This window comes from Ruditapes philippinarum, unplaced genomic scaffold (genome assembly GCF_026571515.1).
Source record: "Ruditapes philippinarum isolate M1 unplaced genomic scaffold, ASM2657151v2 ctg3911_1_1_1_1, whole genome shotgun sequence".
Classification (NCBI taxonomy): Eukaryota; Metazoa; Mollusca; class Bivalvia; order Venerida; family Veneridae; genus Ruditapes; species Ruditapes philippinarum.
This window is the reverse complement of record NW_026866807.1, coordinates 8570-74499: the sequence shown is the minus strand read 5'-3', so window position 1 is coordinate 74499 and position 65930 is coordinate 8570. Positions and strand designations below refer to the sequence as shown.

General features: G+C 32.8%; 4 protein-coding genes and 1 pseudogene across 4 annotated transcripts; 2 read left to right on the top strand and 3 right to left on the bottom strand.

Annotated features, from left to right (window-relative positions):
* Positions 1-1638: 1638 nt before the first annotated feature.
* LOC132733782 (neuronal acetylcholine receptor subunit alpha-6-like) lies at positions 1639-3537 on the bottom strand (the record flags this gene model as incomplete). The annotated part of the gene is given in 3 exon segments (XM_060720463.1): positions 1639-1830; positions 2143-2348; positions 2822-3537. Coding segments are annotated over 3 exon segments (1009 nt in total), but the record flags the coding sequence as incomplete, so codon positions are not given.
* A 7831-nt stretch (positions 3538-11368) lies between these two features.
* On the top strand, positions 11369-12795 carry LOC132733784 (uncharacterized; annotated as a pseudogene).
* Positions 12796-14482: 1687 nt separating this feature from the next.
* LOC132733780 (zinc finger protein 845-like) lies at positions 14483-32316 on the bottom strand. Its single transcript, XM_060720462.1, is given in 3 exon segments — positions 14483-16052; positions 30657-31747; positions 32157-32316. Coding segments are annotated over 2 exon segments (2313 nt in total). The 5' UTR covers positions 31706-31747; positions 32157-32316; the 3' UTR covers positions 14483-14788.
* A 7696-nt stretch (positions 32317-40012) lies between these two features.
* On the bottom strand, positions 40013-47547 carry LOC132733779 (fibropellin-1-like). Its single transcript, XM_060720461.1, has 6 exons — positions 47488-47547; positions 45008-45099; positions 44360-44482; positions 43519-43940; positions 40831-40933; positions 40013-40160 (listed from the first exon to the last, which is right to left on the bottom strand). Exons 1-6 carry the CDS (start codon positions 47545-47547, stop codon positions 40013-40015), a joined length of 948 nt encoding a protein of 315 aa, XP_060576444.1.
* Positions 47548-54709: 7162 nt separating this feature from the next.
* Positions 54710-62597, top strand: LOC132733783 (neurogenic locus notch homolog protein 2-like; the record flags this gene model as incomplete). Its single annotated transcript, XM_060720464.1, has 5 exons — positions 54710-54771; positions 57598-57720; positions 57957-58910; positions 59165-59505; positions 60420-62597. Coding segments are annotated over exons 1-5 (3658 nt in total), but the record flags the coding sequence as incomplete, so codon positions are not given.
* Positions 62598-65930: the final 3333 nt, after the last annotated feature.

The window sequence follows — 65930 nt, the reverse complement described above, 5'->3', positions numbered from 1 at the left end:
GCAAAGTCCAAACGATTTCCAATCAATGCATAAACCGATACGATTCTTTAAAATTTCAATTAAGCTCATTTCATTAAATTTCAATGTCATTAACATTCGCCCTGTTACTCTTTGCTACCTAGCGAAGGATAGGGGATGACAGGAGATAGATTAAATTTCAAACAGAAAATATCTACAATACATGAAGGAAAATTAGGTAAAAATCCCACAACGCGCCTGCAAGCTTATGCACGATCATAGTAAAAAACAGAATAAAACGTTCCGAACAAAATATCCATCATATATTTTAGTATGTTTAGCGATAATCAGGTGTGCACCAAACCCTTTTTATAGAAACCCCCTTTTATAACGAGCTCGAAGAGCTGGCCCTAAGGGCCTGCTCGCAAAGCGAGCTTTACGCTACTACATAGTGGTGGTTTTGAAAACTATCGTCCGAAGTACTGAATAACAAGGCAACGATAAAAACCGAGGTATTCTAATTGAAAAAGGAAACGTAGACTCTGCCATCACAAACATTGAAATATCAATATTTGGATATCTATATTTTTTAGCTTTTTAATTTATTTTTCATTATTTTGTATACTTTTGATAATTTTTTGATAAAATATAACGGACGTAGGTACAAAAAGTTAAAAATAAAATCGAAAGAGAAAAATGACGTTTTATTTTCTATGTAACGGTCGATATTTACATTTGAATTTCGACGTTACGTCATGTGACTTTCATCATCATGTGACGTCTGCCTTACGTCTGTGAAGGCAGTGATTACAATTCTGCCAAGGGAGGTAATCAGTGTGAGGAGTTTGAGACTGGTGTCCTGCGCACTTATATAATATAGGAACCATAATTGGACAGGGAACCAGCATAAACGGAAGCAGTCCATAAAATACCGAATGACAATTTTAAAACGGAAAATGTAAAATAAAAATGAACGATTATTTTATACTATTTCACGGCAAAAGCTCGCTTTGAAGCTTTGTTATTTTTTTTCATATTAGAAAATTCAGCAGAACCTAAGATTAAGACATGGCATTTGACAACGATGCCTACACTCAGTGCTTTTTTGTGACTTGCAGTGGGGCAAAACAGCAAATCTAGACGGCTCAGGTAGTATATTTTGCATGCCCAGGTAGTATATTTTTCATACCCAGGTAGTATATTTTTCATACTTTTTCATACCCAGGTAGTATATTTTTCATACCCAGGTAGTATATTTTTCATACCCAGGTAGTATATTTTTCATACCCAGGTAGTATATTTTTCATACCTAGGTAGTATATTTTTCATACCCAGGTAGTATATTTTTCATACCGTTTTCAATATTTAATTGTTTTTAAGTGTTAGAGTGCAGAGCCCGCTCTTATTTAATTTAGTGAAAAACAACCGGTTTTTTTCGTAACGTGAATCAGCATTTTTTTTAACTTTCATCAACTAATGCGATTTCAGATTTTGTCTTAAATGGTACTTTTAATGGATAAATAACAGAAATAAGCGGGATCTACCCTTTATCCCCCCAAAAAATAATGAAAAAGTAAAAACAAGTTACGGAAGAAAATATAACCTCGACGTCATTTGTATTGGTTTTTCTACCGTACGCAAATCTTAAAAAAAGTCACGTGATATAGACGTCATAATGACGTACCTTCTCCTTTTCTGGTTTATGGTAGATCCTCAACATTAGCACAGTGACAATATTGATGAATACGCTGAAGCACATCATCAAAAAAACGTAGACACACAGCAGTGACATCGGGCTCGCGATCTGCGGCAGAAATTGCATTGTCGTCTGCATCAGGACCACGAACGACAGGAAACACGTGATACAGAATCCTAAAAATAGACGTCATTTTGTAATATAACCATACCGATTAAACTTATAACTATCATACAAAATTATTAACAGAGTCAAAAGAAATACATGCAAACAACATTTGTGTTCCTGTCACAAGAAACGTTTTTTTTTTCCAATAAACGTTGTTAAGTTATATTTTGTACATTGCTGAATACGGAGAAATGTTAGTCAAAAAATATTGACGTGTCAAAGCTAGATTCTGGGATATTTTTGTTCTTGGTCAGAATCTCGCTTCTTTGACAAATACTGTAAAAAGGAAAAAAAGGCATTGCGCATGCGTATGAACATACCAATTCGTTCCCCGCTCTCGGCCGGTAGCAAGAATACAAAACCGTTTAAAAGTCCCAGTAATAAAATGGGAAGTCCGATATTGAAGGTGAAGTACAGAGGTTGTCTTTGAATTGTAATCTCAAATTTGACGTAATCAGACCCTCCATACTGGTAGATTTCCGAGTTTGTTGAGATGACCTTCCATACACCATTCTTCTCGTAGTCGCTGTAGAAACAAATCGGAATGTTTAGAGTTTTGGGACATAGATAAATCTTATGAACGCTAAACTGTCATAATTAGTGATAATTTTAGTGTTAAAATTATCGATGACTATGATTAAAGTGATAAAATAAATAAATAAATAAATAAGTAAGTAAATTGATGATTGATTGATTGATCAATCAATCAATCAATCAATCAATCAATCAATCAATCAATCAATCAAAGTAAATAGTTTGATAAAATAAAGTCCCAAGTATATCTCAAATATAATGTTAATTGATTGGTTTTTAGAAAGCTGTATTTTTATTTTGATAGAATGGGGGAAATCGTATTTTGATAATCATCGAATTTAAAGTTTACTCATACATTGATGAGTAATCCGTTGAAAAGTTTTCATAAATCGTGTATTCCCTTGACAGTTGATTCGGGTATGACTTATACAATATTTAGATGAGTTAGTATGTAAAAATACTTACGACATATCCCATTCTGTCGTCATAATTTGCAGGCGGATTTCTTCGGACATGTAGCCCCATGCCGTGTATGTGAAGTCACACACTTGCCTATCAAACGGGTAATACGTAACATCCGGAGTACACGAACCGCGGAGCAAAATTCTTGGTTCCCATTTTACCGTTTGGTCATCAGGGTTGTACATCAGCTTGTACGTTGTATCTCCTATATTTTTAACCGTATCAACCGCGTTGACTAGCACTAATGACGGGGACCAGGCTTTGTCGTAATCTATGAGAATGGCATCCAACGAATTTCCGGCAAGAGAGGTGTAAGTGGTAAAAACGACTTCATCGGTCCATTGTAGCTTCATACTGCCGCTAATGTCAATTTGCCCAAGGACGGCATCGAACCCGTTCAGCGAGTTCAAAGCGAGCCCCATTTGCACCGTCATCGGATTGCTTTGGTTGACAATAGGTACAATGTCAATGAGACTGGTACCATTATTGTAATAGTGGTTGTATATTGTTTCATAAGCAGACCGATAAGCATTCCAAGTTTGACCATTAACATGCGCGAAAGTGATAAATACAACGTGTAGAAAAAACACAAAACCGTTCTTCAGTAATTTCATTTCTGTTACTTAATTGCGTCAAGTGATTTATTCCTTTTATTCCTCACAAACTCATCGCAAACTATGTTTTTAAAAATCTAACTTCTTCAATATAAAGAAACCATTGTTCATTTAATTGGTCAGGATGTATAAAATAAATATTCGGTGTACGTAATAGGGTCAAAATTAAATTGTTACTTTACATTGTTTAACATTTTTAAATATTTAAAGGGACTCCACTGAGGTTAAAAAAACAACAAAAACAACCTAACATTTGAATTTCTTACATAAATGGTCTGGGGCACTTTAAACAGTAATATATGCCAAGATAGTTAAGACATATACCTTGAAATAAATTGAAAATCGTATTTTTATGCTTTTCTTAGCCTCATTTGAGCGAAAAGCGTTTAAACGCTTTTCAGTTTGGGTCAGTTTTTTACAATTTGAATAATTATTCTTGAAAAACGGCGTGCGTGAATGATCTGAAATTTTGCAAAAAGATTAGTGATCTAATCCTACATCAAATCGTACAATTATCTGTAAAAAATATTTTCAGTCCTATCATGTCAAAAATACCTCAGTGGATTCCCTTTAATATTTGACCACAAAATACGAAATATATGAAGTATGTATTCTGAGAAGTGTTCTGTTTGTGGAATTATAAAATATGCACTGCTATTCATTTTTAAAGTGGTAAACTTTGGTCTGAGAAAAAAAAATACCGTAAAATCCGATAAAATACGCTTCCACTGGCCTTAAAGTAATTGTAATTTAATCAGACGACATGAAGAACTCTCTGACCTTAATCACTTTACGTGTTGAGGACATAAAAAACAAAGCCCACCTGGTATGCTCGATTTATAGAATCGATCGCGTGACTAACAATTAAATCAACCGCTATTGAACTAATACAATATTCAACCAAAACTAATCAAAAGAATCACATTTGTACAGGTATCAGATTTTATATCTATGTGTTTATGCATTGTTTTCATCTATATTTGGTAAATAAAAACGTCCATCTGAAATTCTTTCTAAAGTAAAAGGTATCAAAAATTAACGTCTGAAAACAAAAAGTTTTAACAAGAGAATGTGGAAACATAAAGGAGCAGAACAGATACCCTAAGTTTATATTTACTTAAAATATTCAAGTCTCTTTTCAATGCTATTATCATCAGAATTTGATGTCATTTCCTCTTAATGTTTATACATGTACATTTAGTATGTATATACATGTACATTTAGTATGTATATACATGTACATTTAGTATGTATATACATGTACATTTAGTATGTATATACATGTACATTTAGTATGTATATACATGTACATTTAGTATATATATACATGTACATTTAGTATGTATATACATGTACATTTAGTATATATATACATGTACATTTAGTATGTATATACATGTACATTTAGTATATATATACATGTACATTTAGTATATATATACATGTACATTTAGTATGTATATACATGTACATTTAGTATGTATATACATGTACATTTAGTATGTATATACATGTACATTTAGTATGTAACTCATCCGATATACATACTTACTTTATATAACAAAAACAGCAAATTTCAACATGCACTTTATTCATATCATGCATGAATATGAATAAGGCAATAAAGGGACAATGTAAGCTCGATGACATAAAATTAAACTACATTAAATACATGTAAGTACATCAAATCATTTTTCTTTGGAAAAAGTAAATGTACATAAATAAAAGAATAAATTAAAAGATAAATTAATAAAAAAAATAAGTTATTAAATATTAATCAAAATAAATACAAATCAAATAAGAAATCAATTAACAATATAAAAAGCTCATCTTTGTCTTTGTATCATTAAATAATGTTTAACTAATTTTAAATCAAATGGTATAGAAATACCAAAAAACCTACAATACAAATGTTCCGTATCGAGCATTGTTTGATCAAAGGACTATAAAATCTTGTAGACGTATTAATGTCAAATGTCATCGGTGCAATCGGCTGGATAACATATTGCCGATGATTTGCCGATGTTTATCATCGTTATTGGCAAACCAAAAAAGAATAGTACCTGTTACACACAAGGTTTAGAGTTTACTACGGAAGAGCATTAGTGCCAGATGTATGTTTTTTATTAACTCGAAATTTCGAGTTACTAACTCGAAATTTCGAGTTACTTATCTCGAAATTTCGAGTTACTAACTCGAAATTTCGAGTTACTTACGCGAAATTTCGAGTTACTTATCTCGAAATTTCGAGTTACTAACTCGAAATATCGACTTATTAACTCGAAATTTCGACTTACTAACTCGAAATTTCGACTTACATTGCACGACTTTCATTGGTTGCCGGTGAAAGCAAGGATTGAATTCAAGATACTTTCTTTCGTGTGTGGCTGTTGCACATTGACAGATCACCTTTAACATTTATTTAACAGAACAATTTTATAGGGTCAAATTGTCCACACACACTGAACATATCCTTCGCTTTTTTGAGGAGGGGGGGGGGGGGTTGTAAAATCACACTATCCACATTTCTGTGTTAATCGGGTAATTCTTTTTCTTAAGCACACATACAACCATCATGTGGAGAAACAACAAGCCGAAACCCCACCCTTTTGTAAACTGTGCAATATCATGTGTTAAATAAGTTTTAATTGGCGTGTATTCGCCAGTTAGTCTGTCACGTTTCTTTATACTTATAATGTTTTTTGTAACATTATTCATTATTTACTAATACTTTGATATTGTGTTGATAAAAGTTGATAAAAGTGATACTTGTTGTTATATATATGTTGGGAATAATATAAAAGCATCCGATTTTACAAGAAATATAGTCAGTCCAACAATTTTGACAAAGGCATCAGCACGCCCTATTTTGGCCTCGCCGCGATACTTTCCTCAGATGTCCCACACGTGAAGTATAGGATCGTTTTCTTTACAGGGATGAGAAGAATATGATATGAATTAAAAGATATGTTCGAACAGATGGGATACAATACAACGTCTGAAGAACGCCTGAACGTACAAATTAAAGGAAGCCTTGTTTTTTTTAGGTCGGATGTGTACATGCCATTACTAAGTTTAATTTAAATTTCAATAGTTTTTGTCCAGGCACCCGTTTCTCCATCTCCATCGTTCAAAGGCACTGCCTACTATATCTTATACCATCTAACTAATAACTTTGGCCATTCTTGTAATGTTAATAAGTCGAAATTTCGAGTTACTAAGTCGAAATTTCGAGATAAGTAACTCGAAATTTCGAGTTAGTAAGTCGAAATTTCGAGTTACTAAGTCGAAATTTCGAGTTAGTAACTCGAAATTTCGAGATAAGTAAGTCGAAATTTCGAGTTAATAACTCGAAATTTCGAGTTAGTAACACGAAATTTCGAGTTAATAAAAAACATACACCTGGCACTAATGCTCTTCCGTAGTTTACAGAGTTGAACAAAGTGTAAAACAAATCTTAATTAATATCTTTGAACAATACATATAGGGTGAAAATGTACAAAGTATGTCGGTTAAGTATAAAAAAATAACAATGCAATATTTGCACGAATATCTCCAATACATATGCCAATACAGGGAAACGGACAAAAGCCCTCCAGCAAAAGCCCTCCCGTCCAAAAATGACAAGGCGGACAAAACCCCTGTAACACCGCAAAACGTCCGTACCGCAAAACGTACGCGTGTGGACGTTTTGCGTCGCATATCGTACACATGTGGACGTTTTGCGGTGCATATTGTACTTGGTACGTTTTGCGGCGAGAGTGTGTCTTTGCGTCGCATATCGTCCATATTTTCTGTATTAAAATCAATTCATTATAAACGTTACTTTTATTGGTTCTGTCACTTTCATATTGTTTCAGGTAAAGATATGACGAAATAATCATTGAAGCGCAATATTTTGTGATACTCTATAATTCTGACATTTTTTATTTAAAAAGAAAGAAATATGCTTAAGCCCAAGATGTTTTTCGAATAGATTTTTATGGAATGGAACCAAGCAGCAGCAGCAGAGATATAAAAACGATGATATTGAAATAAATGTAATCTTATAGACATACAGAAAATGACAGCTATACGGACGAACCGGGGATTGGACTGAGTGAATGACAAAAATATTAAAATTAAGCTTTACTTTTGACAAAAGCTTTTCATATAATTGCATCAAGAAGTGGGAATGATTTTTTGTATTCTTGTTGACTATGGAGGTTCTACCGTTCATTTTTACGGATGGATGGGGGCTTTTGACAGCGTATTCATATTTGAGCTAGAGAGCTAATTTTATTATTGAACAATGTTATTTTATAACTGAACAAAGAAAAAAAGGTCATGGTGGCCTTATATTGCCCACCTGCCTATAAAGGCTCGATCACATGACAAGGGCAGAAAGCACTGAATATTACAAATTAAAAGCAAGTACATTTCATGTTCTTGGTCAGAATATAACTGATATCAGTACTCAATTCTACGTCTGAAATGGTCATCAATATCCAAATATCTGTAAATGACAAAGATCTGGTAATTTAGGCAAAATTCAATAGTGACCTTGAGGTTTAGGTCATTTCAAGGTCAATATTATAGTTGAACTATTCAAGATGTCGTCCTGTCATAAATGTATGACTTACATCTGATCATTGATAACAAAGAAATGGCAGTTTTATCCCAATTCAATTATTTGACTTTAAAATATGTCTTTATTTTTATCATTCAAAGGCAAATAACTCTTGACATATATTCAGTCGTTTAGATCATAAATGAACTTATCGAGACCTTATTGTTATACGTATTCTGTATAATTTTTTTAAGAATGGAGAAGAAACGAAAACACTAACAAGGTGAAATATAGTGCGTTTTTTTTTGTTAGATTTAACCTAACTTTGTTGAGATTTTATTTTCATAGATATTCTGTTAAAAATTGTCAAGATTGAAGAAGAAATGAAAGAGTTGGAGTGGTAACAATGTGAAATATAACAGATGTTGTAATTCAAGGGCAGATAACTCTGGACATATTGCTTAGGGTATGTGGATGCTATAGCTAAATTTGGACGGACAGACAATCAGACGCATACTCAGGTAAGCACACAATAACACTTGATAATAACTGGTCAAAATTAACTTAAATTATATAAACTTTAAAATATGGACGTTATGCGACAGGACCATGCATTTTTGCCGCAAAATGTACGTCAGAAAAATGTTGACAATATGCGCCGCAAAACGTCCATATACGTACGCTTTGCGGTACGGACGTTTTGCGGTTTTACAAAGCCCTCCCGTGAAAATGGGCTTTTGTCCACCCAGTCATTATTACGGGAGGGTTTTTGTCCGCCCTGGCATTTTCACGGGAGGGCTTTTGTCCGCCTTGTCATTTTTGGACAGGAAGAGCTTTTGTCCGGGAGGGCTTTTGTCCTACACTCGCCAATACATATGCATGGTTATATATATAATCTAGAAACTTCAGTTTCATCCAGTTGGCGGCTATCATATAAATGCACAGTGCAGATCAAGATCAGCGGTTTTCTGTGTCGTCTGGTTAAGGTCTGCATTGTTCGCTTTTAAGTCAATACATTTCTGTTGTTGTTAAAAATTTCGTAAACAAAGGATTAAAGATTCTGTATGTTGTGTTTGTTTGTTTCATTCTACGCCTTTTCCCAATAGTATTTCAGTCATACAGGCAAGTATTTTCCTTACCATCGTTCCTGGAGAGTTACACCAGTACTAGACTACCTTCCTCCGTGCTAAACTACCAAAGCATCTCCCGGGGATCTAACCAACGCCAGACAGGTAACTGAATTAAAAGTCATCTACTCTAACCCCTCGACCACGGAGGCGGTCTGTATGTTGTAATCAAAATGTTAAACAACATTAAGTGCAGTTATATGTATGTACATAATTATGCAAATAAAACAGTTTTCAAACATCGAAGAATATGTAAAATATGTACTGCAAATATTTGTGCATACTATATGTAATCATTTAAATATATACATTCATTTCTTATTGTAAAATTTGACTTGAACTTTAAAGAAAATAATTATTTTTACTACCTCCCTTTATTTGCAAAAAAAATGTTAAATTCGGTAATATCTTTATAAATAATGCATTTTGGAACCTACAATACTGAAAAATCTAAATTTGAGCATCATATTTATGATTTAAAACCATAATAAAATGTGTCATAAGATCTTTTAATACTTTTATTTTCGTAAATAAGGGTGCCGATATTTTTCTTTGAAAAGTTTAGTTATTATCTTAATTATTGCTTTTAAAATACATGTTAAGCATTAGATGAAATTCTTTGAGAAAGAATGTTTTTATGGTTTTGCTGCACGTTGCACATATTGATTATTTTTATTTTGTATTGAATTACCTACGAAATGAATAAATTATAATGGTTTAGAGGTCTTTTATTTGTTGCTTTATGTATTCTCGATAATTTAATTTTCTCGGGGTGCAATACTGTATTACAGTATAAACACGGCCTTTTTCAGGACACAGACTTACATAGACTTAAATAACATTGTAAAAGTAATAAAGGTTGGTGTGCCGCCTTGTCGATATATATGTAATTTAATGTATATTGTTTATATACAAACTACTGTATTTCCTCGCATACGGAACATATTAAGTACATGCGTGAAAAAATCTCGATCAGATAAAAAAAGTGTTTAAAACATGTGTTTCATAATTATGTGTCTAATATGTGGCGTGGTAGTTCCTAAAATATAAATGTATTATTTGTAGTTTTATGTAATTTAACGCGCAATAGATATATTTACCGAACATATTTTTGTACATGTACTTTTGTGCAAGCGTCATTTGTGCACGGCGTACTCGTGCAACTGTGTGATAACTTAAATGAATTGTCTTTTGTTCATCATTTGTAAACTTGAAGCAATGTGGACGCTTTCAAAAAAGTATTTTAAATTTATCATCATCACAGTCATTGGTGTGAATCTTGGACTGCTTATTTTAAACAGACAGCGAAATGGCTTGAATACCATGGAATCTAAGGTAAATATCAAAACTTAGATGCTTTAACAAATAAAATGTATGCACTAGTATGTATGGCAGACACGTAGTATACGTGTCACCTAAATAAGTGGTATATGGCACGAAAGTAAAATATATTGCACGAGAACACGACTGTATGACATGAATGTATGATATCTTGATTGCATGTAAGCGTGTTTTATATGACATTAACAAATGATATGTGGTAAAAATCATGGGTTCTATGCCATGAACGTAAGGTATGTGGCACAGAATGCTCTTGACCCTTGAATGTTTTCTATAAGACAAGAATATATGATTGCACGCGAGTGTTTGCTGTAGAACACCAATCTATGAAATAATGCGCGTGAGCGTTATATTTGGCACGTGAATGTATGCTATATGACACGAACCTATGATATATGGCACATACATATAAATATTGCTATATCATATGACATAAAGGTATTATATGCTGCACAAGGGCGTATGTTGTATGATAAGAAAGTATGATATATATTAATTGTATGTGCGCTATATGACACAAGTCTGCGTTAAATGATACGAACATGCGATATAATTATGACACATCATTGTGAGGTTTATCACATGAATCTGTAGTATATGGCAGGTTAAATACGAGTGTTTCTTCTTGTTTTTATTTCAATGGTAGTAATGTTTGATCAAAAGCTTTTACTCTTTAAATTAATATACATGAACATACGCGAAACAGTCTGTTAATCATACAAAATCAATCTATTGGTCGGATTTTAAGCACTTTAAATGAATATATTTGCTTTGAAAAGTATCGAATTATTGCGGTTTCTAAATTGCTTTTAAAAGATGTTGTCTGCATGATATTCAAGAAAGTGCTTGCTTTTCTCATAATATACTGCATGTTGCAAGCATGTTGACTCAATCGGTATTTGTCTTTCCTCGAATTTGCTTAAATAAAACATATTCTTGTAATCACTTTTAAACTATCGTTGAGGTTACTTGTAAATAAAACCCAACATTTTGTTGAATTGAATCCAACTTACTTTAATGACTCTATTTTCAGTCAACACTAGTTGACCCTGGGAAGACTGTTAATTATTACCAACCAAACTCAACAATGAATTCAAATGTTACTGTTGTAACGGCATACTTTGATCTTGGCACATTTCGGAAAGGACACTCAGGAACATACTTTACGAGGGATATGTATCATAATTGGGCGAGAATTTTTCGACACGTCAAAAATCCAATGGTGATCTTCACTGATTCTGAATTTTTCAAATTACACATAACGGCTATAAGGAATGAATCTTTGATGTCAACAAAAATAGTCCTCTTAGACAGGTCTTCATCCTGGGCTTTTCAGAATATCGATAAGATAAAGAAAATATTTGAATCTAGTACGTATCCGAAACACTATCCGAATACTGTTGTGCCTGCTTACGCATGCGCACAACATGCAAAGTATGACATGATATAACGCGCGGCGAAGATGAATGCTTTCAGTACAGCCTATTACATGTGGATTGATATAGGATACTTCAGAAACCGAAAATCAGAGAATAATTTTTACCTGACCAAGCCGCCCAGTTTTGATGACACAAAAATTGCATTCAATCTTATAAACTCAAAACTAAAATTCGACAGAAGTCCAGCAACAATCATGAAACAAAATCTTGTTTTATTAGGCGGAGGTTTATTTTTTGGTAAACGAGATTATGTAATTAAATTTGCCGCACAATTCGAGGATGCTGTTGATTTCTTTATATCACAAGGATTATCTAATACGGATCAACAAGTCATTTACGCCATGTTTTCAAAGACCGGAAGGAAATATTTAAAACCGGAAGTAGAACTTCAAGTTTACACGCCACCACGCGATAATGACTGGTTTTACCTAGGAACAATAATGATACAGGAATAATAGTCATCCCAATATACAAATGTATATGAATAAAGTGAATAGAACACTCACAAAAATGCTCTTACACATAATATTGTTATATAATTATGTATGGACAAAACGTATGTTATTCCTCCTTGATTTGATACTGACAAAATACATACCTGCCTGTGCTTCTGACCTTTAAATAATAAGTAATTAAAATCAAGATTTTTGCTATATCTTGCCTTCAAAAAGCAATAAATTTGATCAATAAATCATTCTTTTTTTAATTTCCTATGATATATTCATAGTATTCTTTGCTTTTTTGTTTTCTGCATTTTTTTTTCTCCAAACACAAACTTACTTAGACCAAGCATGCGATATAAACGGTTATTGCTTAAATAGCTAGAAATTTTGCTTTTGAAACATACCGAGTTCATTTTACACAAGATCTGAATATTAAATTTTGTCAAAAATAATGAGAATAATAACAGAACTTATCAGGTACCCTTATTTTAAGATGCTCAATAAGTGTCTTATATAATATATTTATATGTTTTTTGATGTGTTCATTTGATAAAATGATGATATATAATTTGTATACATTTTTGCATATTAATAAAGTATTTACAAAAATAATTGCCTTACTCAATGTTTTGATGTTTGTGTTAGAAAATGAGTTTACTTACCGAAACACGTAAGGTTTGTTTAGAAACACAAACATTTTAAATTAGGTGTTCCATTTTTCTAGATTTATAACCCTACAAGAAATTGTTATATTTCATTGTTACCCAAGGAATACTAACAATTCTATATGACTTTGCATGGATAACTAAGACCTAACATATGCAAGTTAACCAGTTTTACTTCGTCCGAGTATCTTTTTTAAAGATACTTCTTGGTAATTATATTCATGTATTCTGGTCAATTACATTACGGAGCAAATTGTTTCGGACATTTCTACATATATTTGGACAAATCTGTTGTGACTATCGCACAATACCCCGTGTTATTTTTAAAATTCTTGCGTTACTTGATAACAACTGTATCTTGAAATATAGAACAATTTCAAAAGGCCATTTAAATGGGCATGACAGAGGGCGAAAGAACAACAAAAAACGGCAACATTCCTTTATTAGTGTGATAAAATTTCAAGTGGGAAACTTTCAAAATCAGCATACAATAAACAAAAAATTAAGGGCTTTTTGAAGGAAAAAGAAGGGAAAGCGGAACAATACAATATTTCTGTATATATATTTGGACAGATCTAGTGCTACTTTCGCACAATAGCTGTATTATTTTTCTTAAGTTCTTACTTAATAGTCTTAATATACAATTTGACAACTGTATCTTGAAACATAGAACAATTTCAAAAGGCCATTCAAAAGGGCATGACAGAGAGCGAAAGAACAACAAATCAAAAACGGCAACATTCCTTTATAAGTGTAATAAAACTTTGAAGATATATACAATAAACAAATTAAGAAAGTGCTATATGAAGGAAAAAGGAGGAAAAACGGAACAATACAATACAATAAACAAATAAAGAAAGGGCTATATTGTAGTAACTACTTACAGAGGGTATTTCACCCAAACACTTTACTTAACACCTTTCAAGTTAGCTACACTATATATATGCTCATACATGTATATTACCTTTTCCTGTTTTACACAGCATGATTTTTACAATGTTTCTGATATAACTTTGTATGAATGTTTTTTTTTTTATCTCTAGATAATTGCTTTTCTGCAAATGACATACAAATATACAATGTATATGCAAGTAACAAAAACCCTTTGAGTGGAAAAAACTATTAATCAGTTCTTTAATATGAAATAACAGGAAAAATAAGTCAAATAAAAGATAACTGTACATTAATGTGATTATCCTTCAAGACATCATTTGGAAACTAATTGTCTATGGGCAGAGAGACGGACATTCAAAAGCAAAATCAAGTTAAGTCCTGCAGACTCATCAGGCGTGTAAAAAACAGCATGCATGTATTCTCAAATGTCAAGATTGAAACTTCAATCGCTTAAATTTAATACATTTTTTTTTCTCCGTCCAATATATATTCCCATGTGTGCCTTGATGTGTTGCTTAAGACTACTCTTTGAAATGAAAATATTGTTACATACATCACATTTAAACGGTTTTTCTCCTGTATGTATTCTTATGTGTTCTGTCAAATAACTTTTTTGACCGAATGTACTATTACACCAATTCAGTACATTTAAATGTTTTTTTTCCAGTATGTATTTGCATGTGTTGCTCAAGATTACTCTTTGAGATAAAAGTATTATTACAAATAACATAAAAATGGTTTTTCTCCAGTATGTTTTCTCATATGTTTTGTCAGATGAATTTTTTGACCAAATGTACTGTAACATTCATCACATTTAAATGTTTTTTTTCCAGTATGTATTTGCATGTGTCGCTTAAGATTACTCTTAGAAATGAAAGTAATATAACATACATCACATTTAAACGGTTTTTTCTCCTGTATGTATTCTCACGTGTTCTGTCAAAGAACATTTTTGACCAAATGCACTGTAACATTCATCGCATCTAAATGGTTTTTCTCCGGTATGTATTCGCTTGTGTTGCATAAGATTACTCTTAGAAATGAAAGTAATATAACAAACATCACATTTAAACGGTTTTTCTCCTGTATGTATTCTCAAGTGTTCTGTCAAGGAACATTTTTGACCAAATGCACTGTAACATTTATCACATTTAAATGGTTTTTCTCCAGTATGTATTCGCATGTGTCGCTCAATAATACTCTTTGAAAAGAAAGCACTATTACATACATAACATAAAAATGGTTTTTCTCCAGTATGTTTTCTCATATGTTCTGTCAAAGAACTTTTTTGACCAAATGTGCTATAACAATCATCATATTTAAATGGTTTTTCTCCGGTATGTAATTGCATGTGTCGCTTAAGATTACTCTTTGAAATGAAAGCTTTTTTACAAACATAACATAAAAATGGTTTTTCACCAATATGTTTTCTCATATGTTCAGTCAGACGAATTTTTAAACCAAATGTGCTATTACATTCATCACATTTAAACGGTTTTTCTCCGGTATGTATTTGCATGTGTCGCTTAAGATTACTCTTTGAAATGAAAGCACTATTACAAATATCACATGTATATGGTTTTTCTCCTGTATGTATTTTCATGTGTTCTGTCAGATACCGTTTTTGATTGAATGTACTATAACATTCATTACATTGAAATGGCTTTTCTCCAGTATGTATTCTCGCATGAGTATTAAGACTACCTTTTTGACTAAAAGTGCTATTACATTTATCACATTTATATGGTTTTTCTCCAGTATGTACTCTTGCATGAGTATTAAGATTACCTTTTTGACTAAAAGTGCTGTTACATTCATCACACTTATATGGTTTTTCTCCAGTATGTTTTCTCATGTGTTTCCTTTGATAACACTTTAGGCTGAATGAACTATCACACACATCACATTTGTAAGGTTTTTCTCCAGTATGTATTGTCAGGTGTTGCTTTAGATTACTCTTTGTGGTGAATGTACCATCACAAAAGTTACATTGAAATTGTTTTTCTCGGGTATGTTGTTGCCTCATGTGTCTTTTTAGGTTACTCATTCTGCTGAACTTGATATCACACAACTTGCACGTAAATAGTTTTTCTCCAGTGTGCATTCTTATGTTTTGCATTTTTTCACTTGTTTTGAGATAGATCAAAATATCATATAAAGACCTGAAAAAACCAAAACATTTAATATACTTAAGGCAAAACTGGATTTAGATCATAAAAAAAAATTAAAAAGTGACATAGCTGTGCGAGGACAACACATAACTTTTTCTGTAAAGAAATAAATAAATGATTTAAACCATATTGCATGCCATAAAGTCCCGAAGGTCCGTGAAAGTCCTGGAAATAAAGTGTCTGTCCTGGAGATGATTTATGGCCCAGTGACAAAACTCTAAATTAATCTACTTTCTAGCAAGAAATTTTACATTTTTATATAACCTTATTGTCCATTTTTATAAACTATTCTAGAACGCTATAGATAACGAACGCTCAAAATATCGCTAAATAATAGGTGATGAAATGTACAGGATTCAGCGAATGTTTCAGGTAAACGTCATGGCTAATTGTCCTTTCTTAACATTACTATATTCTATTCTACGACTGATTGAATTGATGATGCCTAAATATTTAAACAAGAGGGCCATGATGGTCCTGAAGTCGCTCACCTGTATATAGGCCCCCAGAGTGGGGCCAGTTTAAACCCTAGGGCTTTTGTTTGAATAAACTTGTTAGACACCCATTCGAAGATATTTCATGCTAAACATCTAAGGTTTGGCTCGTTGAGTTTTTTAAAAAAAAAAGATTTTATAAGATTGAACTATACACATATAGTTAAAAGCAATGACACCCCTAGGGCGGGGCCAGTTTTGACCCCATTTGACACTCACTAGAAGATGTTTCATGCTTAATATCTAAACTCTAGCTATTTTGTTTGTTTTTTTTAATCAGATTTTTAAGTTTTTGCTATACACATATAAGGAAAATCAATGTCCCTCGGGGCAGGACCAATTTTAACCCTAGGGCTTTTATTTGAACAAACTTTAAAGACACTAATTGGAAGATGTTTCATGCTATATATCTTAACTCTAGCTATTTGGGTTTTTTCAAAGAGGTTTTTTTTAAGTTTTTGCTATACACATAAATAAAATCAATGACCCCCGGGGTGAGGCCAATTTTGACCCAAGGGCTTTAATATGAACAAACTTTGTAGACACTCACTAGAAGATGTTTCATGCTTAGTAACAAAACTCTAGCTATTTGTTGTTTTTTTTTTTCAAAGAAGATTTTTTTTAATGTTTTTGCTTTACACATATAAGGAAAATCAATGACCCCCGGGGCAGGGCAAATTTTGACCCCAGGGCTCTTATTTGAACAAACTTGGTAGACACCTATTGCTAAATATCTTAGCTCTAGCTCTTTGGGTTCTTTAAAAGAAGATTTTATAAGTTTTTACTATATGCATATAGGGAAAATCAATGACCCCCTTGGGCGGGGCCAATTTTGAACCCAGGGCTTTTATTTGAATAAACTTGATAGATACCCATTAGAAGATGTTTCATGCTAAATATCTTAGCTCTAGCTCTTTGGGTTCTTTAAAAGAAGATTTTTTAAGTTTTTACTATATGCATATAGGGAAAATCAATGACCCCCGGGGGCGGGACCGACAACAAAATTTGATCAACTTTCGTTTTGAACCTATAGATGATACCATAGACCAAATATCAAAGCTCTAGGCCATTTACTTTCAGACCAGAAGATTTTTCAAGTTTTCGCTATATGTATATAATGAAAATCAATGGCCCCCCCTCCAGAGGGCTGGGCCAATTTTGACCCGAGGGCCATTATTTGAACAATCTTGGAAGAGGTCTACCAAACAATGTTTCATGCCAAATATCTTACCTGTAGCCTTTGCCAATTCAGAGAAGAAGGTTTTTTTATGTTTTACTATATACATATTAGAAAAATCTATGACCACCAGGGGTGGGGCCGATTTTGACACTAGGGACAAAATTTGTACAACTTTGGTATTGGAACTTCAGATGATACCATAGACCAAATATCAAAGCTCTAAGGCATTTACTTTCAGACCAGAAGATTTTTCAAGTTTTCACTATATGTATGAAATGAAAATCAATGATCCCTTGGGGCAGGGCCAATTTTGACCCAAGGGCCATTATTTGAACAATCTTGATAGAGGTCTACTACACAATGCTTCATGCCAAATATCTAATCTGTAGCCTTTGCCAAATCAGAGAAGAAGATTTTTTTAGATTTTACTATATACATGTAAGGAAAAACCTATGACCCCTTGGGGCGGGGCCAATTTTGACACTAGGGATAAAATTTGAACAACTTTGGTAGAGGACCCATAGATGATACCATATACCAAAAATCAAAGCTCTGGCCCATGTACTTTCAGACAAGAGGATTTTTTAATTTTGTGTTTTTTGAAATCCTTTTCTGGCCCTATGACCTACATATGCAACAGACCGGAACCATTTGAACAACTTTGAAAGGGGACCAACCAAGGATCATTTCTGTAAAGTTTGGTTGATGTGCAGTCATTGGTTTCAGAGGAGATGTTGTTAATGTTCAAAAGTTGACGACGCACGACGATGGACGACGGACACAGGGCCATCACAATAGCTCACAGTGAGCATTGCTCAGGTGAGCTTAAAAGAAAGAAAAACTGTTAATAATTATTGACATTTTGTTATGTTTATACGCGGAGAGTCCGAGCGGGGCCAAAAAACCCTCGAGGGCTGTAGGGCTCTTAGATAACATGTATGACGCGTATCAATTCAAGTAAAATCAAATTAAAAGTAAATGAAAATTTCAAAAAATATTATATCCTATACCAAATCAGCTGTGAAAAAATCCTTAGATACTGGGCGCCGCCATTTTGAAATCCTTTTGAGCTAAATATAGATATCAGAGCGCTTTAAATGAGCTTCTACATAATTCAGACTATTGATAGCAGACGCATGATAAATAACACTTCCAGTGAAAAAATGATGTACAAAATCAGAAAATAAACATGCATTTCATTAATAGAACTATAGTAACGATTATAAATATAAAAAGTTACTTTAACGTATACTTTTTGATAAATAAGCGCATTAAAAAATAACGTTAAAACAACAACTGTGATTAGAGATTAACAAAAATGGAGATTTTCGGGCGCCCCAATAATAAGTTTCACACCATCAATTTATTCGTTTTGTTTACGGTACAAAATACCTGCAAGAAAAATCTGGTTAACATGTACACTAAACATGTTATGCTAAAATCATAATTCATAAGAGCTTTCCGCGCCATAGGTAGCACCTAATTTCATATTAGTGTCATTAAATTTGCATGTTGTAAATACCGGTAATATAGGTTGTAAATCACTATGTAAATTAAAAAAATACGTTTGCTGTTCAATGCCCCACCTCCATATGAAAAGTGTCCCGGAAATTAGTCTAAAAATTATTGCATGTATTATTAATTTAATAAACAAATCTCTGAAAAGAATATTAAAGAAAAAGGTTGTTTTCCCCCTTTTATAATAGGTTTGTCCATTCACCCTTGTTATATTATCCAAGTATGAATTATTTCCCTAAATAATACAAAATGAAAAAGTTACCGCAAAATGATTGCATTTGAAAACAAGAGCTGTCAGAAGGACAGCGCGCTCGACTTTTTTAGTGCTTGCATATAAAACAAAACTTTGACAGTTAAGGGCACACAAGACTTTAACTAGGAATTTCTAAGTACAAATCAAGAAACATTTTCACAGAGTTATCTTCTCTTGCTTACAGATAGGTCTCATGATGGCACATAAGAACTCCAACTTCCAAAGTAATATCTCAAATGGTTAAGTCAACAAGTGGACAAGAATGAAAATCTTAACTGAGTTTCTAAGTCAAAAAGGGCCATAATTCAAATAAAATCCTTAACAGAATTACCTTCTCCTGCCATGTTTTGGGACCATGATGGTAAACAAGTATTCCAACTTTCAAATTAATATCTCAAACAGTTCAGTCAAAAAGTGGACTGGTACTAAAAACTTAACCAAGATTCTAAGTCGATAAAAGGCCTTAATTTTTAAAACAAATCCTTGACAGAGTTACCTTCTCTTGCGTACAGATGGGGGTAATGATGTGAAAATAGCATTAAAAGTTTCAAAGCAATATCTCAAAGGGTTAAGGCAATAAGTGGATTTTACCCATATTCAATGTATTTTCTAAGTCAAAAAGGGGCATAATTCTGTCAAAAACCTTGACAGAGTTATGTCCTCTTGTCTGTTGATGAAGGTCGTGATGGTAAACAAGTATGGTCAGTTTCAAAGCAATACCTCCAATGGTTTTGAAATAAAGTGAGGTGGTACAAAAAACTTAACCAAGCTCAATACACTTTCTAAGTCAAAAAAGGGCCATAATTCTGTCAAAAACCTTGACAGAGTTATGTACTCTTGTCTGTAGATGGAGGTTATGATGGTGAACAAGTATGGTAAGTTTCAAAGCCATACTTGTAATACTTCTGAAATAAAGTGGGGTGGTACGAAAAACTTAACCAAGGTGTGACGCCAACGCCGACGCTAACGCCGACGCCGACGCCGGGGCGAGTAGGATAGCTCCCCTTTTCATAGAAAAGTCGAGCTAAAAAACTATGCCACCGCATTAATACGGGGAAGTCATAGACCGGGCCCGCGAGGCGGATCCGGGCTTGGCTTGCCCGGCTATAGACTTCACATGTATATTAAAAAGAAAATCAAATAAAAAAAAACAATTAAAAAATATATAGTATTCTATACATAGCAATGAAATTTTCAGTGTCAGTTCTAGTCGGGCCCTGCCATTTACAATGTAACTCAATGATAAAAGGCGGTGTATTCTGATAACGGAACAAATCTCAACTTTTCTGATAAATTAATGAACGTCGAGTGTTCCGAATGAAAATGGAAGCGTTGCATGTAATTCCGAATGACACCTTTAGGGGGCAGGGGACCTAAAAATGAAAAATTTTGTATTTCAGTGTGACCAGAAACACAATTCCAAATATTTCAAAATCTGTTTCACAGGCAGATAAACAGTTGCACAGCATTATTCACAGCATTATGCAATGATATATGACATACATTGAAGAAAATAATAGTTTGCATGCATTGCTCCTTCAAAAAAATGACTGACAGCAATTTATATTTACCCCCACCCAGCCAAAATCATACCTAAAATATACAATATGGGCAATCTTCATGAAGGTGCAGCATACTCCCGAATCCACCCGATTCCTTTAAAAATATCAATAACACGCAGTGCAAGCTTTGGAGAGCTATTTTCAGAAATGAACAAAAAAATGTCTGTCATATGTTTAGATTTTTCACAAAATATCTGAAATTTCTTACTTGTTTGGCGCCAACTGTCAAAGCTTGATTTTTAACTTTTTCACCTCCATTCAGAGAGTCAGAAATACATAAAAAGCTACCAAAATGCTAAGTTTCAGGTAAAAGCCCAAAAATACTTCTCATTTCCTGCACACAAACAAGAAAGAATTACAATGACAGAGAAATATCAGAAGTTATCAGTACATTCAAAACACCATGTCTGAGTTATTAAAAAAATTGACCGCGGCCATCATTCGAATATGTCCCCTGTCCCCTTAAGATTTTTTATGTGATCCACATTAAAGCGTTTCCTTTTATTTTCTTAACTTATGGAGTATTTCGCATTAAACATTAAGTTAACTTCGAAAAGTGTGTACTGCGGTTACTTTGTATTTAATCAAAGATTTAAAAAAGACCCTATTTCAGGGGAAGTAACTAGTACAATGACCATGCCTGTTACATGATTTTCTTAATATCAAGTGCCAGGAACCTGTGAGATGGTCATTTTTCTGTATTCCACCATCACTTAAATACCATGAAGTATTTTAAAAACAATATTACAGCCACATTTAATGTCCCAAAATGAATTTTACAGCAAACCAAACCCCATTTAATCTGGCATACACCTAAATGTGCAATAAAGATACCACTGTTGACTTATATGACATTATATACATTTGTAACAATTGAAAGTGCTCAATTATGCATTATTATGTCAATTTGCACAATATAAAACTGTTTAATCTGGAAAAATTTGCATCATTCGAATATGTCCCCTGCTAGTTTAAGGTCTTCAGCGTACCCGTTTATATACTATGACATGACGTGAAAGCCGCATCAGATGAAAAACAAAAATGTTAAAGAGCGGCTTATAAAGTTTTGGAAGCCAGAACTAGTCCCCTGCCCCCTTTTAAAAAAATACAACGGAAAGAATAAAATGAATTTCTTAACCTGTTAACGACTTCCCCGTTCATAGGCTTTGCCTAATTTCATATTACAACTGTAGTGTAGCATATATTGAGAGGAAAATTATGTTCACTATCTACACAGATTATCGCGTAAAGGAATCAGTAAAAATATTCCTTACCACACTATTTTGTTTTTTCAGCTCAACTTAATGGCGGGTTACTTTCAAAGGGCAATTACTCATTTATAAATGACAATTCGTCCCCTTGCCAACTCGCTCTTTTTGTTAATTCGTCACTTCACTTTAATTTCACATCAAAGACTATTGAAACCACGTGATTAGACTTTGCAACCATTATACACCCAGGCCAGTTTGTACCTTCATGCAGTGGTATATAGAGGAAGGTCTGAAATACAACGAAAAATTACGTTGAAATTATTTTGTATTAGACTACAATTTAGCAAACCACGAAAGAATAATATATGGAAGTTTTTGGTAAACTCGTGTGATAACGTACATGTTCGGATATTACATATACTTATATAACATATAATACAATGTTCTAGAAATAAACAACAATAAATGTTCTTTCTTAATCATTTAGATCTCAATCAACACTTTTTTCAAGCAACTTTTTAAAGAAAATGAAACGGATATATATCTATGTTTTTTAACAATTCATTTGTATTTCAAATAAAATTGCCCTTTTAGTCCTTTCTGCTTTTAAATTGTTTTGTCTTTATTGTTCAAGACAATATTATGGAATCAACCTACTTTTACCGTTAATAATTTTTATATAAACTGGAAATATCCTTCATACATAAAATAATATAATCTGATGTCAACTCAAGATATTGATACAATTAAGAAATTAGCAACTTTTCTATATCTAGCGTTTAGAGAACGTGATCAATTTTTGTCTATGTTTAGATAATTAGTAATTTATACTTTTCTTTGATAAATGTAGCGCTTAAAGAACACGTTTATTTTTGTCTATGATTAGATAATTAGTACCAATTCTATTTCTATGATAATTGTTGACATTTTGTTTTATATATTTCTATTATGTCTTAACCATGTCTGATTTGTAGCATCCACAGATGTATATTTTGTATTATAAATCTTTATATGTGTATGGGCCGGTGGCATTATAACTCAATAAAGTTTGATATAAACATTGCATGAGGTGTAGCTTTTAAAATACACTCTAAAAATATCTACTTCCGATCTTTGAAAAAATGACGATTTAAAATTATGTTGATCCGATGAAAAAACTATCGAAGGCTTGTCCAAAGTATGCAGCGAATCCAATCACGGCCAGCGTCATCTTTACCTAGAAATTAAGTTCAGCAAAGAAAAAAAGTGTTGACGCATGATTCATGATGGTTTCTAGATTTCATATTCCACCATATAAATGCATTGACCAGAATGGGCACTATATAGCAGGATAATAATCAGTTTTATCTTGGAACAAAAAGGATAAATTTCAGCAATTATAACACTTCATATACGTCTGAATAAACCATCAGTGCTAATATATTTTATATTTATCTTAAATAAATTTGCCAGTGCATTTTGGCATTACTCCTAATTCTATTGACGGAATGCAATGACACTTTAAAATGTATTTGTTGTTGTTGTTTTCATTGCAAGACAGAATGACAGAGACAGAGGGATTAAGGTCGTTGACATCAAACCTCTGTGTAAGAGACCTTGGTAGACTAGCTATCCAGATAGCTTAACGGACTTCGATGACTCTACTCAGGTGCCCGTTCATGCTTTGAATAATGCTAAAGGGAGCACCTGAGGACTTCCTTCAAAGATGGAAATTGGTCATATGGCCTATACTGTCTTGGTACGACACCCTCATAGACAATCAGTTTATTATGAAAGGGAAGCAAATCTGTAGACACGGTATATTTTCATTACATTAAGTTGTTTCCCTTAGATTAAGGAAAACCGTATTTTTCATCACAATTCTAAAAATGTAAGAACAAAAGAAAGAAAGAAAGAAAGTTACAATAACTAAAAAACGGTAATAAGGGTGTAATGTTTTTTTTCTAAAAAACTATGTTGCAATGCAAGGTCTACTTGTTTGTTCCTTCGAATAGTTTATTATTTTTTCAATACATTGTATCTAAATAGATTGAGGCTTATCCAAACTTGCACACACAAAAAGCTTTTGTTAGACACGAGATCCAAATTAAGCAACAAAAAGTATGTGAATAAATCCCAAAGCTCTTTATGCTGTCTACAATCCATGAAAATAGACTCTAGAATCAAGGTCCAATATGAAAACTATAATGCTTCAGATGCCAGCTATTCCTATTTAAATTTTTGTGCTTTAAGTCATTAATTTTTGTTGTTATTATTATTATTTTTGACCGTAAGAATGTTGGCCAAACTAAGCTTTTTTGTATTTATTAATGTGAGGTTTCCTTATTTATTACCACGTGTATTAAATGTAAATACAAATGTATGAATATCATTTCCTTTTAGTATGTCTTTTTTACAGACAACTTAGATTTAATATTTTACCTAATTATTATGGCCATTGGCCAAGTTTGTTCTAATTAAAATCTCTTTTAATTTGTTAACAAAGTGATGTTATTAAAAAACTTTGCAAAATACGTTTACAAAGCTTACATTTGGCGCGAAAAATTTCAGGCATGATTTATGTACTAAAAAGTAAGTAAATATATGTTATTTATGGTTTCATAATGCATAGTTATTGGCGATAGAATTTGATAGTATTATTTTATATACGACTTGATACTTTTCTCTTTGTATTTGTCCCGCTTTTGTTAAGTTTTGTATATATGTTATATATTGGAGATGAACATTTATATGTTTTTGCTAAATAATATATAGAATTGAATTGAATTGAATATAACAACATCTGTTGAAAGAGTAATTATTCCGGGGCGATTGATCTGTTTTAGAAAAGTTGTATTCAAACGCGCCAAATTAAGACATTTGGTGCTGGAATTCTGAGTGACACTTCATTTATTCAAAATGTCATTATATTCAACCGATCTTTTCAATAACTGATTTGAGAGGAAGCTCTATTTTGTGTTAAATCGGTGTGAAAAAAAGTGTTTAAACTTAAAACATCATTATTTTAAACTTAAACAAAGTCGCATATTTTCATATTATTATCACCGACTTTCCGTTATTTTCACCGCATAAAGAGAAATTCAACGTCTGGAATGGTTGTACACCAGGTTTGATCAGGGTATTTCAATATAGATTTATTTATTTTACACAAGATCGGATTTTTTTTAAATAATGAGAATAATTTACCCCTTTTTATGATGTTCAATAAGTGTCTAATATATTATATGTTTATTGGCGTGTTCATTTGATAAAAATTATATATAATTTGTATACATTTTTGCAAATTAATCAAGTATTTACAAAAATAATTGCCTTACTGAATGCCTTGATGTTGGTGTTAGAAAATGAGTTCACTTACCGAAACACGAAATGCTTGTTTAGAAACACAAACATCTGAAATAAGGTGTTCCATTTTTCAAGATTAATAACCCTACAAGAAATTGTTATATCATTGTTACGAAAGGAATGCTAACAATTCTATATGACTTTGCATGGAAAACTAGGACCTAACATATGCAAGTTAACCAGTTTTTCTTCGGCCGAGTATCTTTTTTAAGACACTTCTTGTTAACAAGATTTGTTTGTAAAATATGTATGTCCCTTATCGACAGCCAATTAGTCATGTGTGACTTCTGACCTAGTGAACAAAAAATTAATAAGGGTTATCTTTTGGTCATGACTTAAGGGGTTATCTACTGGCTAAGACTAATGCACTTACAAAGTTTGAGGGCCAGCAACTATGGGATTGTCAATTTATTGATCGGAAAACTTTTTTACCTACAAGGTTAATTTGACATTGACCTTTGACTCCTTGACCCCTAAATCAATAAGGGTCGTCTAATTGTCAAGTCAAAAGCACCTACCAAGTTTGGGGGCCAACAGCTCATGGGTTGTCAAGTTATTGATCGTCAACCGTTTTTACCAACAAAATAAATATGAACTTGAGCTTTGACCCCTTGACCCCAAAATCAATAGGGGTCATCTATTTTTCATGAGCAATCATCATACCAAGTTTGAAGTTCCTAGGCCTAAATGTTCTTTAGTTATTGATCAGAAACTGTTTTTATCTACAAGATCGATGTGACCTTGACCCCTTGACCCCGAAATCAAAAGGGGTCAATTGCAGGTTATGAACAATCACCATACCCAGTTTGAAGTTCCTAGGCCTCATCGTCCTTAAGGAATTGAGTGGAAACCATTTTTAACTACAAGTCAATGTGACATTGACTTTTGATCCCTTGACCCACAAATCTATAGGGTTCATATGCTTTTCATGACCAATCATCATACCAAGGTTGAAGTTCATAGGCCTAAGCATTCTTTACTTATTGATCTTAAACCGTTTTTACCTACAAGGTCAATGTGACCTTGACCTATGACCCCAAAATCAATAGGGGTCATCTGCTGGTCATGATCAATCATCTTACTAAGTTTGAAGTTCGTAGGCCTAAAGGTTCTTTAATGACTGATCGGAAACCGTTTTTATTTACAAGGTCAATGTGACCTTAACTTTTGACATCTTGACCCCAAAATCAATAGTGTTCATCTGCTGGTCATGATCAATCTCCATACCAAGTTTGAAGTTCCTAGTCCCAAAGGTTCTTTAATTATTGATCGGAAACCGTTTTTAATTAAAAGGTCAATGTGACCTTGACCTTTGGCCCTTTGTCCGTAAAATCTATTGGGGTCATTAACTGGTCATGGCTAGTCACCATACCAAGTTTGAAGTTCCTAGGCCTAAATGTTCTTTAGTTATTGATCAGAAACTGTTTTTATCTACAAGGTCAATGTGACCTTGACCCCTTGACCCCGAAATCAATAGGGGTCAATTGCAGGTTATGAACAATCACCATACCAAGTTTGAAGTTCCTAGGCCTGAGCGTCCTTTAGGTATTGAGTGGAAACCATTTTTAACTACAAGTCAATGTGACATTGACCTTTGACCCACAAATCTATAGGGTTCATATGCTTTTCATGACCAATCATCATACCAAGTTTGAAGTTCATATGCCTAAGCCTTCTTTACTTATTGATCTTAAACCGTTTTTACCTACAAGGTCAATGTGACCTTGACCTTTGACCCCAAAATCAATAGGGGTCATCTGCTGGTCATGATAAATCATCTTACCAAGTTTGAAGTTCGTGGGCCTAAGGGTTCTTTAATGACTGATCGGAAACCGTTTTTACTTAAAAGGTCAATGTGACCTTAACCTTTGACATCTTAACCCAAAATCAATAGGGTTCATCTGCTAGTCATGATCAATCTCCATACCAAGTTTGAAGTTCCAAGGCCCAAAGGTTCTTTAATTATTGATCGGAAACCGTTTTTAATTAAAAGGTCAATGTGACCTTGACCTTTGGCCCTTTGTCCCAAAAATCTATGAGGGTCATTTACTGGTCGTGGCTAGTCACCATACCAAGTTTGAAGTTCCTAGGCCTAAATATTCTTTAGAAATTGATCAAAAACTGTTTTTATCTACAAAGTCAATGTGACCTTGACCCCTTGACCCCGAAATCAATAGGGGTCAATTGCAGGTTATGAACAATCACCATACCAAGTTTGAAGTTCCTAGGCCTCAGCGTCTTTTAGGTATTGAGTGGAAACTATTTTTAACTACAAGTCAATGTGACATTGACCTTTGACCCCTTGACCCACAAATCTATAGGGTTCATATGCTTTTCATGACCAATCATCATACCGAGTTTGAAGTTCATAGGCCTAAGCATTCTTTAATTATTGATCTTAAACCGTTTTTACCTACAAAGTCAATGTGACCTTGACCTTTGACCCCAAAATCAATAGGGGTCATCTGCTGGTCATGATCAATCATCTTACCAATTTTGAAGTTCGTGGGCCTAAGTGTTCTTTAATGACTGATCGGAAACCGTTTTTACTTAAAAGGTCAATGTGACCTTAACCTTTGACATCTTGACCCAAAATCAATAGGGTTCATCCGCTGGTCATGATCAATCTCCATACCAAGTTTGAAGTTCCTAGGCCCAAAGGTTCTTTAATTATTGATCGGAAACCGTTTTTAATTAAAAGGTCAATGTGACCTTGACCTTTGGCCCTTTGTCCCAAAAATCCATAGGGGTCATTTACTGGTCATGGCTAGTCACCATACCAAGTTTAAAGTTCCTAGGTTAAAGGGTTTTTAAGTTATTGATCGGAAACCGTTTTTACTTACAAGGTCAATGTGACTTTGACCTTTGACCCTAAAATCAATAAGGGTTGTCTAATGGTACTGACAATTCACCATACCAAGTTTGAAGTTTTTTAGTTATCACTCGGAAACCATTTGGTCTACGGACCGACGGACACACAGACAGACAAATGCAAAGCAATATACCCCCTCTTATTTGAAGTGGAAACATAATTATATACATGTATTCTGGTCAATAACATTACTGAGCAACTTGTTTCGGTCATTTGTACATATATTTGGACAAATCTGGTGTATTTATCGCACAATAGCTGTGCTATTTTTTAAAATTCTTAGTTAATATACACGATGACAACTGTATCTTGAGATATAGAACAATTTCAAAAGGCCATTCAAAAGGGCATGACAGAAAAAAAACAAATCCAAAACGGCAACATTAGTGTGATAAAATTTCAAGTTGGAAACTTTCATGATCAGCATACAATAAACAAATTAACTCAAAAAATATACAATGTATATGCAATTAACAAAAAACCCTTTGAGTGGAAAAAACTTATAATCAGTTCTTTAATATGAAATAACAAAACAAAAAAGAATAAAAAAAAGTCAAATAAAAGAATACTGTACATTAATGTGATAATACTTCAAGTCATTATTTGGAAACTAATTGTCTATGGACAGAAGGATTGACATTCAAAAATGCAATACCATGTTGAGTAGAATAATCAGGCATGTAAAAATCAGAATGTGTATACATATATTCTCAAATGTCAAGATTGAAACTTTCAATGCTTACATTACATAATAAATTATTATGTTTGTTTTTTCTCCGTCCAATTTATATTCCCATGTGTGCCTTGACACAATACAACTGCATAAACCATCATCTTAATTACAACCTTACACTATTTATTGTTTCATATGTCGACTATCACACAAATCATATGCAAATGGGTACGGTTTTCTCCGGCATGCATTCTCATCTGTTGCTTAAATGTACTCACAGTCACTTATTATAAATGTATCTTGAATCTTCACAAAACTCACATTTTAATGGAACTATTCAGTAACTATTCTTTTATTTATCTTTATGTATCTAAATGAAATGTTTTATGATTATATCACATAACATGTTTGTCTGAGTATGTTTTCTCATGAAAAGCTTAATTTTGCTCATAGAACTGAACAAGAGGGCCATGATGGCCCTGAAATCACTCACCTGTATATAGGCCCCTGGGCCAATGCCAATCTTAAACCAGGGGCCGTTATTTAAGCAAAAGAAGATGTTTCATGATAAATAATCTAAGCTTTAACTCTTTGGGGTTTTTAAAAGAAGTGTTTTAAGTTTTTACTATATACATATAGCGAAAAACAATGACCCCCTGGGGTGGGGAGGGGCTTTTATTTAAACAAACTTGGTAGACACCCATTAGAAGATGTTTCATGCTTAATATCTAAGCTTTAGCTATTTGGGGTTTTACAAATAAGGAAAATCAATGACCCCGTTGGGCGGGGCCAATATTAACCCCAAGGCATTTATTTGAACAAACTTGGAAGACACTGACTAGGTGATGTTTTATGTCAAATATTTAAGCTCTAGCTCTTGCGGTTTTTTAAAAGAAGATATTTTAAGTTTTTACTTTATACAATAAGGAAATAAATGACCCCTGGGGGCGGGGCAAATTTTTACCCCAGGGCATTTATTTGAACAAACTTGGTAGAAACCCACTAGAGGATTTTTCATGCTTAACATCAAAGCTCTAGCCATTTGGGGTTTTTAACAAAAGATTTTTAAGTTTTTTACTTTATACAAATAAGGAAAATCAATGACCCCCAAGGCCGGGGCCAATTTTGACCCCAGGGCATTTATTTGAACAAACTTGGTAGACACTGACTAGATGATGTTTTATGCCAAATATTTAAGTTTTAACTCTTGCAGTTTCCTAAACGAAGATATTTTAATTTTTTCTTTTGGTTGCCATGGCAACAAGAGTTCTGATTTGAATTAAATTCTTTGAACAATTCTTAAAGTTGACAACCAAAAGAAAGATTCCTGTAAGGGATAGATGGAATTTGCGGTGTGGTTTATGAGGAGATGTTGTTTAAAGTAAAAGTTAACGGACAGACGGACACCGGACGAAAAGGGATCACAAAAGCTCACCATGTCACTTTGTGACAGGTGAGCTAAAAAACCATTGCAAAGACTTTCTTAAAATGTTTTTTCTGCTATATGAATTCTCATGTGTACTTTCAGATTGCCTGTTTGTCTGAATGCTTTATCACATACATCACATTTATATGGTTTTTCTCCAGTATGTATTCTCATGTGTTCTGTCAGACTACCTTTTTGACTGAATGTACTATTACATTCATCACATTTAAATGGTTTTTCTCCAGTATGTATTCTCAAATGACGTTTCAGTGAACTCATTGAACTCAAGGTACAATTACATGAACTGCATAAAAATGTTCTTTCTGCAATATGTATTTTCATGTGTTTCTTTAGAAAACTTGCTTGATTAAATAAACTATCACATACATTACATTTATATGGTTTTTCTCCAGTATGTATCCTCATATGTTGCTTCAGACTACTCGCTCTAGTGAATGCATCATCACATAACTTGCATTTAAACGGTTTTTCTCCGGTATGTATTCGCATGTGTCGTTAAAGTTTACTCTTTGAAATGAAAGTACAATTGCATACATTACATAAAAATGTTTTTTCTCCAGTATGTATTCGCATGTGTTCTGTCAGATGACTTTTGTGACCGAATGTACTATGACAATCATCACATTTAAATGTTTTTTCTCCAGTATGTATTCTAAGGTGTCGCCTAAGGCTACTATTGTCGCTAAATGCCGAGTCACATACATTACACTTAAATGGCTTTTCTCCAGTATGTATTCTAGCATGAGTATCAAGACTACCTTTTTGACTAAAAGTGCTATTACATTCATCACACTTATATGGTTTTTCTCCAGTATGTTTTCTCATGTGTTTCCTTTGATAACACTTAAGCCTGAATGAACTATCACACACATCACATTTGTAAGGTTTTTCTCCAGTATGTATTGGCAGGTGTTGCTTTAGACCACCTTTTTTGGTGAATGTACCATCACAAAAGTTACATTGAAATTGTTTTCCTCGGGTATGTTGTTTTGTCATGTGTCTTTTTAGGTTACTCATTGTGCTGAATTTGATATCACACAACTTGCACGTAAATAATTTTTCTCCAGTGTGCATTCTTATGTTTTGCATTTTTCACTTGTTTTGAGATAGATCAAAATATCATATAAAGACCTGAAAAAAGCCAAACATTTAATATACTGATGGTATAACTGGATTTAGATCATGAAAAAACTTAACAAGTGACAAAGCAACGCATGAATTTTTCTTTTATCTATAAACAAAAAAATAAATGATTTAAACAAATCTTTAAAAAGAATATTAAAGAAAAAGGTTGTTTTTCCCCCTTTTTATAAAAGGTTTGTCCAATCACCATCCCAGCATGAATTATTTCCCTAAATATTATAAAATGAAAAAGTTTCCGCAAAATGATTGCATTTGTAAAGAAGATTGCATTTTTGAAAAATGCTTTGCCACGCATTAATACAACGCTAAATTAAGTGTAAGAACAAATGTTTTTTGCATATTGAGACACTATCTACAAAAATTATCACGTAAAGGAACCAGTTACAAAATTCCTCACCACTATTTCGTTTGTCAGCTCAACTTAATGGCGGGTTTCTTTCAAAGGGCAATCACTCATTTATGAATGACAATTCGCCCCCTTGCCAACTCGCGTTTTTTTGTTAATTCGTCACTTCACTTTAATTCCACAACATGGACATTTGGAACCACTGATAAGACTTTGCCACTAGTATACACCCATGCCAGTGTGTACCTTTATGCAGTGGTATACAGTGGAAGGTCTGAAATACAACGGATAATTACTTTGAAATTATTTTATATCAGGAAACAATTTAGCAAACCACGAAAGAATAATATAAGGAAGATTTTGGTAAACTTGTGTGAGAAACGTACATGCTCGGATATTACATATACTTATATAACAGATAATATAATGTTCTAGAAATAAACATCAATAAATGTGCATTCTTATGTCCTAAATGTACTTGTATATGAGATTGAAGAATAAATTTACGAGCGAATACTTTGGCACATATTTCGCATTTATAATTTTTCTCTCCCGTGTGCACTGCCATATGGGATTTTAGAGTACATTTATGAGCAAATGCTTTGTCACATATTTCACATTTATAATTCTTTTCTCCCGTGTGCACTGTCATATGAGTTTTTAGATTGCTAGTATTAGAAAATGCTTTGTCATATATTTCGCATTTATAATTCTTCTCTCCTGTGTGCACTGTGATATGAGTTTTTAGATAACCTTTATGAGAAAAGGCTTTGTCACATATTTCACATTTAATTGCTTTCCCTCCTGTGTGTCTGATCATGTGAGTGCTAAAATCACATTTATATGCAAATGCTTTGTCACATGTTTCACATTTATAATTCTTTTCTCCTGTGTGTACTGTCATATGCATTTTAAGAAAATAGTTTCGTTAGAACAGTTAAAAACAAATATCGCATTGAATTATTTTACCACTAGTATGCATTTTCGTGTGCCTAATTAAGGGGAATCCTGTAAGATAAACAAGTAAATTTTAATCCCCTTTGTATTTCCAGTATTGTCACTGAAATTTTAGTATTGTACAAGCTTTCAATTATTGGAACGTAAATATCAAAACTAGCTCCATATTTCGAATGATGATTTTTATACTGATGACGTTCCTATTTTATTTAAATGATTATTGGAGATTTGAACAATAAATTTGTCTGTTAAAATATACTACATTGTGATAAAGTACACACAGTTAAAAGTTAAAGTTAAATATCAATGCAAAAATAATTTATGACATAAAAACAGTGTTCAATTTATCGTTAAAACGTAATTACAAATAATGATATATATTTACCCGTGTTCTGTTAACTTTTGATTGAAATTTGTTTCTTCTTGTTACTTTGACTTACAGACGTAAATTTGTTCTGATTATGTATCATATCATTCTTCCGAATTTTAATTAACATGTAGCTCTATACTTTTTTTTCCTTATAATCGAAAAATTCATACATTGACCCTTTACGTTTGCCTAACGATTTAAGTGCCATTTATGCATAATCGTTTGAAATATATAGTAAATTCCGCTCAACTTGACAATGAAAAAAATACAACTACATGTACTTGATTTTTCTATGAAACATGAAAAATGGTAGCTTTTGTATTAGTAATTTCTCAAGTCCCCTTTGCGCGCGCGCGTTTGTGTGTGTGTGTGTGCGTGTGTGCGTGTGTGCGTGTGTGTGTGTGTGGCGGGATTGGTTGGGGAAATAGCTAGGTTGTTTTACCTTTGCCGCCGTAATAGAATTATATGATCAATTTAACAACGAGATAATTTCGTCAATCGATATAATAGTCAGTCGTTAGCCGTACACATGTGAAATCTGCCTTGTGCCCGGTTTTAATATCTTGATTAATATTAATTATTCAAAATGTCAATAATGTTAGTTCTTTTATTACCAATCAACGGTTTTTTCAAATTAGTGATAAAAAGCGTGGGGTTTTGTCCACTCTATAAAATCAAAGACGTGGGGTTTTGTCCACTCTATCAAATTTTGAGGTGTGGGGTTTTGATGTGTGGGTTTTTGTCTGTCTTCCGGTACTGCTGTGTGTTAATTCTTCCCGTGACAAATTTTTCAGAGTCTTTCAAATTTCGGTCTCAAAAATGACTTTTTTTTATAAAACAATTATACAAATTCTTCAAAAAAAAAGTTTAAAAAAGATAAACACTAGTCAAATTGAAAGAGTTTATTTTTTTCTTAATTTATCACATGTTTGTTTAAAATACTGAAGATTGAAGATTCTTTTGAAACAAAATCTTACTTTATCTCATAAGGTTACAATGATCAAGTACAGATAGTTCATTTTGAAGATAAGACACGTGCTAACTGTTGAAATACACTTAACTTGTCGTGAGCTCTTAGGCCGCGTCTACAACTATTCAAGTTTCTTACATGTCACATTTAAAAAAGCTAAATAAATGGCCCTTTCGACATTTTTAGGGCACAATTTTTACTGAAATGTCTTATTAAGATAGCCCAGGATTTATACCTTTGTCTTTGTAATACTATCATGTTTCTGTAAAATATGTGAAAAAGAAGCGGGAAAATGATGCAAATAGTTAAAACAATGGAGTAAATGAAATGCGTACATTCTTTTAATAATTGAAAAAAATTGTGACAAAAATTTATTTTGATGCAAATTCTTTATTTGATGAAAGTTATTCACTAAATAAACAAGATCATTTTAAATCCATTTTGACTCTACTTGAAAAAAAAGAGCTCTTTTTTAATTTTTTATTTATGTATGAGTAAGAGTTCGTATTAAGACGACCGTAGGGAGTCTTACCGATCTCTTACCCATATAACTGCAAATCGGCTCTTACAACTCGATATCAGATAAAAATATAGAAAGTGTCACCTCTTTAATTAAGCATAAAGTTATTTTTCCCCAGCAGTCACGTACAAACAAGGATGGGGTCCAATTACTTAATCTGGCATGTAAAACAATGAGTTTTCAACAATACCCAGGATTGTTAATGCAATTCATTCCTGTCATAGAAGAAGAAGAAGAAGAAGCTTTATTCTTTCATAAATCTCACAATACACAATTGACAAAGCTATTATAGCTCATAGTCACATTTTGGTATATATACTTTTGACTTGATATTGGCATTAGTCAACAATAAATCTGTCAGTAAAGTAAACAAGATATATGTGAAAATAGTAAGATGCAAGAAACATTACTCTTACAAGATTTGAATGCTTTTGATTTGCAATTACTTCCCTTACATTTCAAAATATCTAATACAAAAGAATGTGTCAGACTTTTTCTTAAAAAGTGACTATTTTAAATATTCGTTTTTGTTCATAATTGAATCTTAAAATGTTCATCAAGATTGATATAAAACATAAACTACGTATGAAACATTATTTTGCATCTTCTTATTTTTTTTTTGGTATTATTTTTATTAACTATTTTCTAACATGTCAGTACGTACTTACGTACGCACGTGCTGCGTGCGTACATACGTACGTATATACATACAATAAATACATTTGTGTACCACACATGATATTTTTACTTCTAATACATTATTACCGCGGTTCAACCATGTGCAATCAATAAAATTATTAAAGAATGTAACACTATACTATCTAAATATTATATCTACATCTTCTTATTTCAAATGCTTTGTATACATATACAGATAAATTTCTTATTACTTTAACATTTTCTGATGAAAACAATTCTATGGTTTTAAACATGCTTGGTCGAACTCTGAAGTATTCTATTTATATATTTATCTCTAATTGTGTCATACATGTTACACTCAAAAAGGAAATGAAATTCGTCTTCTAATTTATTACACGATATGCAAAGTCTATTTTCTCTTACAGTTCTATTCCATCGGCCACATTCTATATTTAATCGATGTGAGGATACTTTCAATCTACATAATGCATTTCTATATTTTTTTAACATTAAGTATTTTAAGGTATGGTTGAAAACCAAAAACTACATATAGATTTATAAAAAGTAGCTCTTGTTGAGATATCAATCCTACTTTGCCATCCTTGTACAAAAACATCCTTATTCTTTGCTTAAAAATTTGTACAAATATGTTAAAATCTCCTACTCCTGCGCTAGCCAAACATGATAAAAACTAGTCTGGATAAAATATTCTTAACACATGAAGCCCAATTTGATTTTTGAGGTTGATTTTCAATGTCATTTAACATCATTTTATATATATATAATTTATATATTTTATTTTCAGGGCTGCTTGTTACTTTCAACCAATATTTTATAATGTACACAATTCTAAGACTATATAGATCAGTTCTTCCAAGATCGCCGTATATAAAATCATTTTGTGTGCTTACTTTTACACCTAATGTTCGTTTTGCAAAACATTGTATGCACCCTTTCAATTGGTTTGCTGTAAAAAAACCCACACCTCAGCACCATAAATAGGACTGGCTTAATTAGTTTATCAAACAGGTCTAAGACATGATCTGAAGACAAATTAACAAACCTAGACATATAACATTTTAACTTAAAAATTGCCTTTAATGCTTGCCCTGATAACGTGTTACAGGCTTCCTGAAAGGAGCCACCTGACGTAAAAAAACAATTCCTAGGTACGTATATTTATTGACGATTTCTAAAATATTTCCATCATAATAAAAAGCCAAGTTATTTGGTAAACGCCCCCTTTTCGAAAATATTATCACTTTTGTTTTATCTTTTATTTAAGCTTAATTTCCATCTGGAACAATATTCATGTAAATATTAAGACTAGTCTGTAGTTCTTCAGCAGAGTTTGCTAAAAGAACAATATCATCAGCATACATCAATAAAAAATAGTTTCAATGATCCTATATCTACACCCTCTGCACCCTTAATGACCAATTCTTCTTCTAAATCGTTTAAATACATGGCAAACAGAAAAGGACTCAAAGATTCACCTTGTCTTACTCCCAGATAACTATCAAAAATAGAACCTGTCTCACCATATAATTTTACTCTTGAACGTACGTGTGCATACATTGATTGAATAATATTAAATAACTTACCCCTTACACCCAATTTGAATAATTTATACCATATATTCGGTCTTACTAAGTAGTCAAACGCTTTCGAAAAATCAACAAAGACACAAAATAATTTCTTATTTTGATTAAGAACATGATTAATAAGAAACAAAATAATGTTTTGCTTACTTTTTCTAGAAAATATAAACAGTCAGCAATTAATAATCATTTTTCTTAGAGTTAAAAGGATATCAAAAAGTTACTGTGTTCTCATTTGTCTCTGCGACCTGAGCTCCACGTGTATTATCTATGTAATAAATTTGAATGTATCCTCACATTGCTACAGTGTTATCAGCCTTTTTAGAAACAACTGACCTGGCTAATTAAAATATGCCAATCACAATTTTCACTATCAGCACTGGTTTCTTCATGAAAAAGCGGCCACACTAATTACTGCCGAGTAAGGGCCCGTCTACACCTATCCAAGTCTTGAATGCAAGTATTATATTTTCTTGTATTGGATAGTGTAGACACCCTACTTGAATGAGTTTTAAAGAGAAATTATGTGACATCCAAGAAGATAATTCCTTGCAAGAAAGTTAGAACACGTTCTATTTTTCTACAAGTATTTGGCTGTCAAGACACTGATAACACCGGTTTGACACATAACATGTGCCCGAAGGTTTAATAGTGCTGTTATTTTTATTATTTTCTGACTTTTTGTTGTTGATTCAGTGTACATGCCCTTTAAATTCCAGTAAATGATTACAATGTCTTGGTCAAAGGAACAAATCATGATGATTTGTTTCTTTGCCCAAGACATTGTAAACATTAACTGAAATTCAAAGGGCATGTACACTGAGTCAGAAAATAATAAAAATAACAGCACTATCCAACCCTTGCGCACATGTTTTTTGTCAAACTGGTGTTATCATTGTCTTGACAGCCAAAAACTTGTAGAAAATAGAACCTGTAAGAAATTAACTTCATGGATGTCACATAATTTCTCTTAAAAAAACATTCAAGTAGGGTGTCTACACTATCCAATACAAGAGAATATGATACTTGCATTCAAGACTTGGATAGGTGTAGACACGGCCTAACTTTATTTTTAAATACCAATAGTGACAAATCAACAAATAAGGTTCATGCTATTTCTTTTTGTATTTTCTAATGAATAAAAAAGGTTATTATGAGGAAACGAACAGTCATAACTACAAAAGTGCGTTAAGGCAACGCGAAATTTAAGTAAAATTTGGAACACAAACACGAATGACGTTAAGATTATCAATAAGATTGCTAAATAAAAAAACGGGTATTTGTGAATTGTTCGTTGCCCTACTGGGGTCCTGTGTGTTGGATTTTGTCGGGTGCTGCGTTCTGAGAACATTGTTTTGTCTAGTTAATCTTTGTGCTCATATTTTGTAAGGTATTTTATGCCCTATTGTGCGCTGATGAGATCGTATCATCGGACAAAATCTATCAAAATCATTGAAGTCTTCAATAGAATATATTCACTAAATTAGGTCAAACGATACAATAAATCCATTTCTAGTCCATATGAAGTGGTCATAATTTTACATCGCTTAGAAGATTCATATAAAAATGGCTTATTTTTTGTTGTTGTTGTTGTTGTTGTTGTTGTTGTTGTTGTTGTTGTTGTTGTTTATGATGATGGTGATGATGATGATGATGATGATGATGATGATGATGATGACGATGACGATGATGATGATGATGATGATGATGACGACGACGACGACGAAGACGACGACGATGATGATGAATATGATGATGATGATGATGATGATGATGACGACGATGATGATGATGATGGTGATGAATCTAACAGAAAATACATTAAGACAACCACAACCACAATAAGTAATTAATAACAGATAATAGCAATATCAAGTTTAATGTTTATTTAGCAAAAGCATTTGCCATTGGTCATTTACAATGTGTCAATATGGTAAAGACATTACTTATCAAATTTCCTGAAACAGTTAATTCAGCAGAAAAAAGTATTTGACTGTGATATTGAATAAGTATTTGCATACTACAATTATAAGCTAACATTTAGAAATGTTGTCCCCAAGCAACACTTAATATTAAAACAAGTCACTGTTAAATTTTTTTTTATTTAACGTATGCGTCATGAAACAGTTTAAACAAGAAGAGATAAAATGATCACATGTTACACATGAAATTATTTATAAAAGTAACAATGAGATCGTACATAAAGAGGTTGTACATATAACACAGTTCAAACTGTAAGGAAATATTTTTTGTGTGAACTTCATGTAGAAGATATAAAGTTTTAAACACTTTTAACATTGTCGATGTAAAACTTATCAATTAAGAAAGTATTTAATATATTGTGAACACAATTTAGCGTTAACGTCGTGACATGTATGTAATAAGGGTCTTTAAAAATTTTATTGAAAGACCCTGATGTAATGTACGTGGTTGTTTTGCACTCATTTTAGTGGACGTTTGAAATGACGATTATTCACAGCACATTACATATAATCAAACAAAGCAAATACTGTTTATTTCAAAGTTCATAAAATATTTGCATGCTTCGGCTATAAATGTTTTTGTTGAACTTTGAACTAAGCACCTTGAACTAAGTATCGGCGCTAACTATTATTCTGGGAAAGAAATATAATTATATATCCCAAGAAAGCAACAAAATGGAAACTAAGTAGCTTAAAATCACAGAGTCGATTTTATAGGGGCCAATGGAAAGTGCAATATGCCTCACACCCAATCGCATCGTTTTAAGCACTATTTATTTATTCCTATGCACATAAAATATTGAAAACAATGATTCCGAAAATCTATGAACTATAAAGCTTGCAATCATTTTTACTAATGTTTTTTTTACTAATGGACCCATTTCTTGTTGATAAAATGTTGATGCGTTGGTTGTTGTTTCGTCGCACGTTGTTTCTCTTCTTTGTCTTTATTGTTGGTTTTCTCTTTAGGCACATTTTGATCATCTCGAATGAGTCTTTTATCTCGGCTTGAACACCTACAATATATTTTATTTCGTATTATGTTATATATACCCACTGAAATATGTTCCTATGTTCTTTTTTTAAGTCCTCATGGTGAATGTTCTTTTTGGATTTTTTGTAATGTTTGGAGAGGCCAATCCTCTGTGAAGAAGAGTTGAATGTAATGTATGAACCAGTCACCAAAGTAGTTTAACCATTAATGTATATGATTGTGCGTATGTGGAATAAGTTGTTCAGGAATTATTGGCCTTCAGCAAAAACATTTCTCATTGACCATTTACAGTCTATCATTATGGCAAGTCAAAGACAATACTTATTTAGTTATTGAAACAGTTCAGCAGAAAAAATATTTGACCATGTTTATCTATTTAGTATACACCAAATTTGTATGATAATGAATATGTACCAGATTTAAGCCTGTTATTTCCTTACTTATTTAATCAAGGCATACATAACGTCATGCATTATGGTAATTATACATCTACCATCGCATGATGATCAACAACTTTGCAAGTGAACATTTGAAAAAAGTTTATCGCAGTTTCTTCCCTTACGCGGGGGAATAAATTATCTTATAACTTATAAAACTTATTTATCACGTGAACCCTGTAACGTAACAAATGTTTGTGAAATATTAATATTAAGCAATTGCTACGAAAAGTATGTGTTAAATAAAAATATTACCATCTGTATTTAAGAATTCCAATCCATGTTACAATGCTGCACAGCATTAGTATCGAACCAAGAACGGCTCCGATGATGATATGCATTTTTGTAGTGTCTTTACCTGCTTTCAGAAAGAAAGAAAACAAGAAATATTTTTAAAAAAGATAATCGGCGTAAATTCAGTGCAAAATGTCTCATAGCTTTAGAATATTTTCAAAATTAATGATATTTATACAATATAAATGTCTAAATTGAAATATATTTGGTGGTTACTAGTATAATCTATGACAGTTGTCTAAACTTAGCTGAAACATGTATGCTCCTATAATGTCAACAAATTAGTCATGTTATTATAGATGCTAGAAGCTTTTTTGTCACCGTGACTTTTGACTACTGGCTTCAAAGTCAATACCAGATAATAACCAACCACACTACCAAATTTAGAGACTGCAAAGGCCACAATCAGCTGACAACTTGAATTTTATTGTTAAATAATATTAACTTATATGTATCTGACCTTCATTTTGTAAAAGCACTTCTGTGCATAAAATGCTGCAATTATTAGGTCATGATAATAACACCAAAATCTTTTGTTGTTTATATCTTTTATTTATGAAAGAATACAAACTGTAATAAACAATCAATGGAACATATCAACTCTGAACTATACTATTTATAATGCCTTCTTATCTATCTGGCAATGAAAATGAATAATTGAAGACTTAAATCAAAAGTTAAACATAACCTTACTAGTAAAAGTTATAATTATGTATTTTATAAAAAAAGGATTTCTATCAAAAATTGCACAGCTTGACTAGTATTTTGTATATACTAGGGGTATGAGGTGGAGGTACTAGTTAAGCCTACTGGCATGGCTACGTGTCGTACACCTACACAGGTTATATTTTACAATGTACTTTAAATGTGGAATGTAAAATATAAATGTTGTTCCAAATATACAGAAATACATCTATTTATTTTATAATAAGTACTAAACTCAATTTTGCATAACCCATCAATGACACTGATTATCAAGTGAGACAGTTTCAGATAGTAGGTAGTCAATTGGGGTGTATTTCGGTAAATTTACCTACCGGTGTAAACAAACGCCGAATAACTATGAATAAATTAATTTGTTATTATTACGCACAAAAATAATACTTAAAGTTTTGCGATTCTTTATGATAATGTTGCATTTTAAATATATTAATTTTCGCAATTCATATCAGCTCTGGAAAATCTTTTTGTTGATCAAAAATATCGTTCATTTTCATAGAAAACAGAAAAGCTACGACAAATAAAGTACGAGTGAGTAGTAATCGAATGTTTAAGTAAAGGCTGAAAAACAAAAAGTTGGGTTTGTTGTTAATATTATCAACAAAATAAATTGTACATGAAATCATATGTACTGTATATTTTTGTATTTTGATATATCTTTGTTTTGGTCATAACGTTGTGATATTTAGTTTACGATTGTATAAATATTTTTAATACAACTTTATTCTTAGAGACAAGTAAACTAAAGATTACGAATTTGTCCTTGAATTTCATAACAGCCAGTCTTTCCACCAATGAAAAACACCCTCTTTTAGGCTTAGCTGAAGATTTTGTAACTAACAATTTCATTTGTTACAAATCTAGGTCAAAATCCATTTTAATACAGCTACGCCGAAAAACAGTATCAAATAAATATTTGTATCATAAAGTATTAGTAAACCTACATTCACATACACTGGTACATATGAGCCGCGTCACGACAAACCCAACGTAATGCGTTTGCGACCAGCATGGATCCAGACCAGCCTTGGCATCCGCGCAGTCTGATCAGGATCAATGCTGTTCGCTATCAGTTTCAAACAGCTGGATCCATGCTGGTCGCAAACGCATTGCGTTGGTTAGCCATGGCGCGGCTCATATTACATTGACATCACATCTACAACTTTATCTCATCCGTGGCTGTATGGTAAATGTGGCTTACTTCTAACTACTTGCCAGTCACCGCCGTAGGTTCGAATCCCCTCATAAACTTTGAATTATTTTATGTAAGGAAGCTATCCATCTAGCTTACGGAACGTCGGTCGTTCTTCTCAGGTAGCCACTCGTGCTAGTATAATCCAGGGAGGAACATTTCACGTCTTTCCTCTACCAATAAAGCTTAAAAAGTCGCCATTTGAACATTAAAGCGTGACAAACAACACATCAAAACAAAGAAAACATAAAGTGACTAGAACCGGCATTTGTTTCTTTTCTGCTGTTTTATCTTTAAGGTCTAAAAGCTCGACATAAGCTAATTTATTGATAAATTTAACATGTAAATGTTTCAATAAAAACATGTTAACCAATACAGTTATACGACTGTGATTTCAATGATTTAAAAATCACTTGTAAATATATTTCCTATACTCCATTATGGTCAGTCTCCGGTTTAAACCCTTCAAAGTCGCGGGTTTTGACCCATCCTTTATCACTAAAATTATTAAAAAGTTTTTTGAGATAAAACCTTTAAATTTAGTACTTTTTTTACTGGGCATATAAAAGTACCAGGAGGAAATTTAAGTTCCCCATAAACGTCTTCCCCAAAGGGGTGCATAAAAAATTTGAGCACGCGACAGAAAATACACTAAAAGAGTGGGAAAATCTTAAAAAATTTTTAGTTTGTGCAAAATGATATCCTTAGTTGTAAAAAAAAGAATCTTTTCATTTTACCTGACGCACTATATTGCTTTATTGAACATGAAAATGATCCGGGATTATTTTCACAAACATATGTTGAATTGCATGGATAATTTTCGCATTCGTTAATATCATTTTCACAATTAGTTCCCTGCCAACCGTTTGCACATGTGCAGTTATAGGACGCATGCGCATTAATGCATGTTGAGGAATGTTCGCACGGGTTTCTCGTGCACTCGTCAATATCAGAATCACACTGTGATCCCGTCAATCCTGATTTACAACTACACAGATAGGAACCAGGCGTATTTGTACACAGCATATTACTCGAGCATGGAGTTTGCGTGCATTCGTCGATGTCAACAGAACAATTCCGACTACTCCATCCGGGTGAACATAAACAGTGAAGTCCTCTCCCTCGCTTTTTGCACACTTCTGTATGTCGGCACATTGAACTAAAGTAACAAATGATATGAAGTTGTAAACATCTTCAAACGGAAACAGCTTGTATTGATAGTAACATAGGAGGACCTTGCAAAATATCAAATAATTAGGATAGTATTGTACATGGAATTTCTGTAAATATCCATCAGAACTTACTTGTAACGTTCAATTTATAAAAATGTGAGCGGGAGCAGTTATTTAAACAGATACATGTATATATTTCATCCTTTACACTTTCCAATATCAACTTTTGGTCAATCACGTTGAAATTGAATCGAAAATTATTTTCTGACGCGACCTCAATCTTTAAACCGTTGCCCGGAGTCGAAACTTAGGGCCATTCTCCAGCAGCAAAAAAGGAAAATTGCCATATTTTTATTATTTGTACAATGTCGGAGAATGCATGTTGTAAATAAATGAATAGCCCTACTCGTTTAGACACTGATCTTGGCACCATTCCCCCATCCATCCCGGCGTGCAATTTCGAACAGTTGTAGAATTGTCTTTTATATCGCAGTGGGCGTTGCCAAACCATCCGTGTAAACAGCTGCATCTAAAGAATATTTAAGGCATTGATGCACACGTGAAATCAGTCAAAAATGTATAAACAGAGATATGAAGGGTGTGCTTTGTAGGAATATAGATTGCATGACGACTTTAAAACAATGGCTAATCACATTTACCAGTTTTAATAAACTACTTTTATTGCCATTTTTAGAATGGTCATGTAAACGGCATGCATGTATTTCTAATCACTGCACTTATTACTTCCAAGGTAATCTTTATATATTATTATTATTATATTAGTAAAGTATATATGTAAAAGTATAATTATTTTGGTTTAAGTGTTTATTATAACTTCAATCTATTTGTCTAGAAGTAGTGTAGATTGAATCAATTCAATAAATATTGCTGACTTTTTTCGGCCGTAAGCTGTGTGATTTCACCTTAACTTCCTTTGAAATAAGATTGAAAGAAGTGAATGAAAAAAGGATTTTCATTGGTCGATTTGAAATTTTAAACCGTAAACTGGAAATCTCATTGGTCAATCTAATATCTTTCAAATGTAATACTTTACCTATAGCTTCCGATAGTGTTACTACAAATACCACGATGCATACAAGGGTTTCCAAAGCTACATTCATCAAAATCATCGTAACATGTGGCACCCTAAAACAGATTATAAGCATAGTTTTTCACCGTTTTGAGAAACAGCTTCAAAATTTTAACATTTCATTCCTAGAATTGCACTTCTTATAGTTGTATTAATAAATGATTGTCAATTTGAATTCTGCTACAGCTGCTTTTATTATGATTATTTTTATTATTTATTTTATTATTATCATTATTATAGCTATTATGCTGTTGTTGTTGTTTGTTGCTGTTGTTGTTGTTGCTGCTGTTGTTGCTGCTGTTGCTACCGCTGCCGTTACTGCTGCTGTTGTACATGGTGGTGGTGGTGGTGGTATGCCTTTTTATTGTTTTTAATTTCTTATTTATTTTTATATTTGTTGGAATTTGTTAAATTCTAACAACAATTCTTTTCTACCATGACCTTGCGAGATAAAACTACGTGCATACCATGTAAAGATTTTATTAAATATGTACTCATTAAACTGCAAAGTTGTGTCGCCGAAAGAATGTAAGGTGGAATCTAATTTCCAGTTTGGCATCGATAACGCATGTTTGATACACCATCACAAACATAAAAAACGTTTTGACACTTGCTTAATCGTGACTGTCTAGATATAAGAATGTATATTTAAAAAGAGAACTATAAAAAGCAATGAAAAAAATGGATGACACTGTTTGAAATAAGCAATAAAAAGAAATGAGCCGTGTCATGACAAAACCAACATAGTGGGTTTGCGACCAGCATTGTTCCAGACCAGCCTGCGCATCCACGCAGTCTGATCAGGATCCATGCTGTTCGCTATCAGTTTCGGTACTTGTAATAGGGTTTATAAGCGAACAGCATGGATTCTGATCAGACTGCACGGATGCGCTGGTCGCAAATGCATTATGTTGGTTTTGTCGTGACGCGGCTCATTAATGTAATATATACTTTGTTCACCAGTTTTTGTATAAAGTTATCTTCAAATTAAAACTTAAGATAATGTTACAAACACATGAATGCTTAAATCTTCCCGGGCATTAGATTACCTTTATATCATCACGGAACTTTAAGGTCAAGGTGATTCTGTGTGACCGAAATAAATTTGTCCACGTATAACAAAAAGCAACGTTTTCTCAAATATTTTCTCAAGAATACACAAAAATGCTATATTTTTAACAACAAATAAACAATCTTCAAACAAGTGGTAACCATCTTGGACGTCAATTTGAGTTTGTAAGCCCGCAACAACGTTTATATTCAACAAACAATACTGAATCAACATTTGCTTTACTTCAGTTTGTGAACGCTTAATGCACTTTTAGCCCTGAAGTTTTTTTGTTGTTGACGGGACGGAAAATATTTTTTTGAGATTAATGTTCAATTTGATAAAGGCCTAGACTAATAACTTGTGTGCAAAATTTAAGATGATTGTTCACTACGTTTTTTTTTTCAGAAAAGTTGCAAGTACTCAAATCATGAATAAAAAAATGACCCAAAACTGAAAAGAGTTCCAAACGCTATTCACTTAAATGGGGCTTAGAATAGCACAAAAATACGATATTCAATTAATTTACTGGTTATTTTTTAATTAATCTCTGCATTTTTAAGTGTCCCAGCTGATCTATGTCAAACATTCAAATTTTATGTTTTAGGCTTTTTGACCTCAATGGAGCTCCTTTGCTGTCACCTAACTGTAGACATTATATTGATCATATATATGAACCGCGTAACGATGAAACCAACATAGTGCGTTTGCGACCAGCATGGATCCAGACCAGCTTTACTCATTTATCAACGTCATAATGGAGCCGTACAATGACAAAAACCAACATAATGGGTTTGCGACCAGCATGCATCCAGACCATCCAGCGCATCCGCGCATTCTGGTCAGGATCCATGCTGTAAGCTATCAGTTTCTTTACTTGTAAAAGGGTTGGTAAGCGAACAGCTTGGATCCTGATCAGACTGCGCGGATGCGCTGGCTGGTCTGGATGCATGCTGGTCGCAAACCCATTATGTTTGTTTTTGTCATTGTACGGCTCAATTATGACGTTGATAAATGAGTAAATTATAATGTGGCTAACAGAATGTTAATAGGTTTACGTAAAGCATTTTGTCAAACATTATTTTTCATATAATAATTATACACATGACACTATTTTCATGGTTTTTTTATTTATCTTTTATTGTAGACAATAAACAAGATCTATAAGTATGTTTAATGTTAAGTAAGTATTTAGTGTTATGTTAAATACCTTAAATTGAAAATTCTATTATATCAAACAAAAAATTTACAGAAATTTGTGTAGCTTATTTATTGGTACATGTACATACAAAATTATCCATAATAAAATGTCTATTTATACAATATCTTAATAGTAAATTTATATAATATAATATTATATTTACTTACTACATATCCAGTCTGGCACATGCAATACTGATCCCCGTGTCCGTCTGGCCGGCATTTTGCATTGTGGAGGCATGATAGATTTCCGCATTGTGTAACATTTGAAGTTGGCCCTATAGCAACTCCGTATACCACCTATAGTATATTCCAAGAGTACAAGTAACTTTCAAAATAGTCTAAATATATAGTTAAGGTTCATCATAAACAATTATAAACACATTAACAAACTATTATAAACACATTAACATAGATCTTAATCTAAATTGAGATTCTATTATTTTATGACATTATTATTATTATTATTATTATTATTATTATTATTATTATTATTATTAATTTCATTTTAATTATAATGTATATTTTTTCCGAACGAAAAATATCTATTGTGCGAAACCAAATGTTAATAACTGTTTTTATGTTTGGTTCATTATTGAGTACAGTTATGAATGATTTTCAACAGATTCATTTTACTTATAGAAAAAATATTCCTTGCATTGTATTGCATTGTTTTGTATTGTTTTGTTTCGTATTGTATTGTATTGTATTGTATTGTATTGATCAAGATGTTGTAGTTATATTTTGTGTCTAGTCAAGGGCTTATTAGCCTAAACCAGACCGTTGTTGTTTTGAGATAAAGCATTCTTTTTCTGATAATTATAATTGATATAAAATGTTGCACTACTTTACGTATTGTATATGATTAATAATTATAAACTCATTTATTTTCCTGTATAATGTGATATTCCCTGCTTTATATTTTAACTGCCAGTGGATCTTTTCAGTCGTACAATAATTATATTTTTAATCCCTTGTTCTTATATCAATATTCTTCGGTATCTCCCGCATACTTTAATTTATCCATATACAAAATATATAAGAACTGTTAAACATTTTCCTAATTTTCATTTTTTTTCTTCTTCAAATTACCTCGATAATAACGTGCACGAGAAAAAACGGAAATAAATAATTAATGTCATTTATCTTCCCCATCTCACATTTTCTTGTAAGGCAAGTTTTCTATGCAACCTCGGTAAAAACAAATCGTTGTCTCAGACAGAAGTAAAGTCCAAAAATTCACATGCATTAATGTAAAGATATGCACGTGCATTTTGAAAAACATTGCTTTTATATCCCGATTTGATGTCGTAAACTCATATGTCAGCTGATACTAATACTTTTATAACTGTATAAAAGGGGGTGTGAATGACTAAATAAATAAAGTATTTCATTAAATCCTTTTGAGTTTACCATATGAACTGTATATACTTATCTGCAGTATATCTGCTTGTAAGAATACAACATCATTTTAAGCTTTTAATTTGAATGTTTTCTACAAGTATTTGATTTATCTAATACAATTTTAAACTATTTAGGATAGAACAAACAATAATGACGTATTGATAAGGCATTTCTATTTTGAACAAACGATAAATCATTAGAAAAAAAATGGAACTGACAGACAAACATTTAACTTGTACTTTTTAAAAGATTTAAATGAAGTTTAAACGGACTGTTTTGAACATTTTTATATGACAAAGTGGGAGTCAAAAAAAAATACAAATGCAAGGCAGTGCATACGAAATACTGGTAAGGCCATTTTTACTGAATGCATTCGTCGGTATAATTATATCTCAATAATTTTTCAAAGATTTCAACTTCATACATTCGCAAATTCTACAAATCAAATTCACGAGGTTGCAACTGTGAAAATATAAAGTCATGAAGTTGAAAGAGTGAACCTAAATGCCTTAAATAAAAAAAGTTGAAATCGTGAATGTGTAAAATTGAAAACGTAAATTCCTGAAGTTGTTACCGTGAACTCTTGAAGTTATAATCGCAAATTCATGAAGTTGAAACCATGACTTTGTGAAATTTGAATTTTAAATACGTAAATTAAAAATCATAAATTCAAGAAGTTAACATGTCCAAACTGGTCTTCCGTATGTCCACTTAAAATTGTTCAAGATTTTGTTATCACTTTGCCGTCATTATACAATAACAAATGAGCCGACTATTTAAAATGACATAAAATGTTACACAAAATTAAATGCTTTTGTTATAAATCATAACAAGGTTTTAACATGGTGTCAATTACACGACAGCTGGAGACAAACTGTGTTCTTGGTTTTGAATCCCGACAGGGAATTTGGAGGTAGTTATCAAGCTAGCTTACGGGACGTCCGTGGTACTACTCGTGCTTGAAATAATGCAAGGGAAGGGGCACCTGAGGTCTTCTTCCACCAGTAAAGTTTGACGTAAAAGCCAAACAAACAGTGGTCTTGGTTTCATTTGTATAACTACTTTGATGATTTTGTCCTATAATGTATATGTGTAATTGGCCAAAGACAATGTTCATTGATGATTTGGCAATAAAATTAAAACTTAATGAAAATCTGAATTGCATCTTCGACAAAGAAGCGATCTTTTTACCATTATCTCTCATTTTTATTCCATACTATTTATTTTAATATTAATTTACCCATAGATATGCATTTTTATCGTACTTTTTACAGAGCTTGGCTGAACACCTTTGTCTGACATAAGCTATGACGTCATCATATTGTCAAGTCCTCATAAGAAAGCTATAAAGGATCCTCAGAAATGTTCGCCATTAGGTGTCGGCTCGAAGGTCACCAAATGCCTGCTTTAGTAAGGTTCAGAAATAGTAAATATTATTTAAACATTACTGCTGTCTCTGTCTTAAGGCGAAAATTGAACATGTAGATACATGTTTATATAATAAAGATCATCTTCTCTTATCTTAAGTTTCAAATTCTTTTTATTTCCATGCAGTTCAAAATAGATTCACAATGCTACAGAATCTTTAATCTGAACAACGGAGGAGAATACGGAATGTTTACAACTTCAGGAGAATATGGAAATTATGTTACGATTATATTTGATGCAATATGTGAGGCTAACTGTTAATAAACATGTACAGATAAATGGCTTACATGCCATATAGAAATACTACAAATATGTTACTTGGTATCAAATTTTAATAGGATAAAATTGGAAGCACTAGATGTTTTACAAGTGTTAGTATACTGTACGATGTCGCTATCAGAAAAACTATGCATAAACATAGATATATAAAATAGCTGTACGTACCAACTAAAATGATTAAAATTGTATGTTTTTTTTTGGACGAAGTCCGTCTGTTATCAGTTTGACTTCCTGTAAAATTAGCATATATGAAGAATTTCCATTGTACATTTAAAAATTACAAACTAAAATCTGTGAATTTCATTGGTCATTCTAAAATAAAATGTAAAGGATAGTTCTTACCATTCAGAAAATAATTTTATAAGAATAGCTCTAAGATAAGATGTAAGGAATATTTTGCCACTATTAAATATAAGTAAAGAAAAGTTAAGGGACACCTTAAATATATAGAAGTTGCCCTATTTTGAAAAATCATCAATATGCTATAATTTAATTTCAATGTTTACAAAATGGGTATTTTCTTAGCTACAAGAAATAATTATCACGCTAACAATATTTTTGTTTCGAAAACTTAGAAATAACATAATTTTGCATGTTAACCAGTTTTATTTCGTCCGATTATCCTTTTGAAAGATACTTCTTCTTTATACATGTAATAAATAATGCAATAAAGGCCGTACTAGTTTTTTTTTAAGATCCTGTATGTCATGTGAATAATTTACAACAAAAAATATCAGAAAGCTTTGATGGTAAATGCGATAATTTTACCCCCAAAAAATAAATCAAAATTGATAATAAATACAGAAACTAAGTGATACCGTCGGGGTTTTCCGACGAGTACTATGCATTTAATTACATTCTGACAGTCGGAATTGTTTTGTAATTCATTTGAAGACCATCTTTAACACATGCAAAAAAGTCCTCTATTCAACGTATATGATATGAGCGCGGACGATAAAATCAACTACTCTATAAGCTGCGACAAGCAGATCCAGACCAGCTCTGCGCATTGCACAGTTCTTCTGATAAAAAAACCATGACTGTTCCTATCATTTCTTGTATCTTGTTTTGAATTGTTGAGCGTAAAGCATTGGATCCGTGACCAGACTTTGTATGCCGCAAGTTGTCTGATACGATGCTCGCTCCAAATCGCATTATGTTGTTTTGTCTACGCGGCTCATTATTTACAGATCTTTAAAGATCTATCATGCAATAAATTTCATATGTCTAACTACAACACTCAAGCCGAAAAAAAACAATCTCAGGATCATGCTCTTGCCATTGTATATGTGCAAGTTCTCTCTTATTAAAAAAAAGACTTATGGCACTTATATTTTTGTAATCTTGTTTTGACATTTTGAGTATATTGAATTTTTAACGTAGACAGAACTTTGGTATCAACAACCGATAAATGCTGATAAATGCATCGTCGACTGCCTACAACCATGCGTTATATGTTTTATTAATTTCAATTTATTTAGATCTTTATTAATATAGAACTACAATGACAAGTTAAAGCCCTTTTTATTTTCTGAGATACACATACACTTAACTGATTATCCACAGTCAACAAATCAGTAACGTGACCGTAAAATAATTTTCTGTATTGTATTGAACTGTATAGTACCATATATGACACGATTAAGACCACTGTATGTGCGAGATATTTTTTTATACATCTTTTGAATAACACGGGATCGGACGTAAGTCGAGACTTGTGTAATAAATAAAAGCACCTTCGTTATTTTAACCGTTTTACAGGGTCTCGGCTCTATTTACAAGATTTTTCGGAATAACGCTAGACAGGTTCCCTATTCGGTGTAAAATGTGTTCCCTAGTCAGTGTACATTATGTTCCCTAGTCAGTGTACATTATTTTCCTTAGTCGGTGTACATTACGCTCCCAAGTCAGTGAACATTATGTTCCCTAATCAGTGTACATTATGTACCCTAGTCAGTATACATTATGTTCTCTAGTCAGTGTACGTTATGTTCCGTAGTCAGTGTACATTATGTTTCCTAGTCAGTGTACGGTACGTTCCGTAGTCAGTGTACATTATGTCCCCTAGTCAGTGTACATTATGTTCCCTAGTCAGTGTACATTATGTATCCTAGTCAGTACACATTATGTTCTCTAGTCAGTGTACATTATGTTCCCTAGTCGGTGTACATTATGTCCCCTAGTCAGTGTACATTATGTTCCCTAGTCAGTGTACATTATGTCCCCAAGACAGTGTACATTATTCTCCTTAGTCAGGGTGCATTATGCTTCCTAGTCAGTTCCCTGAAAGTTGATTTTATTTTCAGATTAAAAGATGGAAGATAAAAGTTCATTTAGGATTTTTAGCGGGATAAGGGTAAAAAGCGAAACAATGCTTCTATAGCATGCCAAAGATGTCAATAAACAAGTACATATTGAATGATTAAGTCTTAACTGGTCACTTTAATAAAGATCACCATTTGACAGTTTATATCAAAACATTTGGCACAATACGAGTATTTCATTTAAAGGATAAAGTTTAAGATGTTAGGGAAGGTTGGTCCATTTTGTGTTTTGTCACAAAAATAAATTATATTCCGTTTAAGTCTTTATACCATTTGCTATATTTGTTTAGTTCTAGTTGTATACAAGATGGTCGCAATAAATCAAATGCTTCATCAAATACGTTACAAATAGAAGCTTAGTAATACCAGATACTTCGGCCACTGCACGGGGCTTTTCGTGCGTTCTCTTAGATAAGCGCGCTTAATATTTGGACTATTTCAAAAGAAAGCACTTCTGGGTCAAGTACATCTTTGATTAAAACAAATATTTGCTGAGTTCATACCCACTTCATTCAGTAAGTAATTGCATTTACCTATGATGTACACGATATGTGGCCTTAAAATTTGGTGACCTAATTCCTCCAAAAATATTGTCGGTAAATTGCGATTTTGTGTGATGAAGGATTTAAAATACATACATAAATCGTATAATAGATATAATTTCCAAAGAGAGTAAGCAAGTTCTAAATCTGACCTTTTGTACCCTTAGTTCAAACTTTAATTTGTTCGCTGGGCGCAATATGGCGGACATATGTGCTATGTTCGGCGAATTTTAGCTTTAAAAGTTGTTAATTGATTTCATATCTGATTTGTTAATTGATTAAAAACAAAGAGATTGGGATGATGAATATATTTATAATTTGGACTACTTTTGCTGTTTCATTGTTTGAGGTATAGCACAGAAGTTAGTATCAGTGACCCTGTATAAAACTAAGTACAAAGCGCCTTTGGAAAAGCGTTCCAAGTCACAAAATATATACCATTTCGTTCAAGACAATTCGTGCTATTTAATATTTAGATCGTATTTATTTCTGTATTCCAAAATGATTAATAATTATTAATTTGAGAAAGAAATGTGCTTCTATGAATAAAATTGATGCATAATTGTTTTTCTATTATTAATATTATTATTATTATCATGATTTTTGTTACTATTATTATTATTATTATAATTATTATTATTATTATTATTTCTGTTCAATTAAAAAAACAAAAAATGTTTTATTATGATAAACTATACGGGATTATTCAAAAAGTCTGCTTAATTTTAAACACTGTTCTGTAAGCTATTATTATTATTATTATTAATTATTATAATTATTGATTATTATTATTTTATTATTATTATTATTATTATTATTATTATTATTATTATTATTATTATTATTATTATTATTATTATCATTATTATTATTATTATTTATTATTATTATTATTATTATTATTATTATTATTATTATTATTATTATTATTATTATTATTATTATTATTATTATTATTATTATATTTACATTCTCAATGACAATACTACAAACTTTTAGCTTTAAATTTGTATCCATTACCAAATAGTGCAATGCAAGTATAAAATATCCTGAGATTTTCTTACAAGAATTTTGCTGGGTTTTTTATGATCTGTCATCTGTCACATGTAAACACAATTATATCGAGACGTACATATTTACGAATGTATTTTGTTTTAATTACTGCCGAAGGATCTTCCTTTTGAAGTCCTGGTCCTGTTTTTTTTTTTTTTTTGTTGTTGTTTTTTTTTGTTGTTTTTTGTGTTTTTTTTTTTTTTGTTTTTTTTTTGTCGCTTTGGCTTTTTACTATATCAAATGTATATAAATATTATAAATATTTATAAATATTATAAATATTTTTTTTACTTTTGTTTTGCATTCATTTAAATTCAGATTTCACAGTCAGCAACGGTTAAGCCGGCACAGAACATAACACAGTGCGGCAGTTTGTTGTGCTCTAATAATGCAAAATGTAGAGATAATGGTCGTGGAAACCAAAAGTGCCAATGTCACGCCGGATATTCTGTAAGTTAGTTTTATCATACTTAAGCATAATCATCCTAGTTTAAATGTGTAACAAGTTCTTACAAATCAATTTCCCATTTTAAGTCAGCATTCTGGAACTAACCAGTACAATACGGCTGTCAGATATATGGAATCATAACTGTGACCTAAGTAATGCTCGAACCCACGGTCCTTTGGATCAAACTATATAACATTTAAATCTCACTATTTAAAGATCATGTATTTTGTATTTGAGGTTGCATACCATACTTAAGTATATATATATGTATATAATTACATGTATGCTAATAAAACAATTTTAAAACACCGAATAATATGTAAAATATGTACTGCAAATATTTGTACATATTATATGTGATCATTAAATATAGAGAGGATATTCAAGTTTTTTCTATAAATACATTATTTATTTTCATCGAGTGGTATGAAAATAAATATTTCACGAGTGAAATATGGTAATTTTCATGCCACAAGATGAAAATAAATCATGTATTTATAGAAAAAACTTGAATTTTTTGTTTATTATATATATATTTTTCTTTTTTGCGATAAAATTTGAAATACTTTCCCTTAAATTTTGTGTACTGACAGAATTTAAAAGAAAGTAGTTCGGCAAGACACCAGTGAAAATACGGAAAATATGTTTCACTGCAGTGAAAAATAAATTTTTACAGTGAAAATACGGAAAATGAAAATACGCATTTTATTTCATCAATATTTCTCAATATTTCATTTATAAGTATATAATAAATAGGAGATATTCAAGTTTTTTCTATAAATACATGATTTATTTTCATCGAGTGGTATGAAAATAAATATTTCATTGGTGGCGGTAGCCACGAGTGAAATATGGTTATTTTCATGCCACAAGATGAAATAAATCATGTATTTATAGAAAAAAACTTGAATTTTCTGTTTATTATACACATTTTTCTCTTTTTTGCGATAACATTTGAAAGACTTTTGTGTACTGGCAGAATTTAAAAGAAAGTAGTCCGGCAAGACACCAGTGAAAATACGGAAAATATGTTTCACTGCAGTGAAAAATAAATTTTTACAGTGAAAATACGGAAAATGAAAATACGCATTTTATTTCATCAATACTTCTCAATATTTCATTTATAAGTATATAATAAATGCATTCATTTAGAAAATAAGTTTTTTATTACCTCCCTTTATTTACATGAAATTGTAAATTCGATAATATCTTTGTAAATAATGCTTTATGGAACTTTCAAAATTGATAAATCTTAATTTGAGCATGATATTTATGATATAAAACTACAATGTATAAAAAATCGTGATACATGATCTTTAACTTGGCAGAACTTTTTTTCAAAATATAAACTTATGTTTATTTTTAAATAGTATGATTATTAAAGTTCACATTTCTAATCTATGTTTTGAATTAATTGATATACGAGAGATGATCCAGAATTAAGCAGAATATCTTTATAAATTTGATGATTTTCTTATTATTTTCTTTTAATTCATACATGCGGAAATTTTCAATGTTTTATGTATTGAATCATATTTTTGTTAATATCCTATTATCCATTGCCGTTTAATGTCGCCTTGTAACGCCACATCGACACAGCTAATAGTATGTACGTTGAAATGTTTTAAAATGCACCAACCATAGATCTTGTCAAAAATTCACCGCGACCATCAAATAACATTCTATTACATTGTAATTGCGATTATAATTTTGAAATTGTGAATTTAGCATTGTGAGCGGTGAATGACATGTACAATTAATTAAATGGACATCTTAATTTTGATAAACAAAACAATGAAACTTCGGAGTATACCTCGGAATTGTGAACTCTAGATGTTAATACATATACATGAATTAATAAAAAAAGTCTGAAATTTAAAAAAGTGAGCCATGATGGATATACATCTATCAAATAGAAATAAAAATTATACATTATGACTGATATATAATTGATCTGTATATCAGAATTATGAAATTATGAACTGGAAACGCTATCAACCAAATCTAAGAAAAGTAAAGACTTAAAATATTATATTGTTTAATGCTATATATCATTACTAGGGAAAGACCTGTCACGATGATTTCGACGAATGTCACATTGGGAATCCCTGCATGCACCGCGGACATTGCCATAACAACATTGGCAGCTATAGGTATAGACATTAAAATTTGTTTAAGGGACTCCACTGAGGTTTATGACATAACGGGGCTACAAATAATGTTTTTTAAGATTAATGTTCCATTTGATGTAGGTCCAGGCCAATACCTTTTGTGCACTCCGTTTTTCCAGAACCATTTTTTAATTATGAAAAAAAAAACCCAAAATTGAAAAGCGTTGCACATATATATCTTTGCACATATTCGACGTTACTTTTAAGCCATTCCTGTGATATTTCCACATTTCGTCGTTACTGAATACATTAACAATGAATAACAGACAGTTCATAAAATGAACGCTGGACAAATCAATTCAAGATAGTCAATAAGTAAATGATGAATAGTTTGAGAGTTACACAAATATACAACAGGGGTGTGGGTCAGCTCCCATGAAAACTAATACTCGGTCATTTCATTCTTTATAACAAGAAAATACGGAACTAATGCGTGTTTGAGTTGTTACATATTTCAAATACAACTATACTAATGAATTAAATTTTTTTATTTTTTTTTTCGTCCGTTACCCCAAAACACCTCCGCCACTATTGTTTGATGGTGATTTTTGTTAAAGTTATCAGATTTGAATGATGATATATTCAGATGTGATGTGAATGTTGATAAATTCAGATGTTAATACTGATATATTCAGGTGTGAATGTTGATATATTCAGGTGTGAATGTTTGGACGGTTGGACCAGTGACGTTCACTGTGAAATAAAAGATCCAGCTATAACTGACCGGAAATGCATGCCGGGATGGATTGGCGAATGGTGTCAGGATCAATGCTTAAACGAGTAAATATCAACATCGTTTTCAATTTTTTGTTTAGAACTGGAATTGTGTGGATAAATTATAATTGTCATAATCAAAAATCCACGTCAAGTATTAAGGATCTCTCTTAAAAAAATTAAATGTAACAAAAGTATTAATAAAACTTTTATTGTTAAAAGGAAATGATAATTGCAAAATCAATTACATTATTGTAAGAACTCTTAATTCATAAAACTTCATTTTTGTTTGCTTTTCAAAGCTCAATGTGCCGACCAACTCAAATATGCAAAAAGCGCGGGAGAGGACTACATTGTCTCTGCCGACCTGGATGGCTTGATCGCAACTGCACTATAGACAAAGACGAATGTACGAACAATCCATGCCCAGTAACTGCCACCTGTAAAAACACACCTGGTTCTTACGAATGTCCTTGTAAATTTGGATGGAAGGGAGATAACTGCGACAAGGACATTGACGAGTGTCTAGATAATCCGTGTCAACATTCATCAATATGCTCCAATGAGCAAGGCGGTTACAAATGTACATGCTCCAGTGGATGGAAGGGCGATGACTGCAAAGAAGATATTGATGAATGTAGTTCCGATCCATGTAAAAACAAAGCAAAATGTATCAATGCGCCAGGTTCATATGAATGTAAATGTGAATCGGGTTGGAAAGGTGCCGATTGTTCCGTCGACATAAATGAATGCTTGGTAAACCCGTGTAAACATTCTGGATCTTGCGTAAACACCGACGGTTCATACCAATGCACATGTACTCAAGGTTGGGAAGGGACAAACTGTTCAATAGATATTGATGAATGTCTAACCGCACCATGTCTACACTCGGGAACTTGCATAAATACTGACGGTTCATACCAATGCACATGTACTCAAGGTTGGGAAGGGACAAACTGTTCAACTGATATTGATGAATGTCAAAACACACCATGTTTACATTCGGGAACTTGCATAAACACGGACGGTTCATACCAATGCACATGTACTCAAGGTTGGGAAGGGACAAACTGTTCAATAGATATTGATGAATGTCAAAACACACCATGTCTACATTCGGGAACTTGCATAAACACGGACGGGTCATACCAATGCACATGTACTCAAGGTTGGGAAGGGACAAACTGTTCAATAGATATTGATGAATGTCAAAACACACCATGTCTACATTCGGGAACATGTTTAAACACCGACGGGTCATACCAATGCACATGTACTCAAGGTTGGGAAGGGACAAACTGTTCAATTGATATTGATGAATGTCGAACCGCACCATGTCTTCATTCGGGAACTTGCATAAATACTGACGGTTCATACCAATGCACATGTACTCAAGGTTGGGAAGGGACAAACTGTTCAACTGATATTGATGAATGTCAAAACACACCATGTTTGCATTCGGGAACTTGTATAAACACTGACGGGTCATACAAATGCACATGTATTCAAGCTTGGAAGGGACAAACTGTTCAATTGATATTGATGAATGTCAAAACACACACTGTTTACATTCGGGAACTTGCATAAACACTGACGGTTCATACCAATGCACATGTATTCAAGCTTGGGAAGGGACAAACTGTTCAATTGATATTGATGAATGTCAAAACACACCATGTCTACATTCGGGAACTTGCATAAACACGGACGGGTCATACCAATGCACATGTACTCAAGGTTGGGAAGGGACAAACTGTTCAATTGATATTGATGAATGTCAAAACACACCATGTCTACATTCGGGAACTTGCATAAACACCGACGGTTCATACCAATGCACATGTACTCAAGGTTGGGAAGGGACAAACTGTTCAATAGATATTGATGAATGTCAAAACACACCATGTTTACATTCGGGAACTTGCATAAACACTGACGGTTCATACCAATGCACATGTATTCAAGCTTGGGAAGGGACAAACTGTTTCAATTGATATTGATGAATGTCAAAACACACCATGTCTACATTCGGGAACTTGCATAAACACGGACGGGTCATACCAATGCACATGTACTCAAGGTTGGGAAGGGACAAACTGTTCAATAGATATTGATGAATGTCAAAACACACCTTGTTTACATTCGGGAACATGTTTAAACACCGACGGGTCATACCAGTGCACATGTACTCAAAGTTGGAAGGGACAAAACTGTTCAATAGATATTGATGAATGTCAAAACACACACTGTTTACATTTGGGAACTTGCACTAACACTGACGGTTCATACAAATGCACATGTACTCAAGGTTGGGAAGGGACAAACTGTTCAATAGATATTGATGAATGTCAAAACACACCATGTTTACATTTGGGAACTTGCATAAACACTGACGGTTCATACCAATGCACATGTACTCAAGGTTGGGAAGGGACAAACTGTTCAATAGATATTGATGAATGTCAAAACACACCATGTCTACATTCGGGAACATGTTTAAACACCGACGGGTCATACCAGTGCACATGTACTCAAAGTTGGGAAGGGACAAACTGTTCAATAGATATTGATGAATGTCAAAACACACACTGTTTACATTTGGGAACTTGCACTAACACTGACGGTTCATACAAATGCACATGTACTCAAGGTTGGGAAGGGACAAACTGTTCAATAGATATTGATGAATGTCAAAACACACCATGTCTACATTCGGGAACTTGCATAAAACACTGACGGGTCATATCAATGCACATGTACTCAAGGTTGGGAAGGGACAAACTGTTCAATAGATATTGATGAATGTCAAAACACACCATGTTTACATTCGGGAACTTGCATAAACACTGACGGTTCATACCAATGCACCTGTACTCAAGGTTGGGAAGGGACAAACTGTTCAATTGATATTGATGAATGTCAAAACACACCATGTTTACATTCGGGGACTTGCATAAACACTGACGGTTCATACAAATGCACATGTACTCAAGGTTGGGAAGGGACAAACTGTTCAATAGATATTGATGAATGTCAAAACTCACCATGTTTACATTCGGGAACTTGCATAAACACTGACGGGTCATACAAATGCACATGTACTCAAGGGTGGGAAGGGGCAAACTGTTCAAATGATATTGATGAATGTCTGTTAAACCCATGTATGCATAATGGAACTTGCATTAACAATGCAGGCTCATACAAATGTAATTGTGGTCAGGGTTGGAACGGATTTAATTGCATGAATGATGTTGACGAATGTAGAATTAATCCTTGCATGCATTCTGGAACATGTACAAACAGGAAAGGGGGATATTTATGTTCCTGTAAACCAGGCTGGGAAGACACCAACTGTGAAACTGATATTAATGAATGTCTCAATAATCCATGTTTGAATTCTGGATCCTGTAACAATACAGCAGGTTCATATACGTGCTCATGTCTAACTGGCTGGGAAGGCAAAACTTGTGGGAGCGATACCAACGAATGTCAGAACAATCCGTGTTTAAATGCCGGTAACTGTACCAATAACGCGGGTTCGTATTCCTGCACCTGTCCATCAGGTTGGGAAGGTGCCATCTGTGAAAATGATATTAACGAATGTCTTAGTGACCCCTGTTTGAATTCAGGTACATGTAAAAATAAAGTAGGTTCATATACATGTTCATGTGCGGTAGGTTGGGAAGGTGCGAACTGCGGACAGGATATCAATGAATGCATAAATAATCCATGCTTGAATTCTGGCTCATGTGTCAATAATGCAGGTTCATATACGTGTACGTGTGCTTCAGCTTGGAAAGGTGAAAACTGCGGAAACGATGTCAATGAATGTCAGCACAATCCATGCTTAAATTCCGGTACCTGTATCAACAACGCAGGTTCATTTACATGCGCTTGTCCAAAGGGTTGGGACGGTGCTTTCTGTGAAAATGACACGAACGAATGTCTTAATAACCCTTGTTTGAATTCAGGTACATGTACCAACAATGTAGGTTCATATACATGCTCGTGTGCTTCAGGGTGGGAAGGTGTAAACTGCGCAAAGGATGTAAATGAATGTCAAAACAATCCATGCTTAAACTCAGGCTTGTGTACAAACAACGCAGGTTCATATTCATGCAGATGTCAACCGGGATGGGAAGGTACTTCATGTGGTAATGATATAAATGAATGTCTAAATAATCCATGTTTGAATTCGGGTTCATGTTCAAACGGCGCGGGTTCATTTACATGTGTTTGTCCACCAGGTTGGGAAGGTGCTATCTGTGAAAATGACACGAACGAATGTCTTACTAGCCCCTGTTTAAATTCAGGTACATGTAAAAATAAAGTAGGTTCATATACATGTTCATGTAGATCAGGATGGAAAGGGACAAACTGCGAAAATGACATAAACGAATGTCTAAATGATCCATGTTTGAACTCTGGTTCGTGTACTAACAACGCAGGTTCGTTTACATGCACCTGTACACCGGGTTGGGAAGGTGCTATCTGTAAAATTGATATTAACGAATGTCTTACTGATCCATGTCCTAAATCAAGTACATGTAAAAACACCAACGGTTCCTTTGACTGTAAATGTTTCGCAGGTCTCCAGGGTGTTACATGTACGGACGACGTCAATGAGTGCAACAGCTCTCCTTGTTTGAACTTCGGACAATGTCTTAATAGCTATGGATCTTACAGTTGCAAATGTGCCGCGGGTTGGGAAGGTAAAAACTGCTCTGGTGATGTAGATGAATGTAATAAAGATGATGTATGCAAGTATTCTGTGACGTGTAAGAATACAATAGGTTCATATGCATGCGCGTGTACTTCCGGTTGGCAGGGAGATAACTGTGACCTGGATATTGACGAATGTGAGAAGACACCTTGCAATACAACTTCAACATGTGAAAATAGTCCAGGGTCATTTACCTGTATTGAAAGTGCTTTATCCAGAGGTATAGATTATAAATAAATAAGTTTTTATCATTATTTATTTATTTATTTATTTATCTATTTATTTATTTATTTTTTTATTTCAAGAACAAGCGAGTAATGTGTAAATACATGAGATCTTTCTACATAGTTTTAACTACCTTAATTCCACATTTTAAAAAAAATCCTTACTTCTTTCAGTATATTTAAAAGTTGTTGAGAATATACCTTGAACTCGATAAATAAAATTTATAATTATAAACTGAAATTAATTAACTTTATACTGTTTTGCTTATTTTAAACTCATTATTAAAAGTCAGCTGAAATGTGTTTGGCTTATCTTTTTTTATCTTTTTAAATTATTTTGCGAAATCTAGTTTTTATGAAAGAAAATTTTCCACATGTGCTGCTTCTTTTAAAGGGGATTCGGGACTGCGGAAGACAAACATGATTTTTGGTATTGCACTATGCTCTGTGTTACTGTTGACTAGTGTAATAACTTGGCTTGGAATCCTTAGATACAGATGGTAAGTATACTGTGCAGATGAGTGATACAAAAAACGAATTAAAAAAAATCTTACTTTACAAAAACTCTTTTTTAGTGTTAAAGAGATGTAAAAATAGTCAAATTCCATGTACTGGTTTAATCTCAATGCAAAATTTGCCTGTATGAATCATTTTCTATATATCCTACGATGTAAGTCTAACGGCTATTGCTTGGTATTGTTCTAGTAATTACTGAAATTTCCTATTGAAAAGTAATGCCAAAGGTCGGCTTAGTTTGTTGATTTTGCACTTATAGCAATAATTTGTCCGTTCATATAAGCACGAATTTGGTTATTTTCTTGAGAATGAATTATAGTGACAACCTTTGGTGAGTGTACACTTGGTTTAGTTTTTTAAATATCCATCGATGCAGCTGCGTACAAATGGCAGCTTTGAATATTTTATATTCTGCCGCTTTTAAAAATGTTGATAGAGCCATGAAATGTAAAGTGTACAAACAGAGAAGCATTTGAACATAAATGAGCCGTGTCACGACTAAACCAACATAATGGGTTTGCGACCAGCATGGAGCCAGACCAACCTGCGCATTCGCGCAGTCTGATCAGGACACATGCTGTGCGGATGCGCAGGCTGGTCTGGATCCATGCTGGTCGCAAACGCACTATGTTGGTTTTGTCCTGACACGGCTCAAATATACATATTATATGGCATGCATTAGGATAATTCCCCCCTGATCACACTTTATACTTCAGGAAAAGAAGCCAAGATGGTGCTAAAACTTGCAAAAAAGCACCTTTACCGCCAGGAAATATTCAGCGTACTACAATACCTTTTGGGATGGAGAAAGCAGGCTATATTTCCGACAAGACCAATTATCCTATTGTCAAACCTTGGGTCGCAAGGAACATGAACTTCTGATAGTATTATTGATTGTTATATAATTATGTCATTATTGTATATATAGTATATATCGTATATTAAAATAAAACATAAGTTCAACTAGCCTGGAGCTTTTTCATATCTATTTAGATCTTAGAATAAATATCCATTTCGATGTGTAGGTAAAGAATATAGTTTTAAAAGCAAAACTTTCACATCCGTTTTGGTCTGATTGAGCCATCGAGTGCTGGGCATGCGCAATGTCAATGAAACTTATATTTCCTAATCATGAAAGCAACATGTGCGCTTTTCTCAAGCAATTTAGAAAGTACATGTACTTCTTTATTTTTTTAAAGGATCTTTGATTTTTGTACTTCTTTGTTATACAAGACACTAAAATCGTTCAGTTTATATCTACAGCTCATTCATAACCGATTCTCGTATCTAATAAAAGAATAAACAATTTTGAAATAAGCAAGCGGAGAATATATTTGTTTTGCAATGCATTTTAGTAGCGTTTTTCGATAAATCTTTCTTTAATTTCTACAGATCAAATTCATATTTAATAGAACTCTTAATTTAGTAAATGACAAAATAACTTTCAAAGTCAATATGCAACAGTTATACCTGTGGAGTTATAAACTCACAGTTTGCCTAGCTTGTCACCAGCACTAAGTATGTTTCCACGCCCGTTTAACTCACAACGAGTGAAAAATGTCCATCGGTAAAAATGTTGTGAGCAACTTCCGTTCCTCGTTGTGAGCACCCATCTTTGACGTGTGACACGATAAACTAGGTGAGTTTTTCATAATTTTTGAAGATTACAGACATTTATGTAAAAGTATCGAAATGCAGTTAGCTAGCGATGTGTTTTCCGAGTATGCACATGTAAAGATATTGCCTTTTGTGGACAATTTGATGGAAATACCGTGCGATGCAGTCACTCGGGGTAGCTGGAAAACTGGAGACAACTTCTCTTTGGACCTAATTTAACATTGAAAACGTCGATTCTGGTGACGTTTTGTGCATTCTAACCTAAAACAGATGCCCACAAGTATTCAGCGTAAATTATTATCTGAAAGTCTTCATAGAATCGAAGATATACTCTTTTTTGCTTTAATCCTCGTTGTGAGCACCATAACCTCGTTGTGAGCAAGACAAGCGCAGTGCGTGTATGGTTTTAATATGTAATTCAGATGGTGAAAATATAATTTTCAATCTACCACAGCAATTAAAACGTTTTTGCACAGCAGCATTTCTTTGCAAGACGTTGTGCATACCCCAAAGGGAGGCATATTAGTTTTGAACTGTCCGTCTGTCAGTCCGTCAATCTGTCCGAAAACTTTAACATTGGCCATAGCTTCCTTATTAGTAAACGGATTTGATTCTTATTTGAACACAACATCCCTTTGCACCTTCCTACGGACCTGTATTTTTTTACCTTGACCCCTGAATGGCCTTTACCTTGAAGGTCAAATTGTCCAAAAACATTTAAGATTGGCCATAATGTCCTGGCATAATGTTTAGGCACAACACATCTTTGGACAAGGCATTTCAACTATCCTATATTCTTTTGACCTTGATGCCTGAATGACCTTCATCTTGAAGGTCAAATTGTCCAAAAACTTAAAAATTGGTCATAACTTCCTTATTAGTATACGGATTCTACTCATATTTTGAAACAACACCCCTTTAGGCAAGACCTTCAAACTGATCTGTATTTTTTTTTACCTTGTACCGTGAATGACCTTCTAGAACATCCAAAAACTTTAACATTGGTCATAACTTCTTTATAAGTAAGTGGAATTAATTCATATTTGGACACAATGCCCCTTTGGACAAGACCTTCCAACTGACCTATATTTATTTCACCTTGACCTTGAATTACCTTCACATTGAAGATCTAATTGTCCAAAAACAAATAATCTATCTGGTCCATAAATCAAAGGACAAAGCACCACTTCAGGGGC

Bases quoted from the DNA above. Each gene is read 5' to 3' on its own strand.
- LOC132733779 (XM_060720461.1), bottom strand. From the start codon at position 47,547: ATGCGGAAATCTATCATGCCTCCACAATGCAAAATGCCGGCCAGACGG. The intron at 45,100-47,487 runs GTATTGCATGTG...AATCTGTTTTAG, and splicing joins CCAGACGGACACGGGGATCA to GGTGCCACATGTTACGATGA. The intron at 40,161-40,830 runs GTAATATTTTTA...AATATATTGTAG, and splicing joins GGAATTCTTAAATACAGATG to GTGTTCAAGCCGAGATAAAA.